This window comes from Aphidius gifuensis, linkage group LG4 (genome assembly GCF_014905175.1).
Source record: "Aphidius gifuensis isolate YNYX2018 linkage group LG4, ASM1490517v1, whole genome shotgun sequence".
NCBI classification, from domain to species: domain Eukaryota; kingdom Metazoa; phylum Arthropoda; class Insecta; order Hymenoptera; family Braconidae; genus Aphidius; species Aphidius gifuensis.
In genome coordinates, this window is record NC_057791.1 from 18,337,971 (window position 1) to 18,390,947 (window position 52,977).

At 26.3% G+C, this 52,977-nt stretch overlaps 1 protein-coding gene across 6 annotated transcripts; it reads left to right on the top strand.

Annotated features, from left to right (window-relative positions):
• The first annotated feature begins 258 nt into the window (after positions 1-258).
• Positions 259-48,785, top strand: LOC122855427 (homeobox protein abdominal-B). Of its 6 annotated transcripts, none has more exons than XM_044156771.1 (6): positions 259-962; positions 23,293-23,490; positions 36,439-36,529; positions 36,605-36,654; positions 39,487-40,476; positions 44,192-48,785. In XM_044156771.1, exons 5-6 carry the CDS (start codon positions 39,528-39,530, stop codon positions 44,668-44,670), a joined length of 1,428 nt encoding a protein of 475 aa, XP_044012706.1. In that variant the 5' UTR covers positions 259-962; positions 23,293-23,490; positions 36,439-36,529; positions 36,605-36,654; positions 39,487-39,527; the 3' UTR covers positions 44,671-48,785. The 6 variants fall into 6 exon arrangements, with proteins under 6 accessions (XP_044012706.1, XP_044012702.1, XP_044012705.1 ...); XM_044156770.1 differs by lacking the exon at positions 259-962 and adding an exon at positions 22,562-23,188; XM_044156767.1 differs by having other exon boundaries at positions 804-962; positions 36,439-36,654.
• Positions 48,786-52,977: the final 4,192 nt, after the last annotated feature.

Sequence of the window (52,977 nt, forward strand, 5' to 3'; positions counted from 1 at the left end):
TCAAAATATTCTAATCAAATCACTTTAAATCATGATTAAATTAATCATTAGAAATATCAAAGTAGTACGACTAAAATTCGTCGGACGAAATTTTCAGTAGTAGTGGTAGTCGGATAGTCAGACAAAAAAGTGGGAGCGTCAAAATACACGACTGGGATGAAGAAAAAAAATGAAATAAAAATTAGAGTGAGACAGATTAAATAAGAGTGGGGCATTTGTAAAATACCGGGATTAGTTGACGCATGGTATTCTGGTTCGGTGATTGGTCAATCGAGCCCGCGCATTCGCGTTTTCTTGAAATTGGTGGGAGAAAGTATAAAGACGATTGAAGAAGGGGATATAAGATAAGAAGTACATGTTGTGGCAATGCTTTGAAGCTGGTTAGTAATCGATGAAATAGAGAAAGTGTAGGGCAGGGGCAATAAGGGAGTGTCAGTTAGTGGGGAGTAAAAAATATTTTCAAAAAAATAATAGGGTACGCGCCGTCGCAAGTACGAAAGGGGCTGATGGATTCTCAGTGCCTGGTGTGTTTCATCCAGATACCATGAATAACATGGCTACATTATTATGTACTCATAATACACTGAGTCATGTGTACATTGTCAAATATATAAACGCGTCATTTTAATCAATTTTTTTTTTGTAATTTTTAATTACAATTTTACAACTGTGCCATATTAAAAATAAAAAATTAAGACAAATTTTGTCTTTTTTTAAATTTTTCATATCAGTGAAGAGCTTTTAAAATTTTTTTTCTATAAAAATAAATTTAAAAATAATATTTTTATATGATTTTATGAAATTAAAACAAATCATTTTAAATTAAGAGTTTAGATTTTCTTGTTAATTTGAATTGTGCTTTAATGTATTTTGTAAAATGAGACTCATAAAGAAAAATTAATTACCATTTATAATTGATACGTGTATTATAAATTTCATGCAACATTGAAAAAAATTAAGAGGTATGTTTTAGATTATAAAAACAATTTTAATTAAACATAATTAATTGCTCATTAATATTATGAGCTTTTGAATTTTTTATTATATTTGTTTGATATAATAACTCAATTACATTTGATTTATCTGTTGAACTTGAACTTATTATCATATGATTTATTTATTTATTTTTCTTTTAAATAATAGTCTTTGAAGTCTTTAAATACATGCTATATTATATATATAAATAAGCAATGCTATATAGAGTCAATAAAATTATATGAACCATTTATGTTTTACAAATCATTAAATAAAGAATTTCACAAATCATTTAAGACCACTTAAAAATATTTCAATGATTGTTTTGATGTTGTTTATACAAACAATCAAATACATAGTTTTATTTTATAAACATAACAGCAAAAAAAATAGTTAATTATTAATAATTTTTTGTTGATTATTTTTGGTCATACTCTAATAGCTCTAATAGTCATGAAATATTCAATTCAATTGTTTGATAATTTTTTGTTTATATGTATACAAAATGCAACTGTTGGTCTTGAGTTTTTATGATTTATTCAAGAGTAAATAAACAAGATGATTAGCATTATTTATTTCACTGATTTAAATAATTTTATAATTAAATAAAAATAAATTTGTACAAATAATTAAATATTATTTATAAATATAAAAGTAATAATAATAAATCATATGTGTAATGACGTTTTGGTTGTCAAGCTTCATAAAGTTTGCTTATTATTTTGGCTCGTAAACACCTTTTGTAATTTTTTTTTTTTCACATTTTTTTCTTGCCAATCGTTTTTGTCTTTATAATAATTTATATATACTTTATGAAATATATAAATTATAAATTATATTATAATTTAAATTTCATTGATAATATACTTTCATTAATTTCAACTAAATGATGTTTACAAATTTTATATTTTATATTACTCCTGTTAACAGATTTAAAAAAAAATAAATTAAATGATGCTTGGCTTGGTACAGCAGTTGATTAATTTATTGTTCAAGTAATTTATTTCGTTGCGTCGTGAAAATAAAAATACTGTCGTTGTTTTTTAATCCTGTCAAAACAGTAATTTAAATTATGCTGTTAATGTTTGGTTAGAAAATACTTTTATTTTTTTGATGATTTAAATATACTTTTAATCACCGTATTGACATTCGATTAAAATTTATATTTTTATTACGTGTAAATGGACAAACTGTAAAATACGAAATGGACAAATAATGGGAATGAGTAATGGACGAGAAGGGCCACAATTTATTGTCATTAATATGTCGTAAATTTTGTAATGACTGTTTTAAAATAATGGATCAAGAGGATATATTAAATTTAATTTAAAAAAAATAATTTTCAATAAAACTAAAGATATTTTACCATACGTTCCACATATTAGAAAAATAGTATTTAAAATATATTTTTTTAAATTTTTAAAACACATTAAGAATATAATTTATAAATTCAACTATTAATATTTTTATTTTTTAATCAAAAATATATTTGATTAATTTTATTTCACATATACTCAACCGAGTCACACTTGTCTGCCAAAAATATATATACAAAGATTTAAGTAACGCTCGTGCAGGTATGACATACCTGTAGATATAACATTTCATATCAGCTACACAAGTCTATCTGTAGAACCGACGATGTTTGAAGAACAACACTGTGTTAATATTTGTTGATTTATCAGTGTCAAGTGCGAAAGAAAATGTTGATTCAATGTATCAACCAGCCCGGGTAAATACATCCAACAAATAACTGTCATGTTTGACTTTGATGTTGTCTTTTTTGATACTCTATAATATATAATCCAAAAAAAAGCAAATTTATCTTTTTTTTTTTTCGTTAGCAAATTTTTTATTTAATCATATATTTCATCAGAAGAATATTATCCAAATTATAAGGCACACTTGTGATAAAATCATACAATTATCATTTTTATTTTTTTGAAAATCAATTTTGCCAAGAAATAAAATAGAAAACTTTTACAAAAATTGACTGTAGGGCAAGTTTTACGGATTTAGTAGAAATCCATGATGGCCGCGTAAAGAATAGGTTCAGATTAATAAAGCCTCGCCCAATGAAGATCTTGCCAATGGCGTTTCACAATATACAGTCATTAATCCCTTCCTGTATTCACGAAGCCGGTTTTCTTTCGGGCAATTCAGACCATTTCTCCGCCCATAATTCTAACAACAATGTTGCGGGAGACATGCAGCGGCCATCGTACAATGTTGCGTGCGCATATAAAGCAATTTAAACGCACATTACAAACTTTTTGAATATTACAAGAATATATAAATTTTATTAATATTCATATATATAAAAAAGTTTTACAGAATAATCAAAATATTATACAGAACATAAAATGAAAACTCTTCAACTTCTGCAAAAAATACAGTCCAAACTTTTTCTAATAAACTGGAATTCAAATTATATTTTGAAACTTATTATAATGATAAATACAGAAGGATTAACTTTCAAGTGTCTCTAGTTATCATGACGTTTAAAAAAAAAATAAGATTAATTGATAATTCTAAATTATATATTTGATCAATCTTATTTGATTCAATTAGGCATATATTATACCGTAATAACAGTATAATTATTTACATTGTTGATAGTATTGTTATCGATTGATTTTTAATAAATAACAATGAAATATTCTTATCGTTATTCATGATAATATTTTATATTGATTGAATGATTTATTATTTATTGTTGCATAATTATCAATGATGATGATTTAATTGATAGATTGAAAGATATAGCATAGATATATTAAATACGTATGTTAATTATTTATTTTATAATTGTTTGAATAATTTTTACAGTATTTTAGATTGTATTTACATTGTTGATAGTAAAGAAAACATTGTTATCGATTTCAGCATTGACTCGTGCGCGTTACCATAAATAACAATGCTAAATAAAAACACCTTCTTATCGTTGAAATTTCTATTGCATATAGGCATATTTTATTGATACAATTTACACCTTTTTATTGTCCATAAAATTAAATGCTGACAATTGCATGTTAACTTGTTGTTATAAAGATAATGTGATAATTATATAAAATTTTAAACGATAATATCTCAGTTACCAATTGACATTTTAATTCATTGACCCACCTGAGTCAGAATATATATATATATATAATGGACTACTATACTCTATTCTTCAATGATTTTTATTGCAAAACCGATAATCTAATTAAAAATAATAAAAAAACTGAGCAAATAAATCTTTAAAACGTCATAAACAATAGAAATGACACATAACTTTTTTTATCAATGAATGAAAATAACTGTGAAGGTCACTAGTCATTTAGATGATTACCATTAATAAATGCTACTTTAATTTTACGATTACAAATAAATTTTATAGTTAATTATTAATTTTTCATGTCAAACATAATTAATTGCAATATTTTTTTGGCTCAGCAATTTTTTTTTTAGTTCTAATCATCATAGTTAATTTACTGTCAGTCGATATCATATTAAATCCTCGGTTTTTTGTTTATATGGTCCTCGGGTGGTAAAGAAGAAATGGTACTCAATTTTCGAATACCAACAAAAACATTTGATATAGCTTTCAGGACTCAATTCAACCAAGTCGCGACGTGGGGCGTTACTGTCGGACCCATTGTGACTGAGGTTACCTTCCCTGTTGACCTGAAAAGTCTTTAGTCCAATATATTTCCGACACCTTTATTTGGTGTGATCAAGTTTTCAATAATAGTGATTCAAAATAAAAACTCTCAATATTGAAACTGTATAGGCTTTGCTAGATTTCCCTCCACTGACTGCATTGACTCTAGTAATTTCTGCACTGACTTTAGTAATTCTGTCATAAATCATCCCTAGTAAGAGACAATAAATAACAAAAAAAATTAATAAATAAATAAATTACTTTACCGGTTTGTAGTTTATAAATAAGTGTTATCAAGTTAATTTACTCGTCAGGTGTATACTGCCAGAGAATTAACCGACATGCCTTTTTTTTTTCTTTCTGTTTTTATTTCCAGTATAGAGTTGTTCATTAGTAGTCAGTTAGAATAATGCATCAGTGTCCCTATGGTATTTCTGTAATTTTAAGTATATATTAAATGATGCAAAGTCTGGACGTGCGTTGTGGTACATGATGACCAAACTATTTTGCTGAAACATAGAAAGTAAATTATTACTAATTTTGTCCATGGTCGTATAAAAGTGTACACTTTTAGTACTACCAATAAAAGAATATATATTACATTCGTATAGTGGTAAATAGCATTATACATAAGAACGATCATCCTCAAGATGTTGGCTACGGCTTTTTTTTTTGCTATATCTTGCTTTGAGTTCTAAGAAAATTAGTTAGACATATGAGCAGGTGGCAAATGAACGTATGAGTGTGCATAATCCGTCGGCTGAGCTACTTAAAATCTGCTGACTATCATGCATCAACAGCGACCTATAATTTGATAATGAAAAATGACTCAATTTATTTTAATGAGCTCATTACAAAAGACTTGCATATAACTAGCTTCATACATGGTCAAAAAATATATGTATTTCTGAATGAAAAAAAGTATAAAATTTAGAAAAATAAAAAAACGAAAATGTAAACTTTGTTCTTTGAAAACATCACAATTTTTAAAATTTTTTTAAATTCAAACATATGTGAAACATAAATTTTACATAATTCAAATGTAAACACATATGTTTTCTAATGTTTTTTACATAAAAAAATCTAAAAATTATCTTTCTTCGATCAGAGCATAAAGTTTATACAATAGTGCTTCGTTTATATTTGAAATAAATAATTTTCCTAAGAAATAAAAACTAAAAAATTATAATTCCATTAAATTTTTGATATGATCATTAAATTGATAAATAAATATTTTAAATTTTTGTTAAAATTTGAGCATGATAAGAGCGGGAAAAAAAAGGAAAAAAAAAATACTGCCCTTCCCTAGAATGTATGTGTGCGGCTATATACCCGAGGGTTCAGCGGCCATCGATTTTTGTTTCGCGCCTGCGCTAGCAACAATTCCCAATCTCTGCCATATAAAATAAATTCTCTGGGCTGGAATATAATACCTCCCACTTTCAACCTTCAAGTCCCCATCGACCCCTCAATTTCTTTCAATTAGTTGCCTCAAAAACTCGTCTGTCTGGGTTTCTTTCCTGTTTTTGGTTTTTATTTCTGATGACCTGGTATCACATATGTGATACGTATTCAACTCACACATACAAATTAAATACTCCATGTTTTCTCTGCAACATGGGATACGAATTAAGGACATCCCAACCGCAAATATAAATACTCGTACAATTTTTGCTAAATCCATTTGAAAAAGTAGAATGTCTCAATGTTAGTCCATTAGTTTCTATATGCATTCTGGTTATAATGAAATTCTGCCTGTTTTCTATGTGAAAAAAATTCAAATTTTATTTCACCTCGACAGATTAAAATCAGCCAATAAAATATCCAAATTGCTAGGCTTGATCGAAAATACAATTATAACAATACATATTATAATTCATGTATTTATATTTCATTTTTTTTCCTCACATAAAGTCTTTTTTTTTTTATCAATAATGGAAGCGCGTTGTCATAGTAACCGATAAGCTAAAAACAAAAACATAAAAGTCGTAAAAAATAAATGCAATGTTGGCAAAACACCTGACTGAATTTTTTTTATTTCTAATATTATCTAAACCTCAATATTTATTGTAATAAAAATATTTTAAAAAAAAACGAATAGTTATTTAAAATATTTTCATGCAATATTTATTCAACGAAAATATAAAAAAACTTCTTTATTAAGTCTATTTTTCATGTAGAAAAGATGATGATATTCATCAACAAATATATACGTTTAAAAAGGGTGCAGCCCTTTAAATGAATGGTGCAAATAATATCTCTAAAAAGTTTGTTTTTATAATATTGAGAGATACCACTGTAAATTATTGTAGGGTGTATATTTTAAGTTCACGTCTGACTATTCTCATTTGAGAGCTTTCAGTCATTTCAGTACATCCAAATGAGCCAGCTTGATTCCAATTATTCAGTAAATTAAATACAGAAACTTTATTGTCTTTCTACCTTTTCACTGTTCAATTTTTTTCTTTTTTTGTCTTTTTATCTATGGTTACTGTATAACATTCTGTCTGACTATTCGTTCAATGAACAACCCCTCTATGTACAGTATTCAGCAGAGTTATTGTCATGAGGAGGGCGGTAACTTGGATCCCTCGGGAAGGGTTGGTGACCGCACCACGTAGATGCACAGACAAGGGTTGTTTTCCTCATTCAACCATATATTCCTGTCCCAATATATATAGCCTTGATGATATTTAAAGTTAATACTCACCCAAGGGTAAAACACAAATTTAGAAAACAATTTTATCAACAAACTTTTTTAACTGATATCTATATTTTATTTTTACTATTACATAATGTTTCAAAAATTCACCAATGTTTTTAAAACATTTAAAAATTAATTTACAATATTTAAAATTTTAAAAACAATTTTACTTTTATTTATTTTTACCCACGTAGATAATTATTTTCTATTTACAATTTAATTTTTATTTTGATAATTGTATTGGTAAAAAATATTTTAAATAATTATTCATATATAGGTTTATTATTATCGTTTTTTTTTTCTCCATTTTCTTTTTTTTTGTATTCTATTTTTTATGCGAAAGTTAGTAATATTACAACATCCCAGTTGAACCCTGCCAAGGGCGTCTTTTGCAATCCGTAGAAAATTAACAATGCGTAACGTTTCATCCGGTTGATTATGGATCCTGGAGGGATTGTGAGGGTTGTAAAGAAAAAAAAAAAAAAAAATGCTCTTGCTGTATTCATTTCGTTTCCGCAGTGATGGATATGGTTGCTATAAGAATTTAATGGACGATTCCCGGAAACTTTTAATAGAGAAAGATGATCTATGTATGCATAAAGAGGCCAAAAAATACATAAATATAACTTTATAAATTTTAAACAAATATTAAAAATAAGAAAAAGAAAATAATATTTTTATATTTTACTTTACTTTGATGTGTCATACACGTTTAATTAAATTTAATTGAATTTAATTAATCAAAACATGCTGGTATACTTTTTCCTAGTTGGTTTAATTATTTTATTTTTTCTCTTTTATTTATTTGTAATACTAATTTACTTCGGTTATGTGCTTTGTCACGTTTCCGCCATTTCAGCTTTTCCATATTTTTATGGCATAAAAGTGGCTGCAGAGATTTTCCAAATATTCTACCAACGCACAAAACTCATTAAATTTTCCCTGTCTCAATCTGTTAGTACCATTGGAACCAGTCGTGTTTGTCGGTAATTACCATCAGCCTTTTTTTTCCCTCAGCAAACTGGAATTCTCATTTATTAAGCTTCAAAGTTATATGATCCTTCTGTTATTATTATTTCGTTTTTCGTTGAATTTATTATTTGCATTTTTATCAAGTATATTTATGCTTGAAAAAATTTTAAACAAGCGACATGAATTTATACTCTGCATATAGCTTTTAAAATAATACGAGTAAAAATCATTTAAAATTTATTTTTCATTTTTAACATTTGTGAGAATAAAATTGAAATAAAAATAAATAAATAATACAAATGGAAAAATTACAATCTCTGTAAAAAAAAAAAAAAAGAGTAAAAGAATAAAAAAATAGTGTAAGCTAGGCGCCATCTGTATATTTTGTAGCGTCGCCACGACGCCATTATTATGGCTTTCGATTTATGTCATTGCCTTCGTAAGGAAAATGGACGATCGCTTATATTCTTGGATAATATGAAAAGGGAGTAAAAATTGGGGATAAGAAAATATCAAGATGAGATCATGTTGTCAGCAAAAAAAAAAAGAAAAAGATTTTCAGAGAAACAAAAAAATAATACCAAAGAAGGGGGTGGGATTCTCTTACATAAATCTGAAATAAAAGCTTTCATGAAAGTTACGGTTCCCTGATATTAACGATTGAGATAACTTGATATTTTATTTAAAAAATTTTAAATTTAAACTTGATTTAATTTGAAAAATAATATATATATTTTTCTTATGTTCGTTGAATTTTTATATGGACTGTTTAAAAATATCCAAAAACATATGTCTTAAGTATAATATAATATTGGTTTTGTGACGGCTAAAATGAGTCCATTTCTCAGGTAGTCAAAATAACCCTCAAATCACAGTCTCAATATGAAGGTCGTACTTAAGACAGGACATTGAAGCGAGGGTTCACTCCCTTACTAACTCACCAGGAGGTTTCGTTTCCGTCAATACTCTAATTTTTTTTTCTAACGAATTTTTGCTTTATAGCTGTCTCAATAGATATATTCAAGGTCTTTCATGAAAGAACATTTCAAGCCTTCCAAATTTTCCTTTATTTTTTTTTATTTCTCCCCTGCAGGTATCTAGATCAAATGTTTTTTTCCATCAAATTTTCAACAACAAATGTTGTTCAAACTCAAACTTAAACTTTACCGTAATTTTCTATTTATATTTCTATTTTTTAGAATTTATTTTTATTTTTTGCATACGCTGTGCAAATTAATAATCTTGCAAATTAAATTTGAATATTATAAAATGATTTTTTTAATCTTATAATTGAACAATAAATTTTGGTATTTAAAAAAAACTTTCTTGGAATATTTTTTGGATATATAAGTATAGAAAAAAATAAAGATTTTGGTGTTCACTCTTTGGCTTTTGTAAAATCACTAAAAGCCGCAAAAAGAATTCCTTCCGTCAATACTCTAATTTTATTCTTTCATCCAACTGAAACTTTAACATTAGCCGGGACTAATGCAGATTCAAGGCCATCTTATAACGACCGTTCATGGTCCTCGAATTATTCTTCGTCTTTTATTATATATTTTTTTTATATTTTTTCTTTTCCCTTCTGTTTCTTATACTTAGCCAAAATACTGAAGACACACGGAAGCAGTTTTAAGTTCGACAGCAAACTGAACTGACGTGTAATTCAAAAAAACAATTTAAATTGCATATTTGCATTTGTTTTGATATAAAAATAATAACTAAAAAATTATGAGTATTAAAATTTTACGTAAATTATTTCCAAGTACTTGTTAAGTAAATTTTCCGCCGTCGGGATGCGTAAAAATCACCGTCAAATAGTAAAAAAAAATATTTAAAAAAAAGGATGTAATAAACTAAATGTGTAAAGTGATTAAAATTGATAAATTAAATTTTATAAAACATGAGAATTTAAATAAAATTATGTGAATAAATCATTGTAATGTACCGTGTGAAGATAAAATATGATATTATCTAAATAATGTATAAAAATAATTTTTTTTTCCGTGTGCAATTAAAAATAGAGGGGTTATTTGATGGACACTGAAATTAAGGGCAAAAAATACTATCATGAAATCGGTTAATTCTAGGCTTAAATTGTTGGTTATATATATTTTGTATGTTCCGTCGGTTAAGCACATGAAATATCAAAGAAAATTCATTGCAAAATACAAGTCTTATTTAATTGTATGGTTGCGTGATCGTACATTGAAGGTAATCATCATCAGTAACAAATAATTCTCAGAAAATTTGGTTGAATAAAATTAAAAATATTAAACTTGCATGAGTGATTTTAAAATTTATATATTTAAATATATAATATCTTGATTTTAGAAAATTGTATATATAAATTTTCATACGCGAAAAAATTGTTTTTATTTTTTTTATTAAAATCAAGTGCTCCATGTTGTTATTACAATGCTTAAAAATTTATTTTTATTTTTTTTATTTTAAAATTTAATAAATAAATTTTATCCAGTACATGGATAATTTAAAAGTTGTATAATAAATAATCTAGATTTATTTTTTGGATAAATAATAAAAGAAAACAAAGTAAATAATTTAGTATAATTTTTTTTTATTTAAATAATAAATTTTAAAAAAAAATTCTTATTGACAATTTAGTTTGAAAAACAAATAATATTAAAATTATTTATTTATTTATTTTTTTATTATTTATTGATATGAAAATAAACTTGTTTCTATGTGTCATAATAAAATATATTTATAAATATTATTTAAACAATTTAAATAATGAAAAAAAAAACAATTTAATTAAAATATAATTTAATTTCAAAATATTCAAGTAGAAAAATCAGAGTTTAGGGAAACTTGTGAATAAATTAGCCTTGGTCAGACAATAATTGATGTAGATTTGGTATTTTTAAAATTCAAAACAATGATGATTTAAATGTTGGCTTGAGTCGAATTGAAATTCCAATGCTTGCTTTTAAAAATGGCTGCCAAGTATTGAAAGCTTTTATTGAAAAAGAACCTTGACCGTGTTGTGAGGCATGATAAATTCAACAAAGGTATGCAATTGTAATTAAAAAATATTTGATTTATACTGGTTAGTGTATCAGTAAAAGCACTGTAAACATGTAGTAGCTATTGTTCGTTGAAGCACGGTTTACGAGGTGTTGTTCATCGGGTTACCCAAGCTATTGTCTCGCTATTAAATGTCCTTTGCTCAGCCAAATATGAATATTCCCATATTACAACAAGGAAATACCGTATTAAATGACAATACAATACACAAATTGGAATGTACCTAGAAGCCCATAATAATTTTTCCCCCTGGTTTATATATTTTACATTAAACAATAAATAATTTTTCATTTAATTTTTTTACAAATTCAATATTTTTCTTTTTTATTTCCATGAAATATCAAGTAATTATTGTTTAAATAATTTTCTACAAATGTATTTAAACACCTTTTAAAATATAATTAAAATTTTACATTTTAATAGTAACACAATGCATATGTACAAGTCGTGAATCTAAAAAGAATATCATTCAAAATATAGTCAATTCATGACATTTATTGGCACATGAAATTGTGCAGTTAACACTCTGGCTCTTCTATATATTATATGACATCATTAAAAGCCCAAGTGTTTAACCAACCTCAAGAATAATAATTTTAGAAAATAAAAAAAAAAAAAAAACAAAACAACTCTAGTACAAATAATATTTATCAGATAGAAATTCTCTCATGTATATAGACTTTTTAATATTATAAATTTACACATGAAATCAGTAATCAACATGTTTAATACGTATTAACAAAGTACAAGATATAAAAATTATTATTGTCTCTCTCATTCAGTTTGTATTTAAAATATTCCTTTCTTTATTATCAGCTTTGTTTTTTTTTTTTTTTTTTTTTTATTTTTTCCCAACTAAATTGCTTTATTCTCACTCTCATGTTTATTGGACAAACGCTAAGTAGCTGTGAAAAAGTACGACTAATATAAATGGCAGTAATATACATTTTACCCACAATTCTTATTAAAATTTTTATCCTTTTTCAATCTTATATTATCGTCGTTTAAAGTATGATCTTCATCATTCAGTTAATTGGTTATATATATATAAATATATTTTTTTTTGTTTCATTGTAAACATACATAAAACAAAAAACAAATACATCATTTAGAGTTTGAGTATAAAAAATGAAATAAAATATGACTTGATTGGATCTTAAAAATTTTTCACAGCAATGAATAGATGGTTCTTTTTGTTTAGTTCCGTCGGAATATGTTAAACTCCAGCAGCATCAAAGTAAATAATAATAAAATAAAAATATATAATATGAGTTGAGCACGTCTGACAAACACAGTCAATGCATGAGTGCGTTATACCGGTATCACTCGTTTCTCGAATGGCTATCATAAAGCCATTAACTTTATTATACTTAGCCATTAACTTAAATATTACGACTTGCGTGTCGCGGGCTCCTGTTTTGTGATTTATTACTTCGCGAGATCATGACATTGAGTAAATTCGTGTGTTCTATCTGTTTGTAAATCCTCCTTTTGTCACTATCAAAATGTTTTTTAATTTTTTTTTTTTTTTTTTTGATATAATTAAATCAATTATATCGTTCAACTTCTATATATTATAATTGCCTTTTTTTTTGTTGGAAATAATTTATGATAATGCTGATATAAAATGCAAAGTAACTGTAAAATTGAAAAAACAATATTCTCAGATTAACTAACGACTTTTATATAAAAATAATTTTATTGTTTTATGTTTTTTAAATGTATAACAAATATAGCCAATAAATAAATTAGCATTATTTTTTTTTTTTATATCTATATATAAAAATGTGGGGGTTGTTTTTTCTTTTTAACTCGGTTTCGTATTTTTTAAATTCTATTGCAATATTTTATATTTTTTATTAAACTCATTGTGATGCTATAAAAAAGAAGATATTTATTTTTAAAGTATCTTTTACTTTTTGACAAATTTGTTTAGTTTTTTTTTCAATTTATTATTCTTTTAATATTTTTAAGCTTTCGGTCAAACATGTTACAATCTATTTTTGTATTTATACCGATTTAAAAAATAATTTCTGAGCTTATGTTGGTATTTTTTAATATATATTTTTACATCTTCAATTTATTTAGAAATTTTTAAAATTTCTCAACATGACAGTTTCACGCTGCAGGTTGTATTATGCCCTTTAAAGTTCATAGCACCGAAAAAATAAAAATTTCATATAAAATATAATGTATAAAAGAATTATATACATAAAAAAAAAAAATACTTGAGCTAAAGAAATATTATTTTATCTGCATATTGTAATATAAAACTACATATAATAAATTAAAAAATAATCATCAAGATAATATTCAAATGAAAATCATATCTAAACATAACTGTGTACAGTTATTATTTATTAACAGTTACAACATTGTAAATAAAGTTAATTTTCTAAATAAATACAATGTTGTAATTATTAATACAACTATTCATACAACACACCAAGTGTAAATAAATAATTAAATATTTTTATTACTAATTATCAAGCATAATCATATTGCAAATATGTAAATAATTATGATGTCTTTGCATTGCTAGAAAGAATAAATAATTTTTTTATATTTTTTATAAAATTCATTGGCATCTTTTGTCTGGTAGCAATGATGCACCAAGATGATTATTATGATGATGATTGCAAATAAGATGAATACATAATTAATCATTCATTCTAAACACAGTTTTTATTTAATTTTTTTTCTCATAAATGCCTGATGATTGCAAACTCTCGTCTTGGTCATCAATCTAATTTTCATTTTGTATTTTCAATGTTGAAATTTTCCTATTATATAATAGTATATACTCAGACTCATCAGTAATTTCAAGATTCTCATGATTATTCCATCTGCGCATTGTAATTTAAAATTACAAAATTTTCACTATCATCAATGCTTGTGAAAATTAAATTCCACTCAACAAATGATTGATAAAATTATTTGAATAATATGAATTGTTATTTCAACAATGAATATTGCTTTCTCAATCATTTATATTTTTATGAAAATTATTTTAATCCGCCCAGCTTCAATTAAACAAAAAAATTTCTTCATTTAAATTTTATTTGTCAAAATTTGCATTAATTACATGAAAATTTATCAGCATATTTAATTCTCCCCTTTTATACAGTCCAATCACGAAGACCTAAAAGTTTTCCCCATTTACTCTTTCCCACAAACCCTTCCCTCAGGAGTTGTGATATAAGACCGTCGATATTGCAAAGCCTTTAATCCAACGAGAAAACGTGGATTGGCTACAAAGCATGATCGTAATGGTGGTGGTGAGTGAGACAGAAAAAAAGACAAAGTAAAAATAAATAAAAAAAATATAATAAAATAAGTCAGGGGGAGGGAGTTTGAATGAGGTATAGCTTCACTCGGTAGGGTTCTCACACACAGTATTTAATATGGCTCTTGTAAATCGAAATGAGAATTTACCGTCGGTCTACAATTTCAACATGAAAAACATTATTTCTATAATAAGACTTATTCTATGCATTTAAAAATACTTATTTTTTTTTCATTCTCTTTTTGTCTCATCTCTGTTACAAACTCAGCAATAATTTTATTTAGTCAAATATATACAACAACAGCTTGGCAACGAAAATACTATACATTTTATCTGTTCAAGATGTGTAACATACATCTTGGCAAAACTGTTTAAATAATTTAACATTATCTAAATATTTTTATTTAACATAAATTTTTAAACTTGGCTAAATTACAGTTAGAATTAATGATAAAATTTTAACCACTTAATCATTTAAATTTACATCAGACACATAGAAAATATATAATATACAGTAACAAAATAACTTTGAATATATTTTCAAGGAGTGTAAAACTGGATGACTCTATTAAATTGTTATTATACCTTTCGATAATCAAAGAGTGCAATTTTTTAACATGCGTATGTTGAGTCACTGTGATGTATTTTCAAGTATAGTATAAATGATATATACTTTTTGAATTTTTGCTTGTCTATTTTTTTTTTTATTTGAATAAGTAGAATACACCACCGTTAGGTCATACAACTCATTATAAATATACATAGAGTCTTGATGTGGTCATAGGCAATGTAGTAAAGAAACCCATACTTAATGACTCAACTTTTTCAAGCACGTATTAACAAAATCTCTATATTTCTCATACCATCACCTGAATGCGGAGTACACTCTAATGCTGATATTTCAACTTGGACCTTGGCTTTTACGAGCTATTCTACCAACTTCTAATGTCTTTTGAAAGTTTCATTATAGACTGCATATTGCTTTGGGGGTATTTTACCAATAGTACATACACTTGGTCTGTTTTTCATTGTCAAAAATAAAATAAAAAAATATTCTTTTTAAAATCAACCATATGCCTGGTTGATGAAGCTCAAATAACACATTCTATATATGATTTTTAGTTTTTATATATTTTTAGGCGTGAGTTTGCTTCGTAGAATAAATTTAGTTCAAGTTAGATTTTCTGTATTTGAGAATAGTGAAATAGGATCTTGGTCCTGAAAAATAATGGGAATTCTATGAAATTTTTAAAGCATGTCAAGCTTTTGGTTGAAAAAAAAAAAAAAATGGGTGGTCTGATCTAACTGGGCATCCTGTTACACATGCTTAAGTTTATTTATTTAATTTTTAATTATTTCCTTTTTTTATTTTTTTTTAAAGTAAATTTATTTGGTAAAAAACTACGTGTGTTGGGTGAAACTTCAGACATGTTATAATATAACAGAAAACGAGGGTTTTAGAGGGTGCGGCTAAGGGTAGTTTTCATCGTATTGATCGAGCTGGGTTAAAAGGTGGGGCTGCTGCTTCTGTACACAGGGTAGATTTAGTCTGGTAGCTCTCATTGGTCTGAAACAAGCCAAGATGGCTGGCATGTTGTACATACCGGAAACGTGACGGCTCCATATATAGAGCTTTTTTCTCTCAACTTCCCTCTTTCGTTTTTCTTCTCTCTTGTCTTTTATTTATTTTTTTTTTTTTGCTTCGAAGAAATAAGCCAGCATATTTTTTTTATTTTTTAACTTTATTTTTTATCTTTTTATTTAGTTTTTTTCTTCTTTGTCTTGTCGACCAACCCCAGATGAAAGTCTTGGAAACCAGTCCTGGGCAAACGAGTATATATCTTGTATAATATTTTATTTTTTTTTATCTTCTTTAAAGTTTTTCGTTTTTATTTTTTATTTCGCTCCATGTTTTTTTTATGTTTATATATTTTTTTTTCTTATTTTCTTTATCTTCAAGATTTTTTTTTATTTTTTTTTTCCTTTGCCCTCATCTATCCAGCTTTATTTTATTTTTTTTTTTGTGCAATTTATTGCAACGATATATTCTCATTCATTAGATGGCCACTTGGTTTTTTTTTTTTTTATTTTTTTTCGTTAAGTGCACTCTGGTCTTCTTTGAGATACTGAAATGGACGCAATCTTCATTTTCTTTTTTTCGTTTTTTGCAAACAACTATGTTGTATATACTTTTAACATTATACGATTTTTTTTTTTTTTTTTTTTTTTTGGATTATTGAATTTGATATAAAAAATTCTCATTCGTGGATTTAATTATTATTTCTAAATTTTAATGGCTATTTTAAATCAATATACAGTTTATGTCAATATAATATACTGTCGATTTATTTAAAACTTTTTATTTAAAACCTGCTTGGCATCAAGAGTAGTCAAGGTGTCTTGAATATATACCTCAGCAATTGAAACTAATGGCTGTGGCATTAGCAACAAATCGTCAACGATATATATAGGTAATATAACTTTGAGTAGGTAATAAAGTTGTCGTGCAAAGTGTCATTGCGTATATAGTTCACGTTCAATGATCTATTCAAAATTCATGTTACAGAAAATATATATACAAAAATAATTTACAAACACAAAATAATTGAGTCGAAGATATTTTACACAAAATTTAATATTCCCATTAAATTAAATATTGATATTTAAAATTATTATAACAACAATATTAATTACTTGGTATAAAAAGAAAAAAGTAAATAAATATAAATTTTTAGTATACATTAAATTGTAAATTGATTGTAAATTTTTTTTAAATAATTAAATTTATTAAACGATGAAAGATTTATTGAGTTTTTATATTATTTTATGGGAACGAGCTTTTCTTTTTTATAACTTAAATTTATATTTATTTTGATACAATTCATTGTGGATATATGCGGATGAATTTTTATTTGAAAAAAGCTCATGTGGGAATTTTTCTCGACGATGATTCTTCAAGTAGTAAAATAACTTCAGATTGGCCCCTTGGTAGGAATATTTATGCTCACGAATGAACTTCTTGTTTTTATTTTTTTTTCATTTTTTACTGAACGTGGTAAGCATATACAATGTTTCAAGTCCCACTGGTAGTCGAATGGATTTGCCATTCAGCAATCCTGGGAAATGATAATACGTTAAAACGACCTCATGAGACTGTAGATAAATATGTGACTTGAAAAAGTTGTGGATAAAATCATAAATACCTGCATCAAAAAAAGACAACTTTTGATAAATCCCAGGCTTCAAAGTTAAAAATTAAACTTGAAGCTTTCCAGTGAAAAAAAAAATGAAAAGAAAATTATTTTTAAAAAGTGAATAGTTTACTTGTGCATACATTCATTAAATAGCTTTTATTTACAATTTAATTTTCTTTTTATAAAAAGGATTCTCAATTTTTACGTTATAGAATTTGACAAAATAAAAGTTGAATGAAAAGCAAAAAAAAAAAACTAGAGCATTCGTAAAAGTGAAAAATGGGATCGTGACAAATTCAAGGATAAACATCTCGTTACCCTTGGTATAAACACCAACTGGGGGAATATTAGTTTTAGACCTTTTTTTTTTTTTATTTTTAGTTCGGTCTTTTAAAAAGGAAAGCGAGACGATTGAGGGTCCCTCAAATTCTTAGGGTGATTTTCCCAAAAAAAGAAAAAAAAAAAAAGGATGAAATTATTATTGTCAAAGGACATTACATCTGTTTTATATACACAAATAAATAAAACAACATGTTGATAAATGTTTAAACAAATGGCAAACAGTTTCACAGCTCTTTAAATATATTTTTTTTTTTTTTATTAAATATATATCGTGTATAATATCTAGGTTTATTATAGTTTTTAAAATGAGATTTTAATTTTTTTTTATTTTTATTTAACAAAGGTGTGAGTAATATTATATTTGAAAATGACACATCTGGCACGTGCCATATAGATTGTATTGTATACCTATATACGACAACAAAATCAAACAACAAAGTGTCGTCCTTTCTCACTCTCAATTTCAACGTGGCTTTATTGCGCCTCTTAAATTCACATTTATGAGCTCTTACGACTACCCCTTCTTTATTTCCCCACTATTTTTCTTCAAAGCTTCTTGATCTATCGTCATATACATTTTTTTTTTATTTTGTTTATTGGCTAAACAATAAAATTAAATTAAAAGAAAGAAAAAAAAAAAAATACACAAGCGCATATAATAAAAGAAAATAAGAAAAAAAAAAAAAAACAAATAAATTATTATAAAAAGAGAAATAAAATATTGATAATATAGTTGTCCGAAGACATAATGTGACTATATACAAATGCAACTATTTAAAAGTCAATTGGCACTTGAATAATTACCACAGCTTGTCGAACAAAAATATATGACCATTATTGTAAATATGATAAATTACTTCAGCACATTATTAATTTTTAATTAATAACTCCATTTGATTGTATTACCCTTTTATAAATTATTCAAGTTATTGCAAAATATTACCACAAGTCAATAAATAAAAATCATAATAATATCCAATAATAAATGAATAAAAAAAATTTTAAATGTACTAAAATATAAGCATTATTTGATAGCCAAGTTCAATGGTCATTGTATGGGTTATTAATGTCTTTAGGTTGTTTACGTTGACAGTTGCTTCTATTATCCATCAAAAAAAAAGAAAAAAAAAATATAACCGCTATAATTATCGCACATAAAAAATATAAACATTCATAAAATGTATAATTTTTGTTTATTGAGTACTGGTTGTCTGAGTGAAGGCTGGTATTTTGTAATAATGAATGTTTTTTAAATAACGCTTACATATCTCGGTACAAAATTTATAATACATTTTTATTATTATTATTTTTATTAATATGTATTATTATTAATAATAATAATGCATATTTATAAAATGATTTTTAATTATTATTAATAATTGTATTACAAAGTATCATGTGTAAATTATTAATAGCAAAGATGAGTTTTCTTTTTGCGGGATTTTTCTTCTTTTTTGATGAGATAAAATACATAAATGTTTATAAATTTTATTTGCGTGCATTGATTTGACTGCCACTCATGTTTATTGCTACTAAATATGAGGATGAATATTACATTGAGACTTTTTTATTAAATATAAAAGGCAAATATAAATTTGGATTAAATATTTTTTTAGTTTTTATAATATTGTTTAAAATGGTGTTGAAAAAATAAAAAAATAATTATTTAAACTTGAATTGCAATTACGTGTATGAATTCCAAGACCCAAAGTTAGGAATTTGGATTAACGTGAGATCAAGGGATGTTGAAATGAGAAGAGGGAGTTTCAGAGTCAGCCATGATGAAGATTGGCTTTAGGCAGTAAGCCGTAGCCAATTAAGATATCGGTTTTGTACGTGGGTTGGACTCAAAATTTTACTTCATCCTGAAGACAAGGAAACAAATATTGTCTGTTAAAAAAATATTTAGCAATCCAATTCAACTAAAAATTAAAAAGATTGAGAATCCATGTCAGATGTTATACCTGATCTCGAATACTTTTGAAAATTTTTTCTTTAATTATTGCCTGTTGAGAATTTTTCGTTTTTTTAATTAAGTTCCTTGTATGCTCAAGTTTTAATTACCAGACAACTTTGGCATTCGGTGGATTGAGATTAGTAGTAAAAATAAAAAAAAAAATAAATAAAATATAAAACGACAAGTCTATATATCGAAAAAGTTATAGCTGAATCGAATTTTGGGACAAGCATAGTCGTAAATAATGGGGAATCATATTTATCATAGGATAGATCAATTTATAATTTTTGGAAGGGGAGTTATGATTTATTTAAGATATTTGTATGAGCATTAACATTGAGTTGTAAAATGAAAATTTGTGTTAGAAACTGGTTGTTAAAAGTATAATATCTTGGGTTTAATTTATGGATATTTTTAAGTATTTGCTCAATGACACTCAAAATTTTTAATAAAGCAATCATCTGTCATAATTGAGTATTCATTTTTTTATATTTATTTTTTCTACAAACTTGTACGACTTTGTAATTTTAAAGATAAATTTTCAGCATCAAAATATTTAGCTTCATTTTGCTACAAAGAATTAATTTTCCATCAAATTTATTTATTCATTTTTTTTTCTATTTGAGTTTATTTACTTGTATAAATAAATTAACAATATGAATATTTTATTTTTTTTATTGTTTTATATTTTCGATAACAATTTGTTCTATTTTTTTTCAATAATACATATTTTTATTTTAAAAAAGTTCACGCTGACTTAATTACGATTCAAATGAAATTTGAGGTTTGGTGACTCGTTCAGTTTAAAAAGCAATCATCAATGTATAAAAAAAATTTGCTTGCGTGAGAAAATAAAAAATTTAAAATTGATCAAAAGTGGCGGTCAAGTAAGGATTAAAGAATGCTTCCAAGAAAAAAAAAAAAAAAATCGATGCCGGGTGTTTTTTATTTCACACCGTGTGATGAGAGTCATAAGAAACTATACAGTGTTGATCATGATCACAGAGAAAAAGTAAAAAAAAATATTCCACTTCAGTGACGACTTAATCATCTTAATTTTCTTTGTTCCTTGTTCAAAAATTTTTGCTTTAAATTCCAAAAATATTTACAAATTCAAATGATAAAATTCTTGGCTTTGAATATTTTTCAAACAATCATACGAATTTTATATAAAAGAACTTTGTAACCACAATGTATATAAAATCATATCATATTACATTTTCATTTTTACTAAAAGTATACTTTTGGTGAATCATAAAATATCCCAAGTTTCCGTTTTGAATATTATTACTTGATATCTCTGAATTCATTTTGGCTCCGTTATATTTTTATTAATACCAATCATTTGTCCATAAACATTTGGGTCTTCTTCAAGTTCTCCATGTTTATCTCAACCAGGAAAATCATCATTATAGATCTTTACTGTGTTCGTATATTCCTTTTATATACAATGAATTGTAAAAAAAAAAAATACTGTCGTCATAAGAATTGTTGTATATAAAAATAAATGAAATAAAAAGAACAAAGCTAAAAGAAACCTTGAGATATTTTTCTAGCAGGTAAAGATAGAAAAGGATATTATGTTTGATTGGTTGTTTTGTGCTGCTATCCATTTTGTGCTATAATTAAGGTAACACTCTCTTCTTTACTGAAGCAAAAGCTGTATATAAATGAGCGAGTGGGTATGAGAAATAACAAAGATAGATGGATATATGAAGAAAAAAAAAAAAAAAATATCGGGTGAGAGGACTGAAAAAGCAAGGCTGGCTATAGGTTTATTTTACCGGTAGGCATACTACTCGTACTCGGTCTCGCCTCTTCCATGCCTCGAAGAAGCAAATCAAGGCGGGCTTCACCTAACTCCCCCCTGCAACCATTTAGTTTTCAAGCATAGTAATTCCTTGCTTGCCTCTGCCACACACAATCTGTCTTTCTGTTTTTTTATTTTTTATTTTTATTTTTTTATTTTTTTTTTCGTTTTGTGCTCATTCCCTCCTAGCCTTTTGTGCCGTTCAAATATACCAACACACGCACATTAAATTGAACTTGTGTGTTGCAAGAGCTGCCAAAGCTTGGCAGCAACTGATCTTTCGCGGTATTGCCCCGTTCATTTTGCCTCGGCTTCAAGAGTATATTTCTGGTATAACGTCGTGTGTTGAGTTGACTGTGTACTGTTGTTACTGACGTTACTCATAGATCAAGTATATTCAAAATGATAAATAAAATAATAACTAGCATGAGTAGATTCAGTGTTTGTCTTGAGTTGAATGGATTATTTTACTAGTCAGTGAATTAACCATATATCTTGTGGTGACAACAAATAAAAACAAAAAAAAAAAAAAAAAACAAGTACCATTTTATATTTGTGTGTGCATACATAAAAATTAATAATTTGATTTGAATAATATTCAGTTGTTCGTATAATCCAACTAATAAAAATAACACATGTATACAACCACACACACACTGGCATAAAGTTTGATTGCATACAACAGGATTTTATCAGTGAATTTTTTTTTTTATTTATTTAAAAGTGATCACAATCCAGTTTGCCATTTGACCAGGATTCTTTCAAGGACATTTAAAAATTTATGATCTTGATTTTGCGTCAATCCTAACCACAAGATGCTGGTTGTACTTTAAGCTTGAAAATAAAAAGTTTCTTAGCCGCATGTTATCTTATATGTATACACATTTGTTTTTTGTTATTATTCGAAATCTTGAGATCCGATCTCCGTTCATTGGAGATCAATAAGCCATGAATTTAACAACCAATAGCGTTGAAGAAATTGTCTCTTCAGACATTTTAGTTATATTACTGTATACGTGTTGCGTGTTGTTTTGCTTGAAGAATTTTTGTGAATACTATCTCATTGTAAATGTGTCTAGGTGGAGCTATCGATCCAACGAGCCAACGATCCTCAGCTAATTTTTAATTTCTTTTTTTAATTTTATTATTATTTTATGAGCGCTAATAAAACATTCAAAGCTCGTCACAGTATTTGAGCTATATTAAAAGCTCAGATTTAAAATAAATTTAATCACTAATCTTGATTAAGCTTATGTGGGTATATATATGATCGAATGTATAAAGAATATATAAATTAATTTTGTTATTGTATTTATTAAAGTGTTATATATAAACCAATTGATCGTTTGGTGTTTCAGTGGTTGATGAGCCGCTTATGGACTAGACAATCAAAGTTATTCGAGTCCTCCATCAAGGGACAAATAAATAATTGTCAAATAAAAATTACACAATTGAAAATAATTCATTCATTTTGTGGTTGGCATCATCTTCGTGATAGACAAGGACAACCCAATAATTTTGTCGTCGTTATTTGGCGACGTCACTACAGCCGCAAGGTGAGTCAAACAAAAATTTTTCAAAATACATTTTAGCTATTTAAATATGTCGTGTATAATATTCCCGCAAAATTTTTAATTCAACAAAAATATGGCAATCTACAAAATAGCCACGAAAAAAATCATATACTTTATACTCGGAATTAATCGGGTCACTTCGTTTTTGGCATTCGTTTGACTTCGGAATCACTCGTTTCTCAAAACACACTGTTTCATCCCTTGTATATCAAAATATAATATTTATTATTATTTTTTCTTATCATATTTTTCTTTTGGTTTATGATCATAAAATGGATATCGTTAATCGTCTGTCACACTGTGTACGAATGCACGCGTTACTTTGTCATAAAAATAATGTGATGATAAAATTAATATGACTATACATTTTTTGCTGTTTTTTTTTCTATTTTTTTATTTTTAGATAAGTTCTATTTTATCATTTATATACATGTAGTTTATGTTGAAAAACTGAAAAACAAGTAGACATTTTTTAAAAATATTTGTTTAAAAAAATTATTGATTTTATTTTTAATAATAATTTTTTTTTCTTTTTGTTTTTCAATGGTTTATGATCATTTTTTGTCTCACAAAATTTTTATGCAAATAATGTAATATTAAGTATGAAAATTTTTTAAATTAACAATCGTTTGATATTGCTATCAGCATATTTTGATTTTATAAAACAAAAATAATCGGTAAAAAAAAAAATTTGCCTGAAGATTCTCATTGAACAATATATTCGCATCAATTAGATGGAGAAAAATTTTTTTAATGACGACATTTACAGTTTGTCATTATTTAGTAGGCAATAAATAAAGAAGATGAACAGTTGCTACAATTTTAAATAGATATCAATTGAAGCTTTTTTTTTTAATTTGAGGTATTAAATTTTTTTCTAAAGGATATAAAATAAAACTGTTTGAGGCTTGATGGTAATTAAAAGAAAAAAAAAGCTCGACAGAAGATGTATAGCTTTTTATCACCAGGCGAGATTTGAATAAAGATTTGTTTTTACCCTTCATCTACTTGCGATGCTCGCCTCATTAAATGTTAATTAAATATAAATTAATTTGCAATTATCGATTGATTAATTGGATATTATTTTATACAATCATGCCAAGTAAATAATTAAAAAAAAAAAATACATATTAGCCAAATAGTTGTTTATTCAAAATGTGAATAAATATATATTTTTTATATTTTTTCTGCCAAAATAAATGCTAAAAACCCATCGAGTATTTACGACCACTTCAATGTCATTTTATCAGCTTGATTTAATCGAAAGTATTCAATATTTTATTATCAAAAAAAAGGGAGGAAGGTAGTTAAGAAAAAACAAGAGAGCAATTTTAGTTTGGCCCCAACAGGATAAATATTATCCCAGAATATCGCAAATCTTTTTCAAGATCGGCAAAACCAACTAAAAAGAAAAAAAAAAATATTCACCGCATATATACGTGTTAAATAAAAATGTGTACAATAAAAATGTCGGTGGTAAAGAGTTTTGACAAAAAATAAAAATGAAAGAAAAAGACGATAAGATATGCTGGTGTCTCGAAACGATCAGAACTTTTAGAAACGTGAAAGCCCTTATTAAGCAGAACACAAAAATTTTTGCAGTATATGTAAGTTGTTGGAGACTCTAACTTGCATAAGTTATGCGACACCATATCATGTATATATCCTTGGTGCACACGCATACTTTTATAATGCGCCAGTCGGTTTTCAGCCATTTTGAATTCCTCCGACCGTCGCAGTGGATACGTGGAACGTTATAAACGCGCGATGGTGGCAAACATGTCGGCGAAACTAACTTACAGCTTATTTTTTTTTTTTTTTTTTTTTGCTGTCTAAAAAACATATAGTCATGGTCGGTCAGTTTCAAAGTAATATTGTTGATATTTCATGTTTAAAATTTAAAAAATTTCTTTTAAAAAAAATATTATAATATACAGCTGCATGATTTTCATATTTTATCAGACAGTAAATAAAAAAATATTTCATATAATAATTTCAGGATAATATTGTATATCCATTTTTAGAAAGATAATAAATATTTATGACAAAAAAGAAAACTAAAATAATCAATAAACTGATTGATTTGAAAAAAAAAAAAGAAAATAATTTTTTTTCTGTTATAAAATTGAATATGTCTGCTGGAAAAAAACTATTAGTTAAATTCAAAATATTTAATAGAGTTGTATTTTTTTAAAAAATATGGCTTTTTTTTTGTATTATTGTTTGTAATTTTTGAGTCTTAGAATTTCTCAATTTAATTTAAAAATATCTTCAATAAATGCAAATTAAATTCATCATGGATACAAAATTATACAAATGCCGATAAATTTGCTTCATGCTGGCCTTCACAATGACGTCATTATCCTTTTCATATTGTAGAGTGTTATCCTCGATGACCTCGAAACTTAAAAACCTCCCAAGGCGCACTGCAGGGTTTACTGACAATCTCACAATAGCTGTACTAAGTTAAAAAAAAAAAAACAAATAAACAACATAAAAATAGAAAGTTTATAATCAATAATAGATCAAGCTTATTTTAGATGATGTTTATTCAAAAATATTATTCCATGTCCGAATTTATAAAATTATACTTCTACAATTTAAACAACACTTGAATATAATTATCTTAAAAGTTTTAAAATTTAATTTAAATTATTTCTATTTTTTTTTCCAATTTTATTTAAACTCAATCCAAATGATTTTTAAGATATAACTTTTGTTCTTTATGGTATCAACAATAATAATATAAAAACAATAGAAAAAAAAATGAATAATTAAAACAATAATTATGAGAATATAGAGAGTTACTGAATTAATTTCGAGACAAGGTGGTCAGTCATGCAGTGCAAACAACCCGTATATATGCAACGTGCTTATAACGTATTAATTAATGACCATTTTGTTTTTTATGGTATACATATTTTCCATATTGTATGTGTTTAATACACATGTGTACCAATTGGTGCTTGTTTTTCATCTGGATATAACGTGCATGCATATGTGCGTCATTATATATTTTGCTCGATAATATTTGCCTTCATCTTGGAGTGACTGACACCTGATGATGGAACTCCTTTTTCGTATAGCCAAGTTTTATATGTTGAAAATTTGTGCCTATATATACCCACACTTTATTGTTGTCATATTATTATTATTAATATTATTATTGTTCAAGTTGAGTTACCACAATACACACTTGTAATGCAATCTCAAGAGGTATCGGTTGAGCCAGACTCAATCCAACCTCAGACTGGCTTTCGCGTGAATCTTTACATCTTTTGTGCAATAAAATTCGTGTGCAATCTCAACATATAAATATACTTGTATTTATACATTGTTTTTTTATTATTAAGCATATGAAATTTAATTTTTTTGACCTCTGATAAAAATGTCTGACTATTCATTGATTTTTCTACTGATTTTTTTTTGACTGCTTCTATATTTTTTTAAGTACCGTTTATTATTCGATCAAGTAAAAAGGTCGACATATCGAAGCTTCGAGATATTGGATCGGTGAAAAAAAAAATATTTATTATGTTTTTTATAGTGTTATATACTTAATTTTTTTTGAAACTTTTTATTTTATTTTTTATTTATTTTTTATTGATAGAGTTGTAAAGATGTAAAGAATTAAATTTATTTTACATGTAAAATTGTAGTTGATTTTTTGGTTTAAAAAAAAAAAAAATGTTAGATATATCGAAATTGGAGATACTGAAGTTCGAGTATACTATGTATTGGAAAAAAAATCCCAAGAAAAGAAAGCACGCTTCCTACCGACCGACGGTTTATGGTCAGATTGAATTCTCTGTAACATGCTCAATGAGTTTGAGTTTCTATCAGAAAGATGGAGCTGTACTCGAGGTCAAGTTCTGAATATTCTGAGTATTCTAAATTCGCTAGAACTCAAATAGAAATATTATTTCTTCATCAAATACATTTATAATTTAAAAAAAAAAAAAATTAAAAATTTCCAAAGTATTATTATTAAATCATTAATGATGTTAGTTGATATTACTTTTATCATATTTTCAATTTATTCATCTAAAACGTAAATAAGAGATTTAAATTTAAATTAAGAAATTTTTTAGTTTTTTTATTTTTTATTGACATGAATCTGAATTCTGTAAATTCTTTTTAGCACTTTGCTCAATCACGGTCTTTTACAATCGTGATTAAATTTACTTTGTATAAAGATATCATCTTCACAATTCACATAGTCCAACATCAAGTTCTCCATGACAATATATACTACCCTTGATATTCATCTTCAACCCCTATCAGTGTTTTTTTTTTCTTTTTGTCCATTACGAAATAAAATAGCGATAGAAAAAAAAAAAAAAACACAAGAGAATAAAGAGAAAAAAATGCGAGCTTTCTTACTCTATATTCATTATTGTCCTCAGCTTAGCCAAGGCCAGGGATCCCTTCACTAAAAATCTCGTGAATTTTGGGAATGTGGAATGTTCATTTTCTTTATATCCTCAAGCCCCACCCTGAACCATTTACTTCTTCTTTTGATATGTCTTTTCTCTTTTTTTATATTCTTCGTTTTTATTTTTTTTATTTTTTTTTACCCTGCAAGACCTCCCTCAGTTTCAGAGTCGTACTCTCGAATGAGGATTTTAGGGCGTCTGAAAAATCCTATATATACTATGTAAAAAAAATTGTAAATTTTTTCACCGGTTTTAATAGAAATCATTCGCCAGGACGACTTAAGCTCACGTCAACTACTCCAATAGCACACCCACCTTATATTTCGAAAATTCCAATAAAACAATATTCATTAATACTTTTTTTTTTTTTCATTATTTTTTATTGCTATTTCTTTAAAGAAAAAAAAATTTATATCAAAAAAAAAATATCTACAATGTATATTTTTATTTTTCATTTAAAGTCCTCGAAGAACCGACGGATATATAAACTCATATATGAGCCTTAAAAAATTTTGTCAAATCAATTTCCTTTTAATATCAGATTCAATGGAAATATGATTTTTTTTTTTTTTTATTAAATAGAAAAAATATATTTTCTGTGTTTTAAAATAAAAGAAAATATTAATGTGATGAAATTATTTTTTATTTATTAATATTTATAATTATAAATAAATTTATTTTTTTGTTTTTTTGATGGTTTGGGCAAATGGCTTAGGTAGTTAGATATCATTCACAAGTCATACATAATTTTATTTATAATCTTAATGTTTAAGTTATATTTAAACTAACGTCAAAAAATGCAACAAGTGAGAAAGATCGTTATTGCAGTATTTCACGACTTTTTTACTCGTATACATATAGGCTGACATAAAAAGTTAAATGGCTAAACTATCACTCTTTTTGATTTTTTTTTGCAACTATTTTTACATCAACTTTATTTTTATTTTTCAAAATTACAATAATGTTTATTTAATATTTAAAACTGTTTATTGCTTTATTTTTTTTGAACATCTTGAGTATAGTAATTATAAATTTTCTCCTGATGGATTTTTCTTGTTTAGTCATTTTTGTTGTTAGCCATCAGAGTGGTGTGTTAAATGACATGTTTATCACAACCATCAATGCCCCTTTTTCCAAGTGACTCATACATGGGAGGAGTAATACAAGAGTATATTTTGAGGGTAAAAAATATATAACTTCATATCACACCCCAAAATTTTACGCCTGTATCATCCCTCGTATATTTCATTTAATAAATATTTTCTCGGAGTCTAGGTTACATAAATATACTGTTAACAAAAAATAATATTCTGACACATCTAGATTTATATTTATATATGGAGCGGAACTAGTTATGCAAGCTCTGATTTTTAATATAAATAAATTAAATTTTTATTTTATTATCAAGTTTTGAAACTTGTTAAAAAATTAAAAATTAAACTTCATACATGTTATTGGTTAAAAAGAAATACCTTTATATTTTTAACTTGAATCATTTAATTTAATGTTAATTTATCTTAGTATTATTTAATTGATTATAATAATTTTTTTTACTTAAATTATATTAAATTTTATATTCGATTATTACTTTTTTGAAATTTTAATTCAACTAGTTTATTGAAAATAATAAATGCAAAACTATAATTCACTTGAGATATAAGTTCAAGAGAACTTGAATTCATTAACTTGAATTGTCTTCTAAAATGAGTTTTCTTAATTACTCAGCTGGTGGCTATTTTCTCTCCTGTCGTAGTGGCTCCTCCCACACTGAAAATCCTTGATGTTCAAACGCCATTTTATTTCTCATCTGCATACATTCCAGGATCCCTCTGTTTGTTCAAGTTATATCTTCAAAATATATATACATATAAACTCTCGGCTTTTCATCAGTATCTTCATTACTGTAAAAAAAAAAAAAAAAAGATATAACTAAATTTTTCCTTTATGCTTTAAGTAAACATTTTATATTTCATTTAAAATATATAAAAAAAAAATATATTCTCCATAAACTTTTTTGATAATGTTGATGAATAAAATTGAACAATTTAAAAAAAAAAATAAATAAAAGTCTCATCAATATTCAAAGCCAAAAGATAAATAAAGAAAAAAATAATAATATATAAATATATAATATATATTTTACCCTCAATTTTCAATCTGAATTGAGTTTTAGTTTAAAAGAGGGTGTGGCAATGTGGATGAAACGACGAATACGAGCCAATGTGGCTTTGAATGGAGTCTCTAAATATGCTAATATCTTTGATATGCGAGGTAATGAGTTCTTCACAGGTACTCGTATATAATCCTCAAAATTGTTATGCATATATATTTAATATTTATACAATTTGGATATATATCACTTTATTCAACATTGGTGACTTCAATTATTGTCATCATCACCCATCCACCAGAAAATTTATTATGTGCATTTTATTTATTCATATCTACATAAATTGCAAATGCCAATACTCATTTGCACCACACTATTTTCAAATTTAAATAATCCAAAAAAATTATAAATAATATTTTTATTTGTAAATAGGATAAATTTTACATTTAGCTCGATAAAAAACATTTTTAAAAATTTTTTAAAATGACATTTGAAATAGTTTTAAAGTGAATTTATCCAAAGGATGTTAATTTTGGTACACGTTTAATATGAAAAGCCAGAATCTTGGAGTAATTTCCGTAGTTTCCCCACCTTTTTCATCAAGTATCCAGGATTCCCCCACTATTTTTATATACTATTTCTATTCCCGTTCTGCTTTATAACGCCCTCGACGAGTTTAAGTTTATATTACGTATGTGTGTGCATGTGTATGGGTTTGGTGTTTCCGATATATACATAGTGATTTCTCATAGGCACTTGGTCTACTGTCGTCCATCACATTTTCAATTTCCGCCACGTTTCCGGAGCTCTATATAGCAATATCTGGACTGACTATATATTGATTCAATCATGAGTAAATCGCTTTATCCATTTCGTTCAATAGTTCAAACATGAACACTATATATAAAATAATAATAAAATTTAATATATACCTATACTTTTTTTTCCATTTTACCTTTTAAATTCAAGATTTAAAGTATAAATTTTTAAATTAAAATTTATAAATTGGTAAATATTTGAAATAGGTTTTTCTTTTGCAATAATTATCAATATATTTTCATGTTTTTTCAATCAAAACATTAAATTAATAAATTATTTATTTGTTCATAAAATCTATAGATGTTTAAATCAAATTTCAAGACTCTTAAATGCAAATAAACATAAAAAAAAGGGAGTTTAGTAAAAAAGGGAAGAAAAAAAAAAAATACGAAATTATGAGAAACAAACTAGACCAAAAGAGATTTTATAGGCCATCAAATTACACCGACCACCCCATAAAATACTTAAAGCAGCTTTCCGTGTGCAAGTCTCTCGATCACAAGTAGCTAACGTCTTACAAAAAAAGAGTGTCTTTTCTTCTGTTTTCAATACCTCAAAGACATCAACATATCCAAGTCTGACTTGATCATAAAATTTAACATCATCAAAGCTCAAGATAACTATCTAATTTTTTAATAATAAAAATAAATAAATACCTAAAATCCTTGTTTTTTATTGTTATTATTTAAAATTTTATTTTTGAAAAATATTCTTGTATTGTGGTTATTAAAATTTTCACTTGTTCAATGGTGTTGGCCGACAGAAAAAACAGCAAAAACAGAAACACAAGTTATGTGGTAATTAATGCCTGACAATAGTTATATGAGACATCTCAATTTATGTGAGAAACCAAACAAGTTAAATGATGTCGTTAATACTTTGTATATATATTTTGATACATTAATATCACTCATAATTTTATTCAACTTTTTTATAATACTTAATATATTTTTTAGTTTAAAATTAATGTACAATTTATAGAAGTTGTTAACATACTGCTATTTGGTTGTAAAAAAAAAAAACGAAATAAAATATATTTTATCGTTATTTTAAAACTATATTATTGACAATTAATAATAAATTATTAATTTTTTATTTATTAATTATTAATCAAGTAATTATTTTATTTAATTGTTTTTTTTTTTTTTCTTTTACAATTGGATAAAATTTGAGAGTTAAAATGATTGAGTCATTGAAATTTATTTTTTACTGATGATAATAAATTCATGGTCATTTTATAATTGAACATACCACCTACTGTTGCTAAAAAAAATAACAACTTTGTAACTCAATGATGTCCAACATTTTTTTATAATTCATATATACACTTTTTACCTTTTTTTTCTTTCATTGTTTCATTTTTTATCCGTCGGGTTTGACATTTTATACACATGATAATTAAGGCAAATTTAAGCATTGAGCTTTTTTTTTTTTTTTTTATGTTGCTTGATAATTTATAGATAATTATTATTGTAAAAATAAGAAATAATTTGATATTTAAAAATTGAATTCTTGACAAAAAAAGAAGAGATAAAAATATTATATAGCTATATAAAATTCAATTGATATGTGGATCAACGACCATCAATTTTAAAAAATGAGAAAATTTTTTATCTTTCAATTTAATTAATAAAAATTTCTATTTTTGAAACAATGTGGAGTTTTTTTTTTTTTGATAAAAGTTAAATTAAGCATTACTTCTTATGTTCAGTTAACAAAATTTTAATTTTGATATATACACACTTGGCTTCCCTTTACATGGTCTGAAGATATATTATGCTTGTCATAAAATTAAGTTTTTATGATCATTTTATGAATGCATGACGGGTCGTCAATCGATGGGTATTCTGTATTTTTATTGCTTAACTCATTCATCCAGTTCAAAACTATGTAGCACAAATTCGTGCGTGCTTTATGAGAAAAAAAAAATTAAATTAAATATTGAAGTAAAAAAATTACACTTTGTTTACTCTGTTCTATTTTATCTTGAAGTCAAATATTTTTTCTAAATAATTTCCAAGTATATTCAAACAATTGAAATTATTATTTTCCTACACTTCACTTGAACTTTTCACATGATAAAAAAATTATAAAAGTCATTGTATGTTATTTCCACAGTCCCGATGAGTTGAAAATTTAAAAATTAAAATGAAAATAAGTTAAGTGGCCGACGGTCTCTCGGAGAATGACTCAAGTCCAAAAGACTCAAAACTCCAATAAACTTTCTCTTGGGATGAAACTATTTTTTTTGCCACAATTTCACCTCAGAATTTATCGTCACACTTTTCAAGGGTTGATTTCTCTTTTCCATTCTTTGAGAGAATTTTTTTTTCTATATTTTAGAAAATCATTTAAAACTATGTCACTTTGTGGCTGCTCACTTACCTGGATTTTTAGGTACTTTTAATTTTTATATTTAATTTTCTGCATTTTATGGTCATTCAAAAGAAAAAAAAATAAATTTTTGTTTGCTCAAAATTGTAATAATTATTGTAATTATATATTTATTTTTATTATTTTTTTATATGGTTGTTAATTATTTTTAAGCTCAACTAAAGATACAATATATTATATTTTAATACATACGACGTTTTAGTATTTACAATTTTCAATGGAAGCTGCTATCAGCTTTTTATATAAACCTAAAAAATTTTTTCTGCATACAAATGTTTGTTGCATATAAACATTTGTTATAACTCATGATAAATATGATAACTCGTTTTATTTATATTTAAAGAAAAACAAAAAAATATATGTGAGTTTTTTTTTAAGGAATATGATACTGATGTCAGTTTTGAATTTCAAAAACAGCCCCTCAAAGATATCATGCATAATTTATGGAGATGAATTATTTATAGAGCTTGGCATTTTCTGTTGTCAGCTATATATTTATAGTTATTTCTACAGGTTATTCAAGGCTCACTGAGATGGATGCTATATACAGCAAAAAAAAAAAAAAAAAAATAATATATTTAGATTTTCAGCCAGTATAAGGTATGATGAAAAAAAAATTGAATAAAAAATGTTTCTCAGTGGCCTATATTTTTTTTCATCATATATAAATTCAAGACAACTTTGCTACCAATGCGCAGAGGGTGAAAAGAGTCTCGGGGGTAGAAAAAAAAAATACAAAAATAAAAAGAAGCAAGCATATTAGAAGGTATTGAGCAAAGCAAACGAATCAGAGACTGAATGACGTCGGTTACCATGACAACAGTGAAATCTAGTCTTTTCCATCCCCAAAAACAAACAAAACTTTAGGCATTTTTTTTCCTACAAATGCAAGCAGTCACCCTAAATCACACAGGGTGCGACTAAAAATAAAAAGATAAAACTGTATTTTGTTTTCAGCTGAAATAACAAATTGAATCATTTCTTTTTTTTTTAATTTAATTATACTTTTCTCTATCGTCATTGAAAAATAATTTATCCAATAAATCTACAACAGATCTTTGTCTCTATATTCATTTTAAATTTTAATGATGCCGATTGAAATTTACAAGTGATTAAATAAATAAAAAAATGTCTAAACAGTAGATAACATAATGATTAAGTTGATGATGTATAGCTGAATATTTTTTTGTCACTTTTAGAGATAAACTCTTGTTCACTTAATATCCTTTGGGTGTGGATAGATAAAATAAATATTTCTGTTTTGATGGAAAATTAATTGACGATAAAATAAACATATTATTATCTTTAAATTTTTTTAAATGAACCAATGTGTCCTACATAAAAATTGAAAAATTATTTTTATATTTATTTATTTATTTGTATTTTAATAATTATCTTATCATTAAAGTAAAAATAGCGCATTTCCTGTAAATGAATTTGCAACTTTATACGTTCATTAGACATTTAAAAAAATTTAATTATATCAAGATGTTTAATTTTTTATATAAAAAATTATTTCACCTGGAAAAAATTTTATTCATCAGTAAGATTCATTTAGATTTTTTACCTTAATTTTTTTTTTCACATGCAGCCATGTTTGATGTGTATGTGTGAACGCACAAATACATAGTCCAATGAATTCTAGCTCGGTGATTGGTCTCGGTGCCATTGAGAAAGCGCGCATCTACGAAAGATGTGAGAGGCAAATATGAAAATAGAGAAAACACTATTGTTACATATTATAATATAAAAAAGGACAGAATTAAGGGTGGTTTTTTCAGGGTACCAACGCCTTGTTCAAAAAAATGGCACGCGTCACAACTATACACTCTACCCCTATGGAAACTTTATACAAAGTTTTCTATGTGGGTGACTTGCATCATATCTAAAAAAAGAAAAACTACTTTGACTTTCTAAAAATACCTTTTGTAATTTTTCACCTGCTCTCTATTCAATGAACTTAATGACTATTTTTTTTTTTTCACAATTTAAACACAATTATGTCTTTAAATATTTAACTAATTTTTTATTTTATTTTTAACTTTGTGAAATTTTAATTAACTGTTTGTTTAATGAAAAATATTAATTTTTATATGAGAAATATTTTAAATTACTTGATTAATCTATAATGAAATTTTTTTTAATTATTACAAAATGAATTTTGAATTTTTTTCATTATATTTTTCGGTTGGATATATATAACATTGGTTATGAAATTATTTTTAAATTAAATTTTCACGAGTGCGTCATGCTCTTTTGAGATGAAATATTTTTAATTTTTTTTGTGTGTTTCGAGGGTTGAATTTGAGGGATGAAATAAATTGCTGTTGAGATGTATATCTTCTCAAAAGGGCATAGGGCATAATAGAAGTAGGTTGGATCAAATAAAAAAAATCTGATGAATATATCTAAAGAAACAACTAAAGAATAAAAAAAAAACAATTATTTAAATTGAAGATTAAAAGAAGTTGAGAATTAAATGTATGAAATCTTTTGCTAAAAACTTTTCATGTAAATTTTTTTTTTTTTTTTTTTTTGATTATATTCAATTCTGAATCGATTCTTTAATGGTTATAAAAACAAGAATGCAAAAAAAAGAGAAGAAAAAATTTAGCTCAATAAATATGAGTATATACAACGAGGCTGGAATTTTTTAAAAATCCAGAATTAATTTTAATCTGTTGGTTAAAACGCTAACCTTTAGTTCAATGACATCTTGTCTCAAGATCAAAAAACATTTTTACAGTCGAAAGTATATTTTTATTTTTCTATAGTTAATAAACTAAGGGTTAACTTTTAAACTGATAAGTTGGAAAAAAAAAATATGCTAAAATATGTGTAGTTAAAAATTTACTAATTCGTTTAACTTTATTTTTTGTAAATTTAAAAAAAAAAAAAAAAATTGAACAATTAAATTTAATCTTGATTCACATATTTTTTCAAATAAATTCTATTGTCTAAAAAACTAATTTAAAAAAAATCATAACCAATAATTAATAATTAAAAAAATTATTTTCCATACAGGATAAAAAAAAAAATTCTCAATGTATTTTCAAAGTTAATAATTATTGTGAATGGAAAAAAAATTAGTCTATATCATTATAATATCAAAATAATAAATTTATTTTTGAATTTTTTTAATAAATAATGGTATTTTTTTTTTTGTTTCAGGCTGAATTTTTCCCTCGTGAAATTGCAAAAAAAAAGGCTTCAAAGTGTTCAACGCCGTGGAGAAGTTTCACCCTTACGGCTTCCGCAGAAGGTCAAAATAAATAAAGAATATATTTTTTTTCCGATTGTCAAGGCATTTGTTTAACGTATTGATGTTTACTGTTAGGTTTCCCGCCGTGTTTTCACCAGCAACACTACACGTGGCTGCACTACAACGTGAGTACTGTTTTAAAATATATTTCTTTAAATTTAATAATTAATTGACACAGTTGACACTTGGCATTACCGTATCAAAATAAACTCTTAATTAAATTTACCGATTTATTTTATTTTCGATTGAATGTATTTTATACTTCACTGCATTGTCAGCTTTTAGGATTTTTTTTTACAATTAGATAAGCGTGATTTAAATTTTTACAACCCCTATTAGTAGGTCATTCATTAAACACCATAAAAACATCGACAATAAAATAATTATAAATTTTTATTTTTTAAATGATGAAAATAAATCTGAGCTTTTTGTCAATGGATGAACTTGCAAATGATTTGAATAGTGGCACGCATATACTTGCTTCTGAGTGTTGTCAGATCGTTTTACTTTATGACTGTCCATAAAAAAAACCGAGATTTAAACTGCACAATACACAACCGTTATACGTATACACATGAGGTGTTAAAATGACACCTCCTCATCTCACACTGTCTATACTATCTTGTTATTTAAAGACATACTATATCAATTCATATTTTACAATTCAAAAAAAAAAAAAATTTACGAGTAAATTAAAATTATGAAAAATTATAAGCATTGAGCGTTAAAAAAGAAAACACGAAAATTTATTGGAAAGCGATAAATGCAATATTGTTTGAAAGAAAAATTTAAAAAATAAATAACTCAAATATAATATGACATTGTCATATTTAATTGTTACATGACAAATCCATGTGTGTTTATAAAAAATACAAATTTTCTAAATCCTTTTTTTCTCTTTTTCTAATTTACATATTAAACGTGCAACTTTTTTGCAAATTAATTTTAGGATTTACGATTTGTGTAGATATAATTTACATTGAATTTTTTTCGTTGAATGTCTTCAAGTGATAGTGCATAGACGAGGAGTTACATATTATCAACACACTTGCATATGTAAATACACATTCTTCTCTCTAAATTTATAAATGTTGAAAACTAAGCGGGGCTGATATTGAGGGAGATGATCAAAAATAGAGGGGTAGGTTAGGGGAATTCGGAGAAGAGTTCAGCTATCAAATATATATATACATATCAAGCTGTTTTATATATATAACAAGTATTTTCATACAAGTGTGGTTGTGTGTACTGGTAGGGGAAAGAAAAGTCGCGGGGTGAGTGGGGGTAATGTTGTCAATAGTTAATTTTTTAACCGAGAGATTGCGCTTATGTTGTCTCACAGCCCAGACTCGGGGATCACTTACACGACGATCGAGTCCGCGCCGTATCCACAGCTCAGTTGTCGTTCAGTAAGGCTCAGCACAGCCAGCTGAAAACAAAGAGTTCGGATTACATGTCAATTCGTTATACATACATTTGTGTACCTGTCATATAATTTTTACATAAAAAATATCCGGACTCATCAGCTGTCAAAAATCAAAACAAAACATAAATTTAAAAATAAAAAAAATTTACAAAAATAAAAAAGACAAAAATAAAAATTCGTAGACCATTCACAGTGTGTATCTGACCCAAAAAACCATAGGGGGGTCTACCGAAAAAAAAGGCCCAGGTATCGTAAAAAAAAAAAAAAACACGACCACCCGTTGTGTGGGTTTCATTGACAAAATTTTCCGTCGATGGATATTTAAAAATTGCCGCGAAAGTTTTATGTTTATATTTTGTGAATTTACTGAATTTTGGATATTGGGTTAACTCGTGACAGCAGCGTGAAATTGGATATTATAGTGGTATGCTCTATGTGATGCTGTAGGCATAGTGTTATTAGACAAGGAGAATGAGGCATAGAAGACCAGTGACCCCTTGCATCCCCTCTGTACATTACGTATTGTTCTTTTAGTGACTACATATAAAAACATTACTTGAAAAGAAAAAAAAAAAAAAAACTATTGCGGGATTATTATTGTTATTGTGTCAATCAGATGTTTTGATTAATTCATCAGCTGATGAAAGGACTCAATACTTGTCAAGTGTTCAACTGTATATAATTTTGTAATTTTAACAGATTTAAATCTGTTAATTGGTGTTGACATAATATTTTTTGCTAAAGTATTTGTGTTTTTCTGTTTTTTTTTGTTTCATTCCAATGATTAACTGGATTTTTCAACTGGAACATTTTGTCAACATAAAAAAATAAATAAAAATAAATTTATTTCACACGTGGTATTTATTTGAAATATATATATTTTTTATTTCAACGTTACGGGATTATCCACGCGTTTGTGTATATCACGGGCTACCTATCATTATCTATCGCTAACTGCACACTCCCACCCCAATATTCTGTTTTCCACCCTCTCTCCTTTTCATCTGTCTATATTGGCTGGTAATACGTGCGCATCCACGTATTCACACACCTCAACGTTTTTTCATCATCACACACACAAACGCAATCATAAAACTCTCACCAACATAAATCCCCTACCCTTCCTCATCTCTGTTGCCATCACACGTTTCTTTCCTTTTTCCACTCATTTATTTCTCTCACCCATGTGGAATACGATGATGAACTATTTTCGGTCGTCTCTTTTGTAAAATTAATTTACATAAATAAATTTATTCGTGCTGATAAACATTTTCAATTTTTTTTTTATTTTTCCACATTAACTAATTAAATTCTAACGGGTTAAAAAAAAAATTGATAACAAAACGGATATTTTTTTTTTAATTAAATTTTCGAAAAAATTTAAAATTGTGCAAATTAATAAACGCCATCATCTGCACCATCACCGAACACGTGGCTTGCTCAACGGCGACGCTGTACGACAATGTTCACGCCGCGCCGCTGTGCGGCTCTGGCGTGGGTCATCCTGGCTCAATTACATCTATGGGTACAGCCACTGGAGCGGGAAATTCCACCGGGGTGAGCTGGTGGTCAATGATGAACGGTGGCAGCATCTACGAGGAAAGTCCGCCACCAACATCATCCCTCGTATCAATTCAACATCATCAACAATCAACACCAACACCAGGCTCACATCAACAAGCACCAACACCCACATCACCAGGTGCACCAAGTTCAGCAGCAACAACATCAGCACCAGCAGCAACAGCATCAGCAAGTTCAACATCACCAAGTGCATCATCAGTTGCAAGCAACAGTGCAGCAGGACCATTACATATACCAGCAAAAAGACCATCAGCAACACCAGTCGTAGCATCATCGTATGCAGATTTAGGCTGTGCAGATACAACCGGTACAACTGCTGGTGTAATTAGACATTCACACTCATCGTCTGCTGGCTCACAGGGTGGCTGGAGTTACAGCCCACATCCTCAAGATAATAATCATTATTCATCAGCAGCAACGGCGGACTCTTTGAATCATCATCAGGCCTACGGAGGTGCCAATCCTCCGTCATACTACAATCTGGCGGACTCAGGTACTGGTTCGTCTCGGGATAACCGAAGTAAAGCCGGGACAGCACTAAGTTTTTGGTCACCAGCAACTGCTGGTACTGGTACATCTGCTGCTGCTGCCGCTGCTGTTGCTACGACTGAATATAAATACAATCCAGCAACTGCAGGAGGTATAACAACGTCAACAGGCTCATCAGCAACTGATCCACCAGTTTCTTGTCATCAAAGTTTTTCACAGAGCTGGTGTAATCCATATCCTTACGCAAGTGCGAGGCATCATCATTCAGTTGAAACAGCAGCACATCATCATCCACATTCTGGCTCAGGGGTTTCTTATTTGACACCTTCTGCTGCTGACGATCGAGGAAGAGTTGCTGCCATGGTTGCTGCTGAATCTGTTTTTCCTCATGATGGATATCCAAGAAGTTATCCAGAACCCGTTACATCAAGTCCATACACAACTCCAGGTAAGCATCAACTCTATGATTTTTGTACCTTTTTTTTTTCAAATTAAAATTACATTGTTTATAAAATAGATTACATAAAAAAAAAAAATACCATATCATTTCAGTCCACAATCTGTTATACTTGACAAACACACAATGATAATTTTGATAGCATAGGACAACAAAATTTTATTTGTTTTATAAACTAACAAACAATTGTTGTGTGGTCATTATTATTTTTTTTTTTTTTTTGATTACAATTTTAAAGAAAAGCTTTAATTCTAATGGTCACTTTCCTTTTTATAAAAAAAAAAAAAAATATCAAAATTATAGTTCGAGTCATTGACCCATTGATGGAACAGATTGTGAACGGACCCCGACCGTTGTTCGTTGTCCCCCTCTAGTAATACCTGTGAGTCCCTTCACAAACCAGACCGCATCTTGCATCTCACTGATTCGACAAACACAAACAAGCATCAGGGTTTATTGACAGCAGTAATTTTAAAAGCTTCTGTCGGTCGTGTGCCTCTGATCAGCCTCTGATCGTTTCAAGACCTCGTAAAAACGTTTGTTTTTCTTGCCACTAACGGGTATTTTAACATTATTTTTAAATTATGTTTTTCTAATAGAAAAAAAAAAAACAAATAAATCCATAAATTATATTATTATTTTTTGAACTTGATAAATTTCATATTGGCAATATTATTATTGTGTCTATGATGCATATGAAAAAAAAGCGGGGAGTCGAGTACTCAAGCTTTCTCAGAGATGGCAGCTGCGATATCTTTATTGTAAAATAGAATGATTATTTTGAGTCAGCGCGTGCGGTCATACACATATTGCTTATACGTATAAGTACTAAGTGTACACTAGACTAGAAAGAGAAACAAAAAAAATAAAACAAATAGTTCGCGCATCATCAGAAAATAGCTTGCATCTTTCCAGATAAATTTATTATTCTAAAGTGTGTCGTGCCATAGATAAACCTCATCGCTCTATTAATTAGTCACTTAATTTTTTTTAACTCACAAATTTTAATTAAAATTCATTTTTCATAATGCAATAATATTAAAATCTTACTGAAACAGATATACATGTTTAAATTTATCAATTTATATCAGAGAATTAAGGCCGCTCTTTCATAATCTTTTGTAATTTTTTTCGAGTAAATTTACATATCAAAAAAACGACCCTTATTATTATTTTTTTTTTCCTTTAGATTTCTGTTATTTCCGTAATTTTTATGACCTCTCAAAATTTTTATTCTTATTTTAAATTTATATTAAACATCACTTTACAGAGTCTCTAAAATTACCTTACAAAATATAAGATTTTTAAAATGAGATATTTATAATTAATTAATTAATTAATTACTTTTATAATTAATGAAAATATAAAATAAAAATGATAATTTTAGCATATTAATTTTTTAAATATAAATTTTCGTTGCACACTTGTGCGTATTTAATTTAAAAGCAAGCCAAAGCACAGAATTGATGAGCATGTTAATAAATAAATTCAGACATAATTCATTCTCATGATGTTTCCCACAAGACATATTAATATCAACAATAAAAATCTCAATTTTCTTGCTTCTTTATTAAATAAGAAAATATTTTTCTTTTTATAACTATAAAATAATATGTGCAGATCATTGGTAATAATGTTGAGAAACGTTTCAAGAATACAAACTTAAGGATTGTGTATTAATCCAGAAACTTGTTTCATTATCCAGTCCAAGCAACTTCAGAATATGCTATTTTATTGAATTACATTTTTTTTCCTCTTCTCATTTAGTTTGTTGAATAAAATGTTCAATTAGTTGGGTTGTCATTAATTGGATATAATATGATTCAATTGAGTCAGAAACTTGTCATTCAAATACAGAATGCAGTCAAATATATATATATTTTTTAATTTGTTTTCTTCGTGTATATATTTATAAATATTTTTATACAAAATAATTTAGTTAATTGATATGTTAAACGTTTAAATGGTAAAGTACCTGTTTTGCCATACAATTTCCTCCTGCTGTCAACTCAGCATGAGTATATGAATACTATTGGGACTATTTGTGAGAATCCTGACCTTTGTTAAATAATTTGCATATTTCCACAGTTTGAGTGGGTAATAAATTCCTACCGCTTAGGCAATCGACCAGCTTGGGTAGGGTATGAAATTTCTGTATAGCTCAACTAAATAAGGAATAGATAGTTGCTTATGCGTGTGTGACAGAATGATATAATAGTTGTAACTACCATAAGGGGTATGCAGAGAAGAGAAAATATAAAAAAAATACCGACACAACTATAAAATGCTATAATTTAACAGACGGAAGCTACCTTGATCATCAATTCACATAATAAAAATATACATTCTATGTGCTGAAAGATTGTACTTTTTTTTTTTTTTTATTTTATTTTTAATCTCAAAATAGTATTGAAAAATAAAAATGAATAATGATGATTTCAAGTTGATCAAATTTTTCCATAAAGTCACGCAATGAGATAAAACCGTTCGTTATTTTTTTTTTTTATTTTATTATTACTTTTTTTTTTTTTTTACCCAAGTAGAATGATTATTCTCTCGTTTGTAAGAACCATTCAACTGAACCTTGTCTCAATTACTTCTTGATTCACATCATGGTTAGTGTAGGAACCGGTCCAGCTATATCATAGCACTTCAATAAAGTAACTCGTTTTCATCTTCTATACTCATATTGATTATTTTATTTATTTATTTTTTTTTTTCTTTCTTTTAAATTGCTTCGTAAAATTATATTCACTTTACTTTATTTAACAGCAAGTAAGGAAATTAAAAATAGTATAATTCTCCTCGTGTAACTAGCCAGTAACTGTTTATTATATTTTTTAATTATTATTTTTTTTAAAGATAGTTTTTAAGTAGAAAAATAAAAAAATAAAATTTTAGCACAGAGTAACGTTATCTTTTCATGTTTTTTTAATTTTATTGGGCTGGATGGAAAATTAAAGAAAAATAATTATAAAACTAATCAAATGATCAAAATTAAAATTCCAATGTTTATTTAATTTTTTTTTTTTTATCAATTTATTCAAATAAAAAAAGCTTTTCTTTTATCATTTCAATTGAGTAATGAATTTTATATTTTTTTAGTCTTTTAATTATTCAGTGAATATACGAGGGTGAATGAGAATTTATTCTTTCAATTTTTGACGTGTGTACAGATCCAAATAAAAAATAAAAAATAAAAAACACTATACAGCTAAAGAACCAAAAATTCTAGTCGCATTGATTCAATATCTGTTGATAAATATAATTACTTTTAATTGTCTTAAATATAAAAGTATAAAAAATCAATAAATTCAACATTTTACAGCTTCTCAAAAGCTCCAATGTTTCTTACTATATTTATATATATCAAATAAAAGCCGAACATGTTGTGCTATGTGATCTCATAAATACACAATCATCATATATACATACAACATTGTTGGGATTAATTAAATATTTATGTTCTTCAAAGTATTAAATTGCATGCTTACATAAAAAACTTCCCATGCAATTTATAAAAATTCATGAATTTATTTTACAAAGATTCTAATCACTCAGGAAGGACTTGAACATATATATATATTTTTTTTTTTTCAACATATATAACTCGTAATTATTGTACACTGATTAAAGTAGCTTTTCCTTTTATTTTTTTTTATTTATTTAAATGTATTATGTAATAGGCAATATTAATTGTTTCAAGTGATGTGGGGTTCCTCCCCATCTTCCTTGTTTCCAGGCTCACTGGGAGTTGGTGTTGGAGTACCTGGAATGTCAGTTGGTTGTGGTGGTGGTAATCCTCTTGAATGGACTGGTCAAGTTACAGTGAGAAAAAAAAGAAAACCATATTCAAAATTTCAAACACTTGAATTAGAAAAAGAATTTCTATTTAATGCATATGTTTCAAAACAAAAACGTTGGGAATTAGCAAGAAATTTAAATTTAACTGAACGTCAAGTTAAAATATGGTTTCAAAATAGACGAATGAAAAATAAAAAAAATAGTCAACGTCAAACACAACAAACAAATAATAATAATAATAATAATACTAGTGCAAATAATGCAAATCATCATGGTGCAACTGGTAATCATCATCATGGAAGTAATCATGGACCATCATCACATCATGTACAAGTTGGACAAACGCATCATGCAAATGGTTCAACAAAACATCATCAGTGACCCGTAGCATTTTCTGGGGTTGTTTATAGCCACCATCCACATAATACAACAAGTACCATACATAATACAGCAACAACAACAACAACACATGGTTTAATTGCTGCTGCTGCTACTGCTGCTGCTGCTGTTGCTGCTACAAATGGTCAAAGTCATCATACAAATCAACAATTAATGACACCAATATCACAAACAAGCAGTGCTGGTATACATTTACACAATACACAAGTTAATCATCAACTTGCTAATATAACAACTCAGCATCATACTGCATTACTTCATCAAAATAATCATGGACTTGCAGTTTAAAATTTTAAATAATATATATATTAAAATAATGCATCTAAATCAAAGCATTATTTATTATTAGTCGGCAAATATATTATTATTATTCATCAGTTATCTTTTCACTCAAAAAAAAATAACGGTTTGTAGATTGTTGATGTATACATTTAGATAATAATTTAATAATTATCAAGTACATTTAAATGACGATGAAAATATTATTGTAATATATAAATATGTTTTTATTTTTTATTTTATTTTTTTTATATATAAGGTATTGATCAGAAGAGAGAACAGACCATTTATAGATAATTTTTTTTTTTATTCAAAAACACGAGTTTTGTGTTTTTCTGAATCTCTTATGAATTGTCTAGTTATTATTATTATTATTATTATTCATTGTTTGGTATTGAAAATAAATACCGGTGTTTTTTATGTTAATATTTGTTCTACTTTGTTTTTTTTTTTTTTTTTCATTTTTTCTCTGTTGAAATATTATATTTCTATAAAGTGCATTTGTAGTGTATCAAGACGTCCAACTCGATAGTATTTCTCTGAATTAAAAATAACTAGGCATTTAATGAAGAATAGTATAAAAATATTTCGTGCGGTTAATTAATGTTTTGTTATTTCTATGACTATTAGTTTTTTTTTTTTTTTAATTGTTTTGTTTATTAATCAAGTTTTTGTGATAATCTTGAGTAGACGTGATGTTTTTTTTTTGTTTTTCGATGGAGGAATCATTTTTTAAAATTGTCTTTGAGAGACCAAAATATGTTGTTGTGCTTGATAGTACTCGGCTAATGCGGTCATTGGCCATAACATTCAAAGTCAGATACCGTGACAGATTTTATGCTTCGATGCTCTTGTTCTAAGGAGAGAGAGTTATATACCTTGCAATAACAGAATATTTTAGATACAATTGAGAGAAAAAAGTTGATATTTTTTTTTTTTTTTTTATGTTTTTGTTATAGTTATTATTAGTATTATTATTATTATTTTTAAATTTGTAAACAGTCTAGGTATCTTTTGTCTAGTAATTTTTTCAACTATAGTATACGCTATAGATATTAATTGCATAGGAAAGAATGAAATGAAAAATTTATGAGAATGAAATTTAAAGATTGTAGTCTAACTCTCGTTTCAACCGTACTCTTATCGATAAATAAATGTGTTGATTAGTAAAAAAAAAGCACAGAAATAAAATGCATATATAAATTTAATATTTAAAAAAAAATCTAGCAAGTTTCAACAAATGTAGTCAAGTATATTTATGTTTTCGGTATATTGAGAAAATTAAAAATAATAAAAATACATCAAAAAATAAAACTATACGCGAAGTATTATAAAAAAAAAATCTCAAAAAACGTGGTTAAAAAATAAAATTAATTGGTTATCTAAATAATTGTACTTAATTGATAATCTGTATTTCAAAAATTAAAGAAAATTAAGTTAACAAAATAATATATTACATGATAGATGTCAAAGAAAAAAATTTATTACATTTTTGTAGCTTTTTTTAGTAACCCAATTGATCGAAGAAAATAATTTTTTTTATGTTTTATTATTTTGTTCATATAAATATTTAAAAAAAAGAAAAAACTTCAAGCACAATGTCCAGCCCTCGTTTCGAATACAATAGAGTCAAAAAAAAAAAATCTTTTAAATTAAAAACAAAGTAATTTTGTGGAAAAAAAAAAGGAAAAGTAACGTCGTATAAAATTTTATAATTTATCACATTTAAATAAACAATTTAAATAATTAATTGCACCTGCCAAAGCAAACGTAGATGAGCTAAATGAACGTTTGCTCAAAAGTAGATATATACGTGAAGCAGAATGAAGAGTAAAAAATAAATAAATATAAAATTTAAAAAAATCGATTCAAGGCGCGGGTCAACATGAGTCGAAATAAAATACCCCGAAGGACTTACTGTATGTCCACAAGTGTGATTGTTATATAGGTATGTGTGTAATTCGTATTGTATATGAGTGTCGAGTGCTTAGCGAATAAAAAAAAAAAACAATTGTCATAGTATAAATTTCTAAAGCTCTTGAGTATCTGTAAAACGAACCTTTCATACTTCATGTGTGAAGTTTCTTTTGTTATTTAAACTTCAAGTGACGACTGTAAATCATTCGAATGAAATTTGTCATTGAAGCCGCGGGCTATAGAAGTGGACTGAAGTGGATTAAAGTGGATGGAAGTGTATGGAAGTGTATGTACACAAAAATAAAATAAATAAAGTTTAAGAAAAAATAAACGACATAAAAAATTTAAAAAAATAGTCACATAAAACAATATATCATGGAGAAATAAAATAAAAAAAAAAAAAATATTTATACCACTTGTGCAAGCCAGTCATATATATATTATTTTCAATGAAGAAAAAAAAAAAAAAACAAAGTTGAAGAGTGAACAAACAAAACATCGTGAAATTGACAAAAAAAAAAGAAGTAAATTATAATAATAAAGTAATTATTATTGGGGTATTTGAATCGAAAATTAGTGATAATTATTATGTCAAGGACAATGTTTAGCAAGATTTTAAAATTATAAAGATTATTATTATTATTATTATGATTATTATTAATTATTATATTGTGAGTGTAACTTTAATATTATGTTATTGTTTTTATTGTGTGTTGTTTCGTATGTATCTATCAGACTATACAATTTATTATCGATATTATGAAACGGTGATAAATGAAAAGAATATAGATAATGAAAAATCTATAATAATGAAAAATATTATGATTAAAAAATACATTTTACTATCATAAAGAAGTGAATGAAAAAAAAAAAAAATTAATGAAGAAGTGTATTGTCTTCATTCGATGATAGTTAATCTAGATTTAAATTTTGATCTCCCACCTATTGAACCTTTTCCCAATTTTTAAATCCTTGTTGTTTTTAGTAATACTCTACAGTCTACACAGCTCTATATTTCGCAAATATACGGTTTTTTTTATTGTTTTGTTCTTGATAATAATCGTCTGGTTTTCAATCGAAACCTTCTCGAATTTTTCGATAGTTTATTCCCATTTACAACAAGAATTTAATATTCGCATCGGCGCTTTTTTTTTTGAAGAAAAAATTTGTCGATTTAAATTGTTTTTATATAACAGGAAAATAGATTTGTTTTTTTTTTTTATTTTGCACAAGAAATGTTGCTGTAATAGTATGCAAAAATATTTATAGGTTTTAATAATTATTAGTGAAGATAAATATGTGAAGGTAATAAACATAGTAGTAATTAAAAATGGTAATAATAATAGTGATAATAATAATGTTATAATTAAAATTTAGTATAGTTAGATGCTACTTTGTAAATAATGATTTGAAAAAAAAAAAAAAATGGTAAAAAAAGAAAAACATAACAATATGATATAAACTCCTGTATCGAAGTGCAATAATGAAATAATAATGTATGTTTAATTTGTGCCAAAGTATAGCCTATGCGCAAATACTAAGCTCGAAGTCTCGTAAAATCAAACTCGGTGATAAAAAAAAAAAGAAAAAAGAAAAAAAATTGACAGCAGTAATCGTGTAAAACGATAATGCTGAATTTTTTTTTTCTTTTTTATTTTTTGTTGAAAATAAAAACCAATGCATTGTGAATTCAAGACAATGATTAGTCAAATCACCGAATTTATCTTTTAATTATTCATATATATGCATAAAAATTTAATTACTGGAATGTCTTCAAGGTCAGTAAATAAATTTGATAGCTCTGAATAATAATATTTTTTAAAATTCAAAATAAATATAAATCATAAATTCTTTCCTGAAAAAAAAAAAAACTTTGTCGAAAGCTTTGTATCAGAGTAAACGAGCCTGTAATGCGCAATTATTTTGCAAAAGTATATATTTAGTAAAAGCGGAAAAAAATAATAATAAAGCATAAAATAATAAGAAAATCTGTAATTACATCTTTAACTCTTAAACTAAGAAAAACTTCATTTTTTTTCCATTTAAGTCTTATCAAAAGTTTCTTGAATAAATTAAGTTCATAACTTGACGAGTATGTACGTATTTCAGCTGTTACAGGTAATCTTTGTAAAATTAAAACAGGGATTTTTACATCTGCAAGTGATGCATTTTCAAGTGAACAAGTTTCAACTAAAGTTGGCAAAATTAAAATTAAATGAACGACTTTTAGAGGAATTTTATTCAATATAATATTGACAGTAAGAAAGCAGATAAATATACAGATTGTCACTTTTTTTTATACAGTATATAAAAATAGACTTTTAGTTGATTAAGCATCGAAACTTTGAAAAGAAAAAGTTGAAAATAAAAAATTTATATCCGGCCTATGCTGCTGTCCCCGTTTAATGTATGTATGTAAAAATGCGTACGTGTATCTTTGTAAATAAAGGCATATTATCTTACCTATCGAATAAAGAATAAACAAAAAAAAATAATAATAATAATTAAATGTATAATTACATTGTATGAAAACTTGGCCTTTGCTTTCAAATTTTTATTTTTAGGTTAAATATCATTTTGAATGCAGCTTCTTTGACAACATGTAATGGTGAATATTTTATCATGATAAATTTGAGCTTTTATTTGATTCTCCACATCTTTCTGCGTGCGCAGAATATTTCTTCGCGGTAACCAAAAAATTGACGTCATAAATTTACTTCTTGGGAAACTATTTAAAATGTATTTTTATTTTAGCTAAAATATACTTCTAAAAGTTATAAAAAAAAATAAACATTTTCAATCAAGAGAGTGAAGTGGAATTACAGGTGGGTATTTTTTTATTTCATGTAAATTAAAATGAACAATAAAAAAGTTACACATATACCATTTTTCATCCCTCAGGACTCGCAGCAGAAAAATTAAAAAAATATTTTTCTTCAAATATTTATCAAAGGAAATTAGAATTATCGAAGAGCTTTGATTTTATTTTTTTAAATGACATAAATTGTTATCTTTACCCCTTAGGATGTGTATCAGAGAGTTGAAGTTTTTATCGAAGATAATCGTTCTTTCAAAAAGTAGGTTTCAAAAAAAAATTACAATGGCTGTGTGTAAAAAAAATTTGTATTTTTTGTTAATATTACACTCTCATCCCTTCAAGCAAAAGACGACCAGTAATAAATGAGACATAAAAATGAAAACCCCGGGGCTCTAGGCTACCTTATGTATTCCTGAACGCTGACTTTTCTACTGCTAAAGTTGCTGCTTCAGTGCCGGATCAAAAAGTTTGTTATTTCATTCATGGAGAGGAGAGGTGAGCCAGTCTACAAGAACTTGCAGTGATAAGAATTGGTAAATATATTAACAGTACCCAAAATATTAATGATCGTTTGATAAATATAATGATAGCAGTATATTTTAATTTGAAAAATATCTTCTTAAATTAAATATCGATATTTAAAAAAAGCTCCTACGTTTATCCTCAAATAATTCGTAAAATAATTGTTGAAATTTTCAAATAAAATCAGCATTACTTTGCTCCAAAAAACGATAATTAATTCGAAGTAAAATTAATCCTTTCATGATAATTTTACAAATAACAAATTTATAAAATTCATTTGATTGGCCTTAAATATACTACTCGTATTTTTTTTTCATTTATTTTCGGAGGGAAAAAGTTTGTATATAGATTCCTTTTTATTTTAATTCTAGGTATATTATTTAGAATGCTTTTACACAGATGTTGCTTATAGATCAAACATGTGGTCAAGTTTGCTGATCCACCAGTAATGGAAAAAAAATTATTTTCTAAAACCTTTTCAACCTTAGATGATAAAAAAAAAAAAAAAAAAAACAGTAAAAGAAACCTTATATTCCTTGGTCCCTTCTTTTATTACTGTCCGGCGAAAAAAAAAATTGAAGCAATTCTCAAACTTTCTATTTAACCTTTTGCAATTCGACATGCTACCGTAAGTTTTCAATTTTAAAAATTGGAAAATCGTCCCTGAAAATTCTTTTCGTTTTTGTAATTTTCGTGGTATCAAAAAAAAAATTAGAAAATTAATTTAAAATTATATCATACACTCGATTGAATAATAACACTTAAGCGATAAATTAAATTTTATATTTTTTTTAGCCATATTTTAACAATTCGAGAGCAATTCTTGGAATATTAATATTTTAATATAAAAAAGCATTCACAATTAATTTATAAAATGGATATTGAATTTTTTTTTTATATCAAAATATTGCTGATCTACAATTCTCATCCATTAGTTTCCCCTTTTATATTGAATTCAATTCCAAAAAAAAAAAAAAACGGTCTGAAAAATACGAATGTGCCTCATAAACGTTTTCCATGCCTTCTGCCGCCATCTTTAGCGATAAAACTATCTATGTATAACCCAATCTTTTTTTTTTTTCGTTTTCAAATACACCAAGTTTACGGAACATAAATATATTGCTTACATGTGTTGGAGAACAGTGCAAACAAGTAATAAAAAAACATCAATTTATAGAAAATTCATTTATATTTTTGGAACTTTTGTTATTGTATATTTGAGATTGAATATCATCTCTTTTTTTTTTTTTTTGAGTAAATGAAAGTCAAATGATACGTATACATCACTTTCTTCCCCACTGTTGGTTATAGGGAGTAGTTTCGCCACTCCCTTAAACGAATAACCTTCCCCTTCTTACTTCTATTTAGGGGTCGAAATCATTCTAGAGAATCCTAAGTAAACGACTAGTACATGTTTGCCAAAATGTCGCCAAGCGTGACCTTTCAAGCCAAATATTATTATATTTTTAGACAACATTTTCTTGCAAAGTAGTTTTGATGAAAGCTTTTTCAAACAAAAAATCATCAAAGAAATCAATGACCACCTTAAATTATGATTTATGAATAAATAAAATGAACTATTTTTTTTAATTAAAACCAAATAGTCACTAAATAATTTTTTTTTGTTGCAATATCTATTTTTAAAAATTACACAAAGAAAAATAGCCATCCAGATAATTCCAAGAATAATATTATAAATATTTACATAGAATTTTAAATTTAAAAAAAATTAAAAGTTGATTTTATCAGTAGAATAGCCCCTGAAATTTAATTCATATTCTTAAGTGCGTATACGATGCTAAGGTTGTAAATGCATAGTGTTTCGAATAATTTAAGAAGATGGTTGTGTTTATAGCAATCTGATTAAATGGAAGCTGAGAATATTGTGAGAATAGCTATAGTCTAGGCGAAACACTATGAAGATGAAGGTTGTGACCCTCAATATATAACCGAATCAAGTTCCAGTTAATATCTTAGAGTAGACGAAAGTTGAATTAAGACATTTACTCGATAAAATTGTTCTTCTTCATCATTTAACATTTCTATCTTTATTTTATTATCCAATCATGTTTTAAATTTATTTTAATTTCTATTAACTTTTTTAACATTTAATTTTGTATTTCTTATCAAATTGTTATTCTATTTTTGCTTGATAATCAATATTAGTAAATCTTTTTTTTTAATTAATCAAATATTTGTAATTTTTTGCTTTTATTATTTTTAGAATTTATAATGATGATTTTCTTCAACTTCTCAGCATGAAGCCAGCCCACATCAGACGACACAGGGTGAGTTTTACGCATGCTTTTTTTTTTAATTTTAATTAATAACAAGCATGAATTTTTATTTTTTTTTTACTAAATTAACATTGATGCAAAGTCGATGCATTTATTGTGCAGTGTTTCTTTTTTTTTTATTTTCTGCTATTTTGTTTTTCCCAGAATTTTTATTTATTTAGTTTAGTTTTTTTTTTTTTTTTGGATAACCGACCGTAAATTTCCTTTTTTTTTTGTATGCTATTGATTTTAAAACGTTTTCAAATCCTGTCGATTTTGATTTACAAGGTCAATTGTACGCTCCTTTTTAGTCATCAAAGGGAAAAAAAAAAAATGTGTTATACTGTTTGGCAGACAGACAAAGTTTGTGGAACTTTTATAGTTTTATCGAAAATATTTCTTAGAAATATTCCTAAGAAAAAAATTTATTTAAGACTGAGTTATACTATAGAGTTGATTTTTTATATTTTTTTTTAG

Coding starts and splice junctions, on each gene's coding strand:
- LOC122855427 (XM_044156767.1), top strand. CDS start 36,591: ATGTTTACTGTTAGGTTTCCCGCCGTGTTTTCACCAGCAACACTACAC. Junction 36,655..39,486: donor ACACGTGGCTGCACTACAAC/GTGAGTACTGTT, acceptor CTATGGGTACAG/CCACTGGAGCGGGAAATTCC. Junction 40,477..44,191: donor AAGTCCATACACAACTCCAG/GTAAGCATCAAC, acceptor AATTGTTTCAAG/TGATGTGGGGTTCCTCCCCA.